The sequence below is a fragment of the Sarcophilus harrisii genome, chromosome 2, assembly GCF_902635505.1.
Source record: "Sarcophilus harrisii chromosome 2, mSarHar1.11, whole genome shotgun sequence".
Taxonomy (NCBI): domain Eukaryota; kingdom Metazoa; phylum Chordata; class Mammalia; order Dasyuromorphia; family Dasyuridae; genus Sarcophilus; species Sarcophilus harrisii.
In genome coordinates, this window is record NC_045427.1 from 81,934,988 (window position 1) to 82,007,076 (window position 72,089).

Here is a 72,089-nt window from a genome sequence, read left to right on the forward strand (position 1 = left end):
TGTCTCTATTTCTGTCTCTCTCTGTCTCTCTCTCTCTTTCAGAGAAAGAACCAACCTGACTCTCAAATTTCCTTCCATATGCCAAACACTGGTCTCTATAAACCACATCTATGATTCCCATTGTCAAAAAGAATGGATACACCTCAGAAATTATGGGTAGCTTTACCTTGACACAGCCAGTTCAGCAGAGCAGTTCAACTAGTTCAAATGAGACATCGATCACTACGGTCTAATATCTTTGGATTATTTAATGAAGTATGAAAAATTCATCCAATCAGATGGATGTTTGACCTTGTTTTGAAAGGCTAATCAACTTCTCTATGTAAACTAATAGTGAATTAATGAGGTTTCTCACTTTAGATATGTCTAAACTGACTATGTTTTAAATATGGTCCAGGGTAAGCTGGGGGAAAAGGGCAAGGTCAGAATAAAAAGTAGGAAGGATACTGGAAATGATGATGATTGGTGGAAAATAAAGAATTTAGGAGGAGAAAGATAAGCAAGCTGAAAAAAAAAGATGAAAAACAAGAAAGAAGATATAGAAGAAGATAAGAGAGAGGGAAAAAAGAAGTTGAAAGATGGAAGGATAAATGAATCTGTTCTATTTGGCTTTGAAAATATTTTGTAAATTTGGCTTCTGCTTAATTGAAATTTGATTGCTGGCAAAGAATTAGAGCTGACTGACAGATGTGGCTGAATATCTCACAAATGCTCCCTAGAACTTCCAACTGTTACAAGGTATTTATTACATGTAGCTAGAAACCCACATAAACTTCTTAATAAGGAAAAAAGAAAGAAAAAAGTATTGATGCATATGTTAAAATTAAATGTTCTTAAAATGAACATGATTGTATAAGGTTAAATTCTGAGGCGTTAAAACTTTTTACATTCTGTTGTTATAAAATTAAAAATTAGGGCTATTACAGTGATTTTTTATTGAAATTCATAGTCTATGTAAATGCAAAGTTTATGGAGATTAAGAAAGTCTCTGATAACCTAAGCATAATTAGAATTAATTGACTATATGTGTTTGTATGACTCTGCTAAAATATTTGGACATCTAAACTTGCCGCAAAATAGACCTTAGCTTACCTCAGAATGTAAATGGCAATATCCCCAGACCATGTCAGTTAAGGATCTGAATGAATACTTTCCCCAACCCCTTTTAATTCTAGAGCTTTCCCTCTGATGATTATTTCTTCTTTTCCTCAGCTTTGTATGTTTTCTTCCTCATTAGATTATAAACTGCTTGAGGGCTTAGCATGATTCTTGGCACATACTAGGCTCTTAATAAATGTTTATTGAGTGATTCATAGGAAACCCTCTCTCTCTTACTGTGTGTTTAATGAAAACAAAACTGTTCCTCTTTGATATTCTTCCTGCTGAGCCAATCTGTCTCTTTAAAGTTTATCTATGCTTTATAGTGTGCAATGTTCCATAAAATCCTTAATTCCTCCTTTTTATTGTCTCCTTCCTTCCCTTCAGCACCTTGAGGAATGGATGTGTATAAACATGCAACTGACGTTTCCATCTGCTGTACCCTTCTCAATACCAGGGAAATAGTGGCCTAGTTTTGTTTGGGGTTTTCTTTCTTTGTTTGTTTTCTATTTTTGGTTCCTGGGCTCCAGCAGACCAATGGCAAGCAATTTTGGCAGGCTATATGGGTAATAAGCTGCTACTAAGAAACAGAAAGTGTTGCTACCTTTGTAGAAGTAAAAGGAGTTTATGGATATACAAAAAAGATTGTTAGAGCTTTAAGTAAAGTATAGTATACTTATAGTAGTATCAATTAGAATCCTTTTAACTGAGGTTTTATAGAACTTTCAAATCACTTTTAAAATATTTCCTAGTATTGCCTAAGAAACAGAGTGGCATATTAATGTAATAGATTAGGTATACAATACATTGTAGTAAATGGATATCCCAAGTCAAACATCCAGGCCTTTGTAATAAGAAGTCATGAGTTACAAAAACTGTTGGGAAAACTGAAAAGCAGTTTGGCAGAAACAAGGTGTAAATCAACATCTCACATCATATACCAAGATAAAGTCAAAATGGGTACATGATTTAGACATAAAGGGTGATAATCAAATTAAGGGAGCATGGAATAGCTTACCTATCAGATCTATAGATAAAGAAAAAAATGTGACCCCAAAATCAACAGAGAACATTATAGGATTTAAATGAATCATTTTGATAATCTTAAATATAAAAGGTTTTGCAACAAACAAAACCAATTCATCCAAGATTAAAGGGAAAGTTAAAAACTGGGGAAAACTTTTATAGCAAATTTCTCCTTTCTCAAAAAAAAAGAGAGAACTGAGTCAAATTTCCAAGAATACAAGTACAAAAAATACAAGAATACAAGAAAACAATACTAATTGATAAATGGTCAAAGATTATTGGTCGTTTTCAGATAAATAAATCAAAACTATAATCATAAGAAAAATGCTCTAAATTACTATTGATATAAATTAAAACAACTCTAATGTATCACTCACATCTATCAAACTAATAGAAAAGGAAAATGACAAATGTTGTAGAGGATATGGAAAAATTAGGACACTAATCCACTGTTGTTTGTGAAATTGTGAATTAATCCAATCATTCTGGATAGCAATTTGGAACTACATATCAGTGGCTACAAACTGTGAATACCCTTTAACCCAGCATTTTCACTACTAGGTCTATATTCTAAAGATGAAAAAAATTAAGGAAAAGGACCTATATATACAAAAATATTTATAGCAGCTTTTGGTGGTAGCAAAGAATTAGAAATGGAAGGGATCTTCATCAATTAGGGAATGGCTGAATAAATTGTAGCATATGATTGTGATGGAATATTATTGCACTACAGTAAATGATGAAGCAGGAAGTTTCAGAAAAACCTGGGAAAATTTATATGAATTAATACAAAGTGAAATGAGCAGAATCAGGAGAATACTGTATATAATAATAGCAATATTATATGATGATCAACTATATAAATGACTTAGCCATTCTCAGAAATACAATGATCTAAGACAATTTTAAAGGACTCATGATGAAAAATTCTATCCATCTCCAGAGAAAAAAAAACTTAAGGAATCTGAATACAAATTGAAGCATATCATTTTAAAATTTTCTTTATTTTTCTTGATTTTTTTTTGTCTGTGTTTCTTTTACAATATGACTGACATGGAAATATATTTCGCATGAGTGCACATGTATAAACTATATCAAATTACTCGCTGTCTCAGGGAACAGGCAGGAAAAAGAGGAAGAGAATTTGGGACTCAACATTTTAAAAAACAAATGTGAATTTTTCTTACATGGAATTAGAAAAAAAAATTGAAAAACTTCCTAAAAGTTCATTTTTATTTTGCAGATGGGTCAACAGTGACCCAAATCTGTGAATGGTATAAAAAGAATTAGGACCCAGGTTTCCCAACACACAGACACAATCCAAGAATCTTTCCACTGGGCCGTACTGCCTTAATTTATAATGGCATCTGACTCAGCAATATCTCTACAGATGCTACAAAGATATTTCAGTCATTTTTTTAAAAAGCCAGTAAATACCTTTAAGATGGTCAAGAAAGAAGCATTAATCCTTAATTAGCTGAAGAGAAGAGAATTTCATTTAATGAAAATATTTCCCTGAAAAAGGTGACTATCAGCATCTGTACTGAAAGAATACAGCATTCATGTGAGCAGACTTTTGGGCACAAGTTCTGAAAGCACAAGGGCAAATTTGCATCTTGGTTCTCATTAATTGCTGCATGAATTTTCCAGTGCACTTTGATCTAAACTGGAATGGTGCCAGATATAAAGTTTGTCTTCACCAAAAAGAGGAACAAGGAATTTATTTGCCATTTAAGGACAACATTCACTGTTAGTGTCATAGTCTGTTTATCTAGCTCTCTTAGTCAGTCAATTGTGCATAATTCTGTGCAAGACAACACAGGAAAAGCAGTGGAAATGGTGGAAAGAACACCATCTTCAGAATCACAAGACTAAACCTCTAAGGCTCAAATCATTACCCTCCTGGACAATTCTGGGCAAATAAGTTAACCTTGATAGGCTTCAGTTTTCCCACCAGTAAAGAGAAGGGAGGGAAGAAGAACTAGATAATTTTTGAGGTCACATCTATCTTGAGATCATTTATCCCGTGAGCCAAGATGTAGAAGACATTGTTTCCCTTACCCCCAAGAAGTTTAAAATTCAATTAGGGAAATAACCTGCATTTATGAAAAGTTTCTAGTGCCAATTAATTTTAGGATGATCAGATTTTTCCCCTCAGTTGATGTGGGTTTGCTCTAATTAACTTTATTTCTGTGAATCTAAATATAAATTCCTAAAGTCTTCATTCCTAAAGAGAAGACAAAAATGAATTCTTGCATATTACTTCAAGTATTCCAAATCAAAAGTAACTGAAACAAATCACAATATTTAATTTTAAGTAGAAGTGAAAATCCTAGGGAGAACAGATTGATAGATAACTAAAGGGTTAAAAAAATCACATGACTCTTGTTGGGCTAGCCTCAAGACTTTTCACAAGGGCAGTGAGAGGGAAAAGGGGACTGCCTCTTGACCCTGGAAAGTTTGGATAACCTTTAATTACTCTTCTCTTCCATGAAACCCTCATGTCCAGGTCTTTATTTCAGTCAGTCATCTTACCATCTTTGAAAAAAAATATTAAATATTGCAGTTTAAATTAATGGTGGCCTTTTGTTTGTTTTCTTTCTCGTGGTTTTTCCCCCCTCTTGGTCTGATTTTTCTTGCACAACATGACAAATATAAAAATACATTTAAAAGAATTGCACATATTTAACCTATATCAGATTGCTTGCTGTCTTGGACAGGGGGAAGGAAAGAGAAGGAGGGAAAAAATCTGGATCCCAAAGTCTTACAAAAATGAATGTTGAAAACAATTTTTACATGTATTTGGAAAAATAAAATATTCTTGAAATTTTTTTCAAAAAAAGAAGGAAAAAGAAAAAAATAATGGTATCTCCTTAATTTAACTGTTAATGATTTGTAGTCCAAATTTCTTGATGGGACTGATGATTATAGAAACAAAGTACTGATTTAGAGCTGTATTATTATAGAGGCATAGAAACTTATCACTACCTTAGCAATAATCAGTTTGACTTTCTTAGTGAACCCAATGAATATATTTATCATTATCTTCCACTATACAGAAGTCAACATGTTTATACTATCTTTACAATTTTAAATATCAGATAAAAAGAGCAGAATCATACTTTTCAGCTGTCTTAGCTCTTATTATATAGGCAGTTCAATTGAATTCACCAAAATCAATCACTAAGACAACTGAATAAAAAATTCTGATTAGAAAACTGTTAAATTTCAACAGCACAGAAACATCAGCATAGTTAACTGGCCTGCAGGGCTAATTATTAATATCATTACATCTGACATTATATTCAGCATAGAGTTTGAAAAGTTATTTTCTAAAATAGCAGAATAGGAGAGTGTGTGTGTGTGTATGTGTGTGTGTGTATGAATGCATGCATACATATTTAGCTGAAGCTGAATACTCACTAATAATGTACTGGTGCACTCCTACTATTGATCAAACTCTTTCTATTGAATTTGCAGTGTTGGAACCAAATCCTTATGCAGACTTCTAAAAACTTAGTATGATGCTTGAAGATTTCCAACAGCCCTGTGAGATAGAGAGTACATGTATTATTTTCCTCATTTTAGTGATGTGGAAACTGAAACTTTGAGAGGCCAGGTGATTCAGCTATGTTCACACAACTAATAAGTGCCTAAGACAGGACTAGCACCCAGTTCTCCTATTTCCACTTTCAGCACTCTTCATTGGGCCACAATATCTAATAGGGCAAAAACCCTTTGATGCCATCAACTTGTTAGGATATGATCTGATGAGAGGGTAACTTAGGAAACTCTTTTTGCTCTTAAATCACTTATGGATGGATATATAAGGAAACAAATAAAAGAAAAATCCATCTGGACATTAAAGGAATACAACATTCAAAGTTCAACAAAACTATAATATACAGTGAGTATTATAATAAGAGCAAAATATAACTAGTAAATTGGAAGAGATGCTGAAGAGTCAAAAATTATCCCTGTTTGCTTATAGCCTCATTCAACAGCTTAAATTTTTTAGCCAAATCTCTTTAGTATGCATTGAGCCATTCTTGCATGCAGTATATATTTCTGGATTACTCCTGACAATGATGTAAAAAAAAAACTGCATACCATCAGGAAATAGAAATGCTTTTCCCCAACTAACCAAAATACTATAAATTCCAAACTTTTTTTTCTGAGTACAAGCATTGAAATACATTTGGAAAATAAGATCTTTAAGTTTTTAAATATTTAAATAATATGTGCTTTTTGAAATCTGTAGTTATTCAAGGCAAAGAGGATAAAGTCTAAATAATGTCCTGAAGTCTTCCTTTTGTCATTCTAAGAATCACTATGAGTTTCCTTCCTTAAGTTCCATCCTATTTCTTTCTTAATAAATGAAACATTCTCCTCCTCAGCTGGGCAGAATTACAATTACCCAACAAAACTGATGACAACCTCCTTGTAGAAATCATCCAGCAAGAGACTCTTGTGGAGGACTTGATGTTTTCTTCGGTCAGTGGACGTGTAATACATAGCAGTAGGAGAGCAGCAACACATCAATTCAGGAATTCAGCAGAGAGGCTCCTACTATATCTAGCAGATCTAAACTTGAGCTCATGGTAACATTGCACAAAGCTATGGTAGATAAAAGTTATGGGCAATGCCAATAGAACAATCCCACTCACTACACAAACTCCTCCAAGGATTCTTCCAGGCACTGTGATAGGATACATATCACCATAGCCAACCGTAGTCATAGAGATAATCACCCACCAGCAGGCAGCAGGGATGCTGGCATAATCTTTGTTGGATGTTTCCAGGTCCAGCCCATGTTCAAGAAGCTGAGAAAGTGCACTAAAAATTGCCATGGCAACACAAATAAAGACAAGTAACATAACCATTTCTCTATAACACCGTTTGAGAGTCAATCCAAGTGTCTGAAGTCCAATGAAATGACGGGCAAGCTTAATTACCCAAAAAATCCTCATCATTCTAAGTACTCTTAAGGTGACTCCAGCTCTCTGAAGTTGAGAGTTCTCTCCTGTAAAGACTGTCATTAATACTGAGATGTAATAGGGAGTGATTGCCAGTAAATCAATGATATTCAGGGGTCTCTTGACAAACTCACACTTGTTTTTGGAGACGATGAACCTCACAATGCACTCTGCAGTGAACCAACCTATACAGATGGCTTCAATTATCCTGTCAAGAGAACACAAAAAAGAATTGATCGTTTTATTTTGAAGCATTTTAATAGCACTCAGATTTTTTTTCAGATAGTACAACATTGACATCGATTCAACTACTTTTCCAGAGAACACGAAGAACAGAGACAACCCTATCCTTATCAGATCCACCACAATTTAATAACTGACAAAACAAAGAGTACAAATGCAAATTCATTAAATGTGATTAATTCCTTATTTATTTACAAATTCTAAAGTTTCCACTAAAGTTAATTAGATGTCAGGACCATTATTTCTGAAAAGCAAGCTCTTATTTAACAATATGCAATTAATTTGAAGCTATCAACAATATATATAAACAATATGATGCACTCAGCTTTTCTCAAAGGTTCTATTTTTGCATGCAGCTAGATGATCAGTTTTATATAAAGCTATATTTTACCTAGACTGAAAGTTTTTATAACAGATTAAATTTTTTTCAAGTTGAAATCACTGACTTTTCTATTTTTCATTTCTCATCCAATCCCACTTTGGGTTACATTTAGTGAGACACAACTCTTGGTAATAAAGAAGGACCATCTCTCTGTACTCTGACCTAGTCATATCACACTTGGAGGGTTGTATTCAGATCCAAATGCTATAGGGTAAGAATTACATTGAAACCTGGGAATCACTGGAGAGTGAAGAGTTTCATGTCATATGAGGATTAGTTGAAAAAATTAGGAAGGTTTAATCTAGAGAAAAGAAAATTCAAGGAGGACATATTATCTTGGTTGTCTTCAAGTATCTGAAGCACTGCCATTCTTTTTTGGCCCTGGAGGTCAGATACATATACAAGAGACAAATTTAGGCTTGATAGGAAAAATTTCTCAAAATTAGACCTATCCAAATATGGTCCTAGCTTCTTTTAGGAGATAGAGGCTTCTGCCTCATTGGAGGGAGGTCTTTCAGCTGAAGGTGGATGAGCCTTTGTCAAGAATGTTATCCTGGGGATTCATTTCTAGGTACAAATTGAACTTTGAATTCCTTCCACCTCTAAAAATTCTAGGATTCTGTGGTCAACTGGTCATAATTGACTCAGATTCCTTCTATCAGAAGTACAATGAGGAAGAGATTCAGAATCAAAGAAAAGTGAAACAATAAAAGTCACCAGAAATCTAAGTCAAGCAATAATATTAAAAATCATTATCTTATAGTTGCTTTTTTTGGTTTGGTTTTGTTTTTTTACATCTGAGCTGGAAAAATCAGCTAGTTAAAGCATGCATTCTTATTGTTCAGTCATGTCCAAATCTTCATGGCCCCATTTTGAAAATTTTTTTTAAAAACTTTACCTTTTTTGTTTGTTTTTGCTGAGGTAGTGGGGGTTAAGTGCCCAGGGTCACACAGCTAGAAAGTATTGTCTGAGGTCAAATTTGAACTCAAGTCCTCCTGACTTCAGGGCCAGTGCTCTATGTACTGTGCTACTTAGCTGCCCAATTTTGAGGTTTTCTTAACATAGATACTAGAAAGGTTTGCCATTTCCTTCTCCAGCTCATTTTACAGATAAAGAAACTGAGGCAAATAATGTTAAGTGACTTGCACAGGATCATAGAGCTAGTAGCTATCTGAGGCCAGATTTGAATTCACAAAAATGAGTCTTTCTGATTCCAGGTCTGTCATTCTGTCCACTGTGCCACCTAGCTGCTTAAAAGTATGAGTTTATGCATGATGCATATGCATAATAACTAATGCATAATGAAGCTGCAGGTCCATGTTACCTAGTTACCTCCAAACAATAATTCTGTCTCATTGCCATAGAGTGTATAGTGTTCATGCTAGCCAACCATCCCACAAACTATGCCATTTGTTACTGACATAACCTATCATTTCTAATTAGAAAAAAGCCCTTCAAATTCCATGTCTTTATGATGGAAGTTTGTTGATCTGGACCCTGCCTAAAGAAGCAAAATCATTAAAGAACACTATTTTGGATTGACCTTGAAAGATAATCCTAAATGACACATATCACCTATATATGCAACTTGCAAGCCATGCATTCAGATTTCAAGTGGGCTCCTCCAATAAGTCTTTTGCCTATCCCACAATACTGTTTCTACTCCTGAAAGGTTGAAGCCATCTTTTTATAAGAACTAAGCTTTTCAGACTCATCATATCCCCTTTTCTCCAACTCTAGAAACCTTTTCAAGGAGAAGCCTGCAACACTGAAAAGCTCCCATGAAAACATTCAAGGACATGAGAACACAAGATAACTCCTCCTTCAGAACCTGACCAATGAGGGACCAGAAATTCAAATCAGGATTTGAGGTCTTTACCTAGTTGCATGGATCTCTAACTGTGGAAAAGACATCTCTTACCACAAAAGATGAGATGATGAGGGTCCCTACCTATAAGAATATATAGTTTTCAAGTTGGTGAAACCAGCCAGAAGAAAAAGTATCTTCTTCCATTAACAATTTCTTCACTGCACGATCTGTTTCTTTGTTTCATGTACCCCATCATGGGGTGCATTGCAACAGCAATGGAGAAATTGGGGATGGTATCAGCTATGCTGGTCCACCTGCCAGATTCCACCCTCACCAGACTAGGGAGACTATGAATAAAAATGTGACCATTTGGGGCTCTGTGCCCTGTAAGGCTCGTATAATAAGAAATTCATGAAACCTGAAGAATAGCAAGCTGTCTTCTTCCTAACATAAGGTTCTAACAAAAATAACACTGAGTCATTGTTTCTCCATGGTAAATGTAATGGGGAGAAGGAGGGAAGGGGAAGAAGGGAGGGGAAGGAAATGCCACTAAGTCAAGATTCATGGAATCCCATATCAAATTTTCTAAATACAAAGCTTTGGGCAGTTATTTCTCTTCATTTCAAATGTTTCTAAATACAAAGCTTTGGGCAGTTGTTTTTCTTCATTGTACCAAATACAAGGTTGGGTGTGTATAGGTACTTAGCAACATAGTTTTGTTAGACTTGCTTATCTCACAATATAAAATGCCATGTTGCTCCAATAGCTAAAACACAGAATAGTGGTGGGGAGCTAAAGCAGGAGAAACCTGGGTTTCAGTGCTCCTTTCTATCCTGTGTGACCTTGGACACATTACCTCCCCTCTCAGAAAGTAAAAGGAGGAACTTTGAACAAATGATCATTAAAGTGTCTTCCAGTCCAAAGATTCTGTGAAATGAATTGTATTCCACAGGGATGTTTATGAAAGAGCAAATTCCAGGACGTTTTTTTTTTTTTTTTTGCTTAATTATTTCTACTAGCAGCTGAAATTGTAATCAGAGTAGAAAGATTATTAAAGAGGGAAATGCAGATAATGCAAAATCGCTAAATGAGGCAATCTCATAGGGATAAGATAATGTTAGGAAGAAATCCTTCAGGTGCTTCCAATACTAAAGTCCACAGTAGTGCTATACATTAACTAGAATTGTATCTACAGGAAATCCTATTAGAATAAAATGGTAGAATATTACTTTTACCTAAAAATATACTAAGTCGAATATTAGTTCTGTAATAAGCACCTTATTAAACCCCCAAATGCTGTACAGGATGCCCCAAAAGTTTTACTGCAGTTTTTAAGCTATTAAAGCTTAGTAAAGTACACAAATACGAAAATATGTTTAGAATGACTGTATACATGTATAATTTATTTCAGAGAAAAAAACTGGAACTCAAAATCTTACAAAAATGAAAGCTGAAAACTCTTTTTATGTGTAATTTGAAAAATAAATACTATTGAGAAAAAATAAGACTGCAGTAAGACTTTTAGGACACTGTGTAATATAGGATCCATGACATGCTGTGTCAATAAGTTTCAAACAGGGCTAAACCTACAAAAATTATATCTGGCTGGAATATCGGATACTGTATTCAACAAGATTCAACCTCTCTTGACAGCCCATGATTTTTAGTATTCTTCTTTCTACCTAAAAGATCTAAATAATGTATATTAGTTCTGAGAGAGAATGTGAAAGGACCACAATTGTAGGTTTTGTCCCTCTGGCTTTGGAAATTTGAGGGCAACTCTCTAAAGACATAAGTTAATGAGAAGATGCAGGCCTACATTATCATGGGAAGGTTGTTTATCCACAAGCTCCTTACATCAACGAAATCATGGGTCTGATCCCTAAGCGGTCTCATATCATAATACTTAAGGAAGGGTATAGAATGTGGAAACTATAGCATGCCATTCTCAGCATCTATCAGACTAGTTTGGAAATGCTAAAATAACTTTCAAACATGACTATAACTATTCTTTAATAAAACGAGATTTTGGATATATGAACATATTTTGTTTTTGTTTTTGTTTTTGTTTTTAACAACCTGAGGCACACAAAGTACTTGTTATTTTCATGGTTTATGAAAAATTTCAATATACTAGCTTCCAAATGACCAACTTAAATAAGCTGTCAACTAAAAATCCAGAAAATTAAAAAGTAAAGCTACTGACTCTATTTGTTTCAATTTCTTACAGAAGGGACAGCAATGTAGAACAATTTGTCACAACAAAGAAGTCTAAAGATCTACCCAGTATGTAGGTGATGATCTTACAAATAATTAAGACATGGAGATAAGGTCAGCAATATTCTCATGGGCCATAGTAAGAGGTAATGTGTGAAAAGAAAAGATGTTAAGAAATATGTGTCATGTAGCAAGAGCATGGGTGAACAGATAGGCAGTCAAAGTATTGTGCTGGAATTCATAAAAATATTAAAAAACTAAGAGGAAGATCTCCAATGTGTTGAGTAGATAGATCTAGAAGGACTCATAGAAGGAAATAAACTAGAATCATATATGATAAGAAGGCATGAATGATAGGAAAGATGATAGGTAAAGGGAGAACTTAACCCAATGAGATCATAAATTCATTAAAGCATTTAATATTTGAAAATACTAATGTTTTATTTAATAATAATATTAACTGTGATGATATTCACCATACATCTTCTAATCCCTGAGTACTTAATGGTCCTTGTTAATAGTAAGCATGTAATAAATGTTTGTTGACCTGATTTATAACATGATATACAATAGGGTCCTTCCAAATTTGCTTCATCATTACAAAGGTACCTCCTATTACAGATATCTTTGCATTTGCTCAACTCAAGTGAAGGTCGAAGCAGCTTCATAGCATGGAGAACAAGAGGTAGAAAGCATTAGATCCTGCCTCTAGAAGTAACCCAGATTTTACCAGACTCTCTAGGGTAGCTATTCTCTGTATTCACTCCCTGCTCAGAAGTATTCTGAGGGCTGCAGAGACTCTGGAACCAGGAGAAAATCTAAGATGATATGAGGAAGAGCAAGATAGAGATAAAAATGTTTGGCACCAAAAGTGGCTGAAAATCATACCACCTAGCAATGTAAAATCTTTTAAAACTGGCAGGAATGTAAAATGAGTATTTTTTTTTGCTAAGGCAACTGGGATTAAATGACTTGCTTGGGGGGAGGAGGATCTCACAGCTAGGAAATATTGTGTCTGAGGCCAGATTTGAACTCAGATCCTCTTGACTTCAGGTCCAGTGACCTATCTATTCTGGCTGCCCATGAAATAACTATTTTGTTTTAATTATATGTCACATCGTAGAGAACCTGATTAAAATCCAAAATTATAATGTAGGACCACAAGTTAAAACCTCAGCTCTTCTATTTACAGACTATGTAAACTTTGGAAAATTATTTCATTTGTACAATGAGGGTACTGGATTGAAATATTCTTTCTTCCAATTCTACATGCTACGATAATTAGAAAGTGGAAAGATTTAAACAGGCTAACGTTTAATAAAAGGCAACTGAGAAGAGAAAAATTAAACTAAATAAATATAAAATGACATAACACTGAAGAGTATCTTGTGGTCAAAGTAGACTACAAAGTAAATGGAAGAACTGAATTCAGCTTCAGGCTCTGCTATTTATTACCTCTGTAACTTTTAGTAAATCACTTAATCTCTTTGAGCTTCTTTTATTTATCTGTAACATAAGAATATATAAATCCTGTGGGCCTATATCGTATTTATCACTATGATTAAAAAACATGTGAAGATCGCGTATTTTAAAATCAGTCGGAGTCAGGAATTCAAGTTAGGGGAAAATCGTCAGTCTTTATTCTCAGTGAAGAAGGATCGGAGGTGGAAGAGAATGGGCAATAGTAATGTGTGTAGCTGAGTCAAGAAGCTAGCTAGACCAACAGCCACACGACCTGCAGCTAGGAGTATGGAACCCAGGCCCAATCTCTTCCAGCTTCTCTTCCTGTCTCTGTCTGCCTCCACCCACCCAAATCGTCATTTCCTATACAACACATCAGGACTTGCAGGGAGAGTGGGCAGGGACCATTCTTTATCCAATCATGTATATTAATAGAGTATAGCCCAATTACTATTTAGCCTCATGTACTTGGGACCTCAGTGCATCAACTCAAACCTCAGCCCATTACAAAAACAAGTATAATATTATCTGTGATAAGAAGAGGTAAAATGGTATCATGTATAAAGAACTAGTCCCAATGTCAGGTAGATCTGGTTCAGGTCCCACCTCTGACACCTACTGACTGGAAGACCCTGTACTAATCAATCACTTAATCTCACAAAGCTAAGAATAAATTAGATGAAATATGTTTGGAAATTACTTGTATGATCTGAGCCTGGGAGGAAGGAAGATTTCAGTTTTTCAGTACTGTTTGAAGTACAGTACAGTTGTAGGTTTTGCCCCTCTGGACTTAGAAGTGTGAGGACAACTTTCCAAGGATATAAATTAGTGACAAGGTGCATGCCTACATTAGCATAGGAAGTTTCCTCACCCATAAATTCCCTGTTCCAGTGAAATCATGGATCCAGTCCCCATCCTGTCTCATATCATAATACATAAGTAAGGGTGTAGAATGTGAAAACTATAGGGTGCCATTCTCAACATCTGTCAGACTAGTTTGGGAATGCTAAAATAACCTTCAAAAATGAATATAGTTATTCTTTAAAAACACGAATAAACACTGAGACACTGACAATTTTAAATTTTTGAATTGGTGGACAACAAAACAGAATGGAAGATGCTTAAAGTGAAATAGAAGGGCTTTAGATTAAATATTAGAAGAATCCCCTGATTGTAAAGTCTGTGAATCTAAAGTATCACACTTGGTGACAAAAGGAGACCTAATTCCCTTCTGTACTATGCTAAATAAACAAACAGATCTGCCTTTCCAGTAGGTGGTTTAAATACTGTTTTTCTTAGAGGCAGTGAAATGAATTGAATGAGCAATTAAGGTCATTTTTGGTCCTATGAGTCTATGAATTCATGAAATACAAACCATTTAGTCTATCACTTAGATAATCTTTAAAATGCAGTAGACATTTAAGATTCAAATTTATAGCTTTTGGCAGAGATCTTCAGAGCTTCGTGTTCCTTTGAAACACATAGAAATGTACAAATGATATGCAGTTATAAATAATCAAGATATTTAGCAGATTATTTACATTCCCTTTCCAAAACAAAAGTCACAATTTCTTCATTTTGAATCATCCAACATTAATTGAGCTTCTATTCTTCTCATCACAAAAGAACACTAACTAGGTACACAGAGTGCAAGGGGGTGGGGGTGAGAGGGGAAAGGAGTGCCCTATAACCCCAACTTTTTTCTTATTCTCCTCTCAAACAATGCTTGCCTAGAAGGGTATAGGCAAGTAGCCAGCATGAACCAAATAATAAAGTTATAGTACTGTAAATGGGAGAAAACTAAATCTTTCTTACTTCTAACTGAAAGGTAATTTCCAAACAATTTCTAATTCATTGTGACCATGACTATAAAGTATGACACTGATTTATATAAACCACACATAGCAATTAGACTTCTCTTGGCAGGACCATGTCCCTACAAGATTTTGTTTCCCTATCTATAGGGAAAGAATTTCTTTAATGTATCTGATAAAACTCTTTCCTCTTAAAAAAACCCCACAAACAAACATGTTTACTTCTTAATTCTCTTGTCTTTCACAAAATAATGGCTGAGATATATTCCTTTACACAGAATAAAGTAAAATTATATTGTATTTATCTGTGTAGAGAGACAAAGACAGAGAGACAGAGAAGCAGGGCATTTATTAAGCTCTTATTAAGTGCCAGATTCTGGGCCAAGTGCTAGAAATACAAATTCAACCAAACAAGATTCGCTACCCTCAAGGAGATAATGATTCATAATGTCAAATTGTGGAATGGGGACACAATGAAAGATCCTAAACCCTAGTACTTGAGAGAGCAATTTATAGGTACCAAGCCAATTTCTCAACTGAGAATAAGGGGGTTAACTTCCAGTCAATGCCAGATCCTAATTTCCTTAGGGGAAGGTCCTCCATGTCTGGGAAGCTCTGAAGGGATCAACTTTCATTCTGAATTAGGAAGTTGATTTCCTTTGCCTTCCCTATTCAACATCAAGTCAGGCACTTACTGAGAACTAAGCAGGCAGCCATCTTTGGTAAACTTCATAAAAAATGTTCCTTATTTGTTGAAATTGTCCAACTTTGTATTTCACTAGGGTTGTGATTTTCACATATACATGTGGGATTCTAAAAGATCTTCATACACATACTATTTATTGTGAGAACTTTTCCTGTATAGCATTGGGGAAGCAAGCGAAAATTACTTTCCTTTTATCTCCCTAGAAACCCTGGGACGACTATTCTGGATTAGGGACGACTATTCTGGATTAGGGACATAGACAATGCTTTTGAAATGTACCACTCATCTGTCAAATGGCAACAATTTATTCAAAGGAGGCAAGTCTGGGCTGTTCAGTGATACAACCTCTCCATTTGGAAGCTAAGCTTGTCAAAAAAGAGGCAAAAATAGCCCCTATATTCAAGGTTATCCTAACATGGGAAACATGTAACTAAATAAATATAAACAAGATACATATGGAGTAGTTAGAAAGTAGTTAGAAAGAGGAAAGCTTCTGCACCTAGTGAGAGAGAGTGAACCTGAAGCCCAGATGAATGAAGCAATTATTAAGTGTTTACAATGAGCAAAACACTATGAGAAGCCTTGGGGATATAAAATAGTAAAGAAAAATAGTCCTTGTTTCAAAAGCCTCACATTCTAATGGTGAAAAGAACATATAGATGGCTTCAGTTCCAAGTCAGATAGAAAGATACAGTAGGGAATGTAACAATAGAGGTGGTATTTCTTTCTTTATTTATTTATTCCCACTGAAAAAAACCCTATCACTTTCTGATACTAGACCATTTCATAGTGTCAGAAGCTCTGGTGGCAAGAATTTTTTTGGTGACATTTGAACTGAGTTTCAAAGAAAATCAGAGATTCTACGAGGTGAAGATGAACAGGAAGAATCTTTCAAGGCATAAAGGAGAGCCATTATAAATACACCCATTCATTTCTATATTTTCATCACACTGCTCTCTCTTGATTCCCTGCCCCTCTGCCACTTTTTCTCAGCATCCCTTTTCAGGTTCTTTACACATGATACTTTGTATAAATGAGTTCTCTCTTGTCTTGGGCCCCCTTTCCCTTTTTGCCCTATCCTATCTGACTTGGGGATCTCTTCAGCAACTATGACTTAAAAATTATCATACCTACATAGATAACACTTAAATCCATATATCCAAGCTTAAAATCTTCAGTCATGTATCTCCAACTGCATCTTCAGCATCTAAAACTGAATATATCATTGCTATCTCACACTCAAATATCTAAAGCAGAACTCATTATCCTTCCTACCAAATCCTTCCTCTTCACAAACTTCCCTGATACTGTTAAGAGTATTACCATATCCCCAGTCATCCAGGCTCAGAATCTGAGTGTCATCCTGTACTCTTCACTTCTACTCAAGCTGTCAGGGCATTGACATACCCTATCATGGGCAAGACATTTTCCCAAATTTTGTCATGTCTACTTTCATAACATCTTTCATATTTGTTCTCTCTTCTTGAATGATAAATCCCTCTTAGTTTATTACCTCTTGCTTGCATTATTGAAATAGCCTTTTTAAAAACTGATATTATGTTTTCACTTCACATAAATTCCCCCTACTCCTCCTTGTACAAAGCAAAGCCATAAGAAAGAATTTTTTGAAAGAAAAAAGAGACAGGAGGAAGAAAAAATCAATAAAACTCATTAATGCAATGAAAAATTGTCAATATATGCAATAATCTACATGGGATGGATCCTCACCAATGCAAAGGAATAAGATCTTCCCATATCTCTTCTTTGGGGATAAGCTTGTTCTTTGTAATTTTACAGCATTTATTTTCTATTGACCTATGATTCTCCTTTGCATTTATAGTCTTGTAGTCTTGAAACTACTAACCTAACTTTATTTCAGTTCATGTAAGTCTTTCCATGATTCTATGTCAAACAGGACAATTCATCTCCTATGTCTGAAATGCCCTGCCTCTTAATGTCCACTTTTTGGTTTCTCTGGATTCATTCAGGTGTGGCTCAAGGCCTAAGTTCTACAAGACCGAGGACGGAAGGTAGAATGTGAAACTCCTCCCAAAGCTTTCTTTTACAGAAGGCAGGATTTGGAATTTCCCATCTCCCCCTGCCCCCCAGGTGCTGACAATACCTCCTTTCATTTTCTCTGTATGCCTCTTTTATAGACCTAGTTACTTATAAATTATCTTCCCCATTAAGGTATAAGCTCTTTGAAGGAAGATACTGCTTTTTTTGCCTTTTTTTAATAATGCACTTAGCACCGTATTTGACATATAGAACTTAATAAATGATTTTTGACTAGCCATAATACTTTACATAAAAATAACACAAAATGATAATAATAGCTAACATTTATATGCCACTGTGCCAAATGCTTACAATTATTCTCTCATTTGATCTTCACAATGATCCTGGGAGGTAAGTGCAAAAAATATTCAAATGACAACCAATCTTTGTCAAGACCAATCTTGATTCCATGGAAGAAGCATGAAAGTACCTACTCCATTGGAGTTCACAATGAGGGAATGATGGGTGTAGTATGGTACTTACACTGTTGAGCATAATGAAGTGATATAGTGACTAAAATCATTTGGTGATAGAAGGCAATATATTCAGAAATGATTGTGATGTAACAAGTGAAAGCATTAATAAAATTTCTTTTAAAAACAATAGCAAAGAATATATGTGTGCATTGGGACCCTACTCAAATAAAATACTTCCCAAACCTGACTACAAATAAAACTTCCTATGTATGCCATGACAGAGTCATTCAGTAAGGATACTTAAATTAGTTGCTGTGATTTGGAAGAAAAATTTCAAGACCCTAATAATAACATCAGGAGCTATGATGATTATATAAATTTGGAGGGGTGGGGAACTTTAGACATCATCTAATGTAATGGCCTTATTATTTTTTTATTATAATAACTTTTTATTGACAGAACCCATGCCAGGATAATTTTTTACAACATTATCCCTTACACTCACTTCTGTTCCAATTTTTCCCCTCTCTCCCTCCACCCCCTCCCCTAGATGGCAAGCAGTCCTATATATGTTGAATATGTTGCAGTATATCCTAGATACAATATGTGTGTGCAGAACCAAACAGTTCTCTTGTTGCACAGGAAGAATTGGATTCAGAAGGTAAAGTAATGGCCTTATTTTAAAGATGATTAAATGGAGGTTCAAAGGGGCTGAGAAGTTATTTGATGAATACAAATCATGTAGTTGCTTTTTAAGTGTCCTTTCCCCTTTTCCTCTGCCTATCCTCATTGACGACCAGTTAAGGAAAAGAGAAATTTCAAAATCTTTAGTCTGAGATTTCAATCTTTTAATCAAGCTTAGCTGTACAGTTGACAAATATTTAGAAAATAAAGATATCTCGAGGGGGCGGAGCCAAGATGGCGGAGAAGACACACGCGACTTTCTAAGCTCTTCTCTTACCCTCGTTACCAATATTATATCGAGCCTCAAAAATAGTCTTGACTGCTACAATTCGGAAAGATAAGAGAGAACAATCACCTGCCAAAGAAAAATCTGCAGTCTCGCCAAAAAGGTTGGTTCCCAAAGGGGAGATCGGCGCAGACGGGAGAGAAATTAGGTTCCGGGAGAGTCTCAAAACCGAGGGTGAAAGCACAGATCTCAGCAAAGCGCGAGCCCCAACCCGCAGACGGGGCTTCCCTTGGGGCAGTTGTGATCCTGCACGGCAGGAGGACGAGCCGGTTAGCTCCAATCTGCACAGGAGCCCGGCTTGGGGCCATAGAGCTTTTCCAGGGCCGATTTGCATCAGGCAGAGACACTGGGCAGGAATTGGCGGTTCGGGTCTGCGCCAGCTGCTAATACTACAGTCCCACAAGAGGCTCCGCCTGGGGCAGTGACAACTTTCACCACTTAGTCTCTAGCCTAGGGCAATCGATAATCCACTCAGCCCTACTAAGCCGTTTGATAGCTCGGCCAGTGCTGAATCCACTTCCTGTTGGGGAAGGGAAAACCTCACCCAGAGCACTCCCATACCTCGGAGCCGGAAATCGCTTTTAAATCTTTCCCTGCTCTGCAGAGGAAGCTGGTAACCCCTTGTAGGAGACCTACCCAAAGGCTTTAAACATGAATAAAAAGATGAAAAGAACAATCGAGCTTCTATGCAGAAAAGAGCAGGTCAGCAAACCTGAAGAGACCTCAAACAGCAAAATGCATCAGACTGTCCTTCCTTACATAATGCTCTCAAGAAGAGACCATTAAAAGTCTCAAAGAGAGTTAGAAGATAAATGGGGAAAGGAAAGAGAAGCCTTATAAGAGAGCAACAACTTCCTGAAATAACGAATTGAAAAGTTAAAATTCCAGGAAGTGCAAATTGGTGAATTGGAAAATAAAAAACCAGGAAAGTAAGAATTTGGGAATTGAAAATAAAGAATTACCGAAAGTAGGATCCGAATTGGAAAAGACAAAGAACACGAAGAAAGAGGATCGTGAATTGAAAAGAAAATAATTCACTAAAAAAAAATGTGAAATGGAAAAATTTACAGACCAAAACAATACATTAAAACCAATTGACATATCAGAAAGAAGTAAAAAAGCTAATGAAGAAAAATAATTTTAAAAATTAGAACTGAACAAATTGAAACTAATGATGCATTGAGACAGCAAGAATCAGTCAACAAAACCAAAATGACAAACTGAAAACCATGAACTATCTACTTGCTAAATGACAGACTTGGAAAATAGATCTAGGAGAATAATCTGAGGATTATTGACTTTCCGAAAACTATGATGAAAAAAGAGCCTAGATACTATTTTTACAAGAAATCATCAAAGAGAACTGCCTAGATGTAATAGAATCAGAAGGTAAAATAGGCATTGAAAGAATTCATCGAACACCTTCTGAAAGAAACCCTAAAATAAAACACCAAGGAATATTGTGGCAAAATTTCAGAACTATCAGATAAAGGAAAAAATTTTACAAGCAGCCAAAACCATTTAAATACCGAGGTGCCAAATAAGGATCACCCAGGATCTGGCTGCCTCTACATTAAAGGGAAGAAGGGCCTGGAATATGATATTCCGAAAGGCAAAGAACTTGGGATGCAGCCAAGAATAAACTACCAGCTAAGTTGAGCATTTTCTTCCAGGGAAGAAGATGGACATTTAATGAAACAAATGAATTCCATTTTGTTTCTGAAGAAAAACCAGAATTAAACAAAAAATTTGATCTCCAAGAATAGAACTCAAGAGATGCAGAAAAGGTAAAAATAACTTTGAGAATTGTATTTCTGTTGTGATATACAAAAAAATACATGTAAAATTTGATAGTAATTGATATAACATAAAAAGGGAAGTAGATATGGAAAAGGGATATGGCAGAATAAGGTGGAAGGAGGGATAAAAAGAGGGAAACCACATCCCACAAAGAGGCTAAGGAAACTTATCATATCTGAGGGAATTTAGAGAGGGGAGGAACATTGTGTGAATCTTACTCCATCAGAGTTGGCTCAAAGGAAAAATAATACATTTGTTTTAGAGAAAATTCTCTCTACATTAAAAACGGGGAGGAAAAGGAAAAGAAAAAGAGTAATAAGGGAAGGAAGGGGGAAAGACTCAAAGGGGGAGGGAGGGATTATAAAGAGGATAAGATCGAACAAGAGGGGTACATAAGTTGGGAAAGGGGAAAGAGGGTTGGGGAGGAAGAATAAGTAAAGCACAATCTGGGGGTTATTAGGATGGCAGGAAATACAGATTTAGTAATTTAACCGTAAATGTGAATGGATGAACTCCCCATAAAGAGGAGGCAGATAGCAGACTGGATCAAGTCAGAACCCTACAAATGTTGTTTACAAGAAACACATTTAAAAGCAGGGGAACATTAAGAGTAAAGGAAAAAGGCTGGAGCAAAATCTATTATGCTTCAGGTGAGTCAAAAGAGGGGTAGATCCTATCTCAGATCAAGCAAAAGTAAAATTGATCTAATTAAAAGAGATAAGGAAGGAAACTACATCCTGCTAAAGGGTAGCATAAACAACGAAGCAATTATATTAAAACATATATGCACCAAGTGGTATGGCACTCAGCTTCCTAAAGGAGAAGTTAAGAGGTTGCAAGAAGAAATAGACAACAAAACTGTAATAGTAGGGAGATCTCAACCTTGACTCTCAGAATTAGACAAATCAAACCACAAAACAAATAAGAAAGAAAATTAAAGAAGTAAACAGAATATTAGAAAATTAGGTATGTTGGATCTTTGGAGAAAATTGAATGGAGATAGAAGGGAATATATTCTTTCTCAGCAGTTCATGGAACCTATTAAAATTGACCATATATTAGGACATAAAGACTCCGAAATTAAATGCAAGAAGCAGAAATAGGTAAATGCTTTCTTTCAGATCATGATGCAATAAAAACTACATTCAAAAAAATTAGGGGAAATAGACCAAAAAGTAATTGGAAACTAAACAATCCTCATCTTAAAGAATGATTGGGTGAAGCAGCAAATTATAATAAATTAATAATTTCACCTAAGATAATGACAATGATGAGACATCATACCAAAATTTGTGGGATGCAGCCAAAGGGTAATAAGAGGGAATTTTATATCCTTAGAGGCTTACTTGAATAAACAGAAAAGAAAAGATTAATGAATTGGGCTTGCAACTAAAAAAACTAAAAGACCAAATTAAAACCCCAATCAAATACTAAATTGGAAATTAAAATTAAAAGGAGAAATTAAAAATATTGAAAGTAAAAAATCTATTGAACTAATTAATAAAACTAAGAGTTGGTTCTATGAAAAGCCAATAAAATAGATAAGCCTTTGGTAAATCTGATTAGAAAAAGGAGGGAGGAAAATGAAATTAGTAGTCTTAAAAATGAAAAGGGAGAACTTTCCACCAGGAAGAGGAAATTAGAGAAATAATAAGGAGTTATTTTGCTCAACTTTATGCCAATAAATTTGATAACCTAATGAAATGGATGACTACCTCCAAAAAATATAGACTTCCCAGACTAACAGAGGAGGAAGTAAATTGCTTGAATAAAGTCCCATTTCAGAAAAAGAAATAGAACAGGCAATAAACAACTCCCCTAAGAAAAAACCCCAGGACCAGATGGATTTACATGTGAATTTTACCAAACATTTAAAGAACAATTGGCCCAATGCTATATAAATTATTTGATAAAATAGGAATGAAGGAGTCCTACCAAATTCCTTCTATGACACAGACATGGTACTGATACCTAAAACCAGGTAGGCTGAAAACAGAGAAAGAAAATTATAGACCAATCTCCCTAAATATTGATGCTAAAATCTTAAATAAGATATTAGCAAAAGACTACAGAAAAATCATCTCCAAGATAATACACTATGATCAAGTAGGATTTATACCAGGAATGCAGGGCTGGTTCAAATATTAGGAAAACTATCAATATAATTGGCCACAGATAACCAAATTAAAAAACCTATATGATCATCTCAATAGATGCAGAAAAGCATTTGATAAAATCCAACATCCATTCCTATTAAAAACACTTGAGAGTTATAGGAATAAATGGATTTTCCTTAAAATAATCAGCAGCATCTATTTAAAACCATCAGTAAGCATCATATGTAATGGAGACAAACTGCAACCATTCCAAAGATTGGAGGAAACAAGGTGCCCAACTATCACCGTTACTATTTAATATTGTATTAGAAACGCTAGCTATGCAATAAGAGCTGAGAAAGAGATTAAAGGAATAAGAATAGGCAATGAGGAAGCCAAATTATCACTCTTGCCGATGACATGATGGTATACTTAGAGAACCCCAGAGATTCTGCTAAAAAAGTTATTAGAAATAATCCACAACCTTTAGCAAAGTTGTGGTTATAAAATAAACCCACATAAGTCATCAGCATTCTTATATATTACTAACAAAATCCAACAGTCAGAGTTACAAAGAGAAATTCCATTTAAAGTAACTACTGATAAATATAAAATATTTAGGAATCTATCTGCCAAGGGAAAATCAGAAACTTTATGAGCAAAATTACAGACCACTTTCACACAAATTAAGTCTGATCTAACCAATTGAAAAATATTAAATGCTCTTGGATAGGCGAGCAAATATAATAAAGATGACAATATTACCTAAACTAATCTATTTATTTAGCGCTATACCAACTTGACTCCCAAAAACTATTTTAATGACCTAAAAAATAACAACAAAGTTCATATGGAAAACAAAAGGTCAAGAATTTCAAGGAATTAATGAAAAAATCATTGGTGGCTTAGCTTACCAGATCTAAAATTATATTATAGAGCAGCAGTTACCAAACTATTTGGTATTGGCTAAGGAATAGATTAGTTGATCAGTGGAATAGAGTAGGTTCAATGGATAAAACAGTCAACAAATATAGAACCTAGTCTTTGAAAACCAAAGATCCCAGCTTTGGGATAAGAACTTACTGTTTGATAAAAATTGCTGGGAAAATTGGAAACAATATGGAGAAACTAGGATTGATCCATACTTAACGCCAGACACCAAGATAAGGTCAAAATGGTTCATGACCTTAGGCATAAAAGAATGAAATCATTAATAAATTAGAGGAACATAGGATAGTTTACATCTCAGACCTTGAAGGGGAAGGTCTTTATGACCAAAGCAGAACTAGAGATCATTACTGACCACAAAAATAGAAAATTTTGATTATACCAAACTGAAAAGTTTTGTAAAAAAACAAATCTAATGCAGACAAGATTAGAAGGGAAGAAAACTGGGAAAATATTTTACAGTCAAAGGTTCTGATAAAGGCCTCATTTAAAATATATAAGAGAATTAACTCTAATTTATAAAATCGCCATTCTCCAATTGAAAATGGTCAAAGGATATGAACAGACAATTCCTCAGATGAAGAAATTGAAACTATTTCTAGTCATATGAAAAGATGCCCAAGTCATTATTAATCAGAGAAATGCAAATTAAGACAACTCTAAGATACACACACACCTGTCAGATTGGCTAAAATGACAGGGAAAAAATAATGATGATTGTTGGAGGGGATGGGAAACCTGGGACATTGATTCATTGTTGGTGGAATTGTGAACGAATCCAACCATTTTGGAGAGTAGTTTGAAATATGCTCAAAAAGTTATCAAACTGTGCATACCCTTTGATCCAGCAGGTACTACTTGGATTATATCCCAAAGAGATTATAAGAAGGAAAGGGACCTGTATGTGCACGGAATGTTTGTGGCAGCCCTTTTGTAGTGGTAGGAAATGAACCGAATGAGTCCATCAGTTGGAGAATGGCTGAATAAATTGGTAAGAAAATTATGGAATATTACTGTTCTGTAAGAAATGATCAACAGGATGATTTCAGAAAGGCCTGGAGAGACTTACACGAACTGATGCTGAGGAAATGAGCAGGACCAGGAGATCATTATATACCTAACAAAATACTAGATGATGACCAGTTCTGATGGATCAGGCCATCCTCAGCAACAAGATCAACCAAATCATTTCTAATGGAGCAGAATGAACTGAACCAGCTATACCCAGAAAAAGAACTCTGGGGATGACTAAAACCATTACATTGAATTCCTAATCCCTATATTTATGCACACCTGCATTTTTGATTTCCTTCACAAGCTAATTGTACAATAATTCAGAGTCTGATTCTTTGTACAGCAAAATAATGTTTTGGTCATGTTATACTTATTATGTATCTAAGTTATATTTAATATATTTAACATCTACTGGTCATCCTGCCATTTAGGGAGGGGTGGGGGGGTAAGAGGTGAAAAATTGGAACAAGAGGTTTGGCAATTGTTAATGCTGTAAAGTTACCCATGTATATATACTGTAAATAAAAGGCTATTAAATTAAAAAAAAAAAAAAAAAAATAAAGATATCTCTTTATAGAAAACAGTAACCAATAGCATAGGTTACCCTGAAAAGCATATTAAATCTTAGGAATAGAGTCCTTTATGAGTTCCATAGGCCAAACAGCGAGGTGGTCATATTCATCAACCAAGTAAATATTAATTCCATGAATTTTACTGCAATTTCAGCAGCCACAAGGAGCTATGCATGAAGCACACCAAATTGATCACCATATAGGTATAATGGAGAACGAAATAATTACCTAGTGAATTTGATCAATACCGACAACTAATACTTATCATTCCCTTTATTTTCTCAATAACAGATTTATGAGCCTGAATTATTTAAACAATTGCATTAACTCTCCTCTTGATTTTTACATATGTAGCTATAATAAGAGACCAAGGCTATACACAGTAACTCATTACATTATAAATGCAATTTATTTAGTCCTGACCTCTCTGGATTATTACAGATCAAATTCCCTATAAAACTGCTTTCTCTATTTTCCTTAGGCTATTATGAAATATCAATTAGGAGTCCATGGTTTTCTATCCTATACATCAAATATAATGTCTTTAATCATTTAACCAGAAAATATCAAAAAATTATTCTTTAGAGGCTAAGAAACATACATTGTAAAAGAATGCACTAAGATTGAACAGGCTCACAACTAGACAGAAACAACTAAATGAAATCCTTTGGTGCATATGGTTCACCAAAGCAAATCTTTCCAGTGGCAAAAACATCAAGGAAATCAGAAATGAGTCAGTCTTAACTTACTGCTGAAATAGAACACACTTATAAGTCAGAACAGCCTTGGAATCATGTCTATATATCAACTTCAATTATCACAATATTTCCAAACACTTGAATGTTTAGTACAAAGGAAAAAAAAAAACAACCACCATAATTTAAGTCAGTTTTCTACATTAACAAGGTTAATGATTTACAGAACTAAAATCACAGCTCTAGATTATTGAAGACAAATCTCTAAGAACCAGGCTACATTCTCTTTTATAAAGAAAAAGTTAATTATTTTTAACATTAATTGTTAAATTGGCTCTATAATAATATAGCTAACAGTATTATGGCACTTTTTGGATTCAAGGAATATTACAAATATTTCCTCTTTTTTTTTTTTTCTCACAATAACCCTGGAAGTAGTTGCTATTATCATTCCCATTTTACTGATATAGAAACTGAGACACAGAGAGTTTAAGTGACTTGCATAGGATCACAAAGTTAGTGTCTGAGGCCAAATATGAACATAGATTTAAACAACTGCTACTTGTTAATGATTCCAGAGTCCCAAGTTTTAAGAAAAATTTCAGTTGTTATTGAATTATAATTGTAATTATAAATAACATAAACAATATTTATGCAAATGATTTCAACATTTTAAAACAGGGGAAGAAATTATCCCGATTCAGAAAACTTCCTTAAATTGTTATTATCCTGCTAAAATGCAAGTATGGAAGACAAGTTAAAAAGTGAAATTATAATATTTCTTAAATTCTCAAAATGCTAAATCTTCTATTAAAAAGAGTCTTGTTAGGTCTTAAACACAGAAGAGCAAAGTATTGTTTTTAGCCCCTTTGTCAAAAGGCATATCAGGCATTTAGAAATTAAAGAAATTTGGAGTTAGAAAGAACCTTAAAACAGCATGATGGAAAAATTGTGAATTTAAAATCAGGAATATCTGGATTCCAATAGTGCTTCATTCACTTAACAGTTATATAATCCTGGGAAAATAATTTAAAATTTCTGAGTTTCAGTTTCCTCACCTGCAAAATGGAGATGATAATATTTGTATTTACCTACCTGGAGGGTAACATAAAGACAACAGGAGATGATGTAGATAAAGCACTTTGAAAAAGAAATTACAGGACTGGCCCACTGTCACAAAGCTAATTGGTGGCAGAAGAGAGACAAAACAAAATCATTGATTTCTATTCCAAGTTCTTTCCATTACATATTATGCATCAAAATATTTCTTCAAAGGGTATATTTTTATTCAAAACATACTACCATGTGTATAATTTTTTGTAATAATGTTAATGACCTCAGATATACACCAATGCAAAGAATATAGTTCATAAGGATATACAGAGACATAAATAACCTGTCACCAGTATCAGTGAGATGGAACTCACTGCTTTATGGTAGTAATGTAAGGTTAAACCTTGTCCAAAAAGAATAAATTCGATAATCCCTCTTCAGAGGGATTTCTATCTATATATCTTATAGTCATTTCACCCTTATTCAAAACAGAAGTCACTATCTTTCCCCCAATTACACCTCCCTTCCTAAGTTTTCCATTTCTCTTGAAGGCATCTGTTATTTTATCATTCCACCACTCCTGACACCTTATACAATCTCATAAGGCCCTCCAATACTACCATTTCTCAAGTATTCTATTAAGTTATTATTATATTTCCTATATTATTTTTTTCTTCACTTCCCAATCTTGACCAACCAGTAAACCAGTTCAAATTATGTTATCCTCTATCCTCAAATTCCTTTGTCCCCTTGTCCACGCACACCTTGGCAAATCAACTCTACATTAATCCTACCATCCACTCCTTCTACTTCATTGCTGTTTAATGAAGCTGGAGAAAACTACACAATTGAGGCAAATGGATCCATTACCAGATTATATTATCCAATCTCAGTTGGGTCCTCATCACAACAAGACAGTACTTTTACTTTCTATACAATTCTTCAACTTCTTGCCTATTGTGTAAAGTACTGCCATAGAGACATCTGACACTATAAATGGCCAAGTCTGTCCCAGAGTTCATTAGTTTGGTGACTTTTTATTTTGGTCTTTAATTTGTGGGAAAGAAATAAAGAAACATCTTCCATTCTACAAACAAAATAGGAGGAAAACTAAAGAGCAAAGTCAAAGATTTATATTTGATCTTTGGATGCCAGTGCGGCACATTCTAAGGTGACTATCCAAAATCCCATCACTGATTAGTTGGATTTTCAGAGCAAGACTACCATGTTCCCTTAAAGGTAGCAACAAGTCTCAGTAAATCAAAGACTTGAAAATTTTTATGAAGACTTTATTGTGTGAGATGATTCAAACAAGTTTCACTTGTTCAGTGATGAAGAGAGCCATCTACACCCAGAGAAACAACTATGGGAATCACAACATAGCATTCCCACTCTCTCTGTTATTTGCTTGCATTTTATTTTCTTTCTCAGGTTTTCTTTTTCTTCCTTCTTGATCTGATTTTTCTTGCGCAACAAGATAACTGTATAAATATATATATATACACACACATATATTGGATTTAACGTGTATTTTAACACATTTGACATGTATTGGATTACCTGCCAGCTAGGGGAGGAGGTGAGGGGAAGGAGGGGAAAATTTGGAACAAAAGCTTTTGCAAGGGTCAATGATGAAAAAATTACCTATGTATATGTTTTGTAAATAAAAAGCTTTAATTACAGATTTTTTTTTAAAAAAAAGACTTTATGGTGGGAAAATTCCTGAAAAAAGGGAACTAGGATTAAACTGACAGAAAGACCATTCAGATGGGATAAGGAAATTTAAGCATGCCCTCTGAGTCTTCTATAAAATAGGAATCCACTGCAAAATGAGAGGATAGGGATTTGGAGTCTAGAGAGATTTTGAGGGGCTGGCAGTGAAGAAGAAGGAGAGGAGACATTCACAACTTGGCCAGAAAGAATCAATAGCTATGCAGCAACCGTCAAAAGCAGAAAGAAAAATAGGACTGATCTGTGGCAGCAAAGGAAGATACTGAGGAGGACCATCAGCCCTATAGGCATCTCAAAGCAAAAAATTTAGGATGACAACAATATCAACTACCTTGTAGTCTGAAGAAAATTCTTTCCCCAATTTCCCTTGCCAATATTTCTCTATAAACAAACATGGGAATATGCTATGTTGCTTCTCTATCCAAGTATTTCTAGTAACCTGAATTTTGTCTCAACCACAGAGAAGGTAGCATTAACTAAAGACAGAATTAAATGCAAGTTAAGAGAACCAAACCTCTGCCAAAATATTGACTTTTTCCTAAGACTTTAAGAATTTGTAACTATTCTAACTTTTTTGTCTAATATGTCTAAAGTAGGAGGGGGAAAATGAACCCAAGAGGTTATTATATTGTCCATTTTAATATGAATGAATTACTGCAACAAAGTATTATTTTAAAATATACCATAATTTAAATACTTCTAACCTAATGCCGATAAACCCCTAAGGCAAATGATAATTTGTGTAGGATAAACTTCCTGAGCCTCAGAAGAATCTTCAGCCATTCTCCTGTGAACAGGTTCATGGGCAAATCTCAATACTCTCTTCCTGGAGCTCTCCCACTTCTTACACATACTACATGCCTCCATTGTGTGTGATACTCTCTTGGAACTCATTTTTTTTGAGATGTTGTTATTGTTATTTCCTCCTGTTATTGAGATTTGTTTTTTATTAGTTATTTTATTTCATTCTTGTTACTGGAATTTTTAGTGATGATTTTAAGTTTGGAGCTGAATCCTATCCCAGCTTTTGTTGATGCTGGCTGGAAGATATTGTGTTTCATTTATTCATTCATGTTTCAGTTGCTTAATTTAAATATCTCTGTGCTAATTCACTGATTTCCTCCCCTCCTCCCCCAAGTTGGCATTTAAAATCTGATTTTAATTTTTGTCATATTTTGTTTTGCCTCCAATGGGATTTCCCCTCAGAGAAATTACAGATTCAAATTGAGAATCTTTTCAGTACAGAAACCATTCTCTATCACCCCATACCCCACTTTCCCAGAAGAATAATCATGGGAAGCTTGCATTTTCCCAATGTCAGACACACTAAAAGTAAAAGAAGCAAGTAAAAGAATCGGAAAGGGTAGTAGACTGATAGTCTTAGAGGGATAGTTGATAGATTTGTAGGTTCATGGGCCACTTAGCCTCAATTTATAAGGCAAGCATTTTTGCAATAACTAAAGTAGGGATCAGATTCCAAGGACAAGATGTATTATGTTTTTCTATTCCACTATTCAGCATAGAGGTGAAAAGCTTTATTACTTTATGGCATGAGTAGGTTCTTTGTTTATAGAGAGAAAAAAGGGAAGAAGGGGCCAACTATACATGGATACATAAACCTGAGCTGCATTTAGCCCTCATTAGCTTTGAGGCACATCTGCATGGCACAGCTACCAGAGCTCAAACAACCACTAATGGTGATGAAGGTAAGAAATATCTTGGCAAAGAGGAATTCAACTTTAGTTGACTTGGTGTCATCTTCTCATTCATGGATCACAGACTCCCAAGGGATTGAGCTATCCTGCAGGTAAGAAGAATAGAAGTCATAATGACCTGATATTTAAAAAAAAAAAACTACCAGTAAAACACAGGAAAGCAGACCTAACATTCACTATTATTGTGGCCTAGAAGGGAATAACAATTCGATGCCTTAACCCAAGAAAAAATCCAGAGCTGGTGAGGAGAGGTGTGTGGAAGTATCTGAATGGAACTGCTGGTTGCATCATCATCATAGAATCTAATAGTCTTTAAATATAACCTACAATAAGATTACAAAAGAACAATGGGAAAAAGGAATACATGTAGACTATTGAACTTCAAACTTAAGTGAACTGGTAAGCTGAATGGCTTCTAAATATTAGGAAAAAGAAGTAGGACCAGAGAACAGCATTCTCCAAGAGTAGTAAAAATCACCTATCATCAATTTCTTATAAGGCTATTCCATTTGGACCCTTCACAGAAATTAAAAGGAGGCTATGTACTGCACTTCTGTCCTGGGCAATGGATCCCAGGTGTCTATTAAATTCCAATCATAACATATGAGACATTTGAGGAAAGTACCTTTATAGTGCATAAAAGGACCTAGATTTGGGGTACCATGATAAAGACTACCTATTTTTGAGATCCATCAAGATTTGCTTTAAATTTCCCTAGAAAATCGGTTTTCTTGACTTTCTTGAGGCAGGTAGGTGGCACCATGGTGAGCACACTGGTAGTGGAGATAGGAAGACTCACTGAGTTCAGATCCAACCTGAAATTTTATATAAGGCAACCTGAAATCTTTATAAGAGGGGGAAGGAAGGGAGGGAGAGAAGATAGATGTTTGGTTTATTAAAAAAAAAAAGTTCATCTAAAAAAAGAGAAGAGTTCTTGCAGAAAACAATGATGACATGATGTCCTAATGCAGGGTTCCTTTCCCTTTTGATGTCACAAACTCCTTTGGTAGCCCATCAATCCCTTCTAAGAATGATATTTTTAGATTGTAAAACAAAATTGTATTAAGATACAATTATTTATTCATATTTTAAATTTCATTGTTTCCCCAGTTAACATTATGTTGTTATTAATTTGCCATCAAGATTTCCAAGAAGGTAAACGAATTCTATGAGCAACTTTGGTACAAGGTGCACAAGCAATAGAAAGCTATTCCAAACAATGCTGTTGAGTCAATTTACCTGTTTGCCTTAGAAAGTAATAGGATGTTCATAAAGACAATTCATTACAACTACTTATTTCTATTTTTTTTTCTTTTTTTAAAAATTTAATAGCCTTTTATTTACAGGTTATATGCATGGGTAACTTTACAGCATTAACAATTGCCAAACCTCTTGTTCCAATTTTTCACCTCTTACCCCCCCTCTCCCCTCCCCCAGATGGCAGGATGACCAGTAGATGGTAAATATATTAAAAATATAAATTAGATACACAATAAGTATATATGACCAAGCCATTATTTTGCTGTACAAAAAGAATCAGACTCTGAAATATTGTACAATTAGCTTGTGAAGGAAATCAAAAATGCACGTGGGCATAAATATAGGGATTGGGAATTCAATGTAATGGTTTTTAGTCATCACCCAGAGTTCTTTCTCTGGGCGTAGCTGGTTCAGTTCATTACTGCTCCATTGGAAATGATTTGGTTGATCTCGTTGCTGAGGATGGCCAGGTCCATCAGAACTGGTCATCATATAGTATTGTTGTTAAAATATATAATGATCTCCTGGTCCTGCTCATTTCACTCAGCATCAGTTCGTGTAAGTCTCTCCAGGCCTTTCTGAAATCATCCTGTTGGTCATTTCTTACAGAACAATAATATTACATAATATTCATATACTACAATTTATTCAGCCATTCTCCAACTGATGGGCATCCATTCAATTTCCAGTTTCTAGCCACTACAAAAAGGGCTGCCACAAACATTCGTGCACATACAGGTCCCTTTCCCTTCTTTATAATCTCTTTGGGATATAAGCCCAGTAGTAACACTGCTGGATCAAAGGGTATGCACAGTTTGATAACTTTTTGAGCATAGTACCAAACTACTCTCCAATATGGTTGGATTCGTTCACAACTCCACCAACAATGCATCAATGTCTCAGTTTTCCCGCATCCCCTCCAACAATCATCATTATTTTTTCCTGTCATCTTAGCCAATCTGACAGAACTACTTATTTATCATAGGAAAGTTCTGATAAGCAAATGCAGAGAAGTATTAGACACACAACCTCAGGGAACTCCGAAAAAAGGAGAACTTCCATCAATTAAACTGTCTGAATTATATATTGGCTTCGAGTGACATTTCCAGTGGAAGAAATGTTGCATTCCATTAACAATAACTACCTGGATCTGAATCCCAGCTCATACAGAATACTGAACTCAGAAGCAATTTCTTTCTCACCTAGAACTTCAGCTGTTGAGACTCTTAAGGTGTAGATCCTACACAGCATAGATATCCTGGCCCTTCAACAACTTTAAATTTAAGGAACCATGCCTATAGTTAGGGGCAGCTAGATGACATAACAGTGAGATTGTCAAGCCTAGAGTTGGAGAAATCTGAGTTAATATTTGATGTCAGACACTATTGGGGTGATCCCGTGCAAGTCACTTACTCCTTTTAGCCTCAGTTTCCTCATCTGTAAAATAAGCTGGAAAAGGAAACCAACCCTGTATTTTTGACCAACAAATCACCTCCCCCCAAAAAACTGATCACAAAGTATTGGACACAACAAAAAAAAAGACTAAACAACAAAGTCTATAGTTAGGATAACGATGAGAATAACTCATACCATCAACCTGCTTATTCCATTTATGACTAGACAAATATATACTGTTTCCAGTCAACCCAAACAAGTAGATTCTTGTCCCTTGAGGTCAAAAAAATAATACTAGGGCTTGCCCATGTCTGCATTGCATGTAATTTCACCCTTATTGATGTACATATGAATTACTATATGCTTATGTTCATGTTTTCTTATTTTATGAGTATGTTTATTTGCTTATACACTTTTGTTATGTTTGTATTATAGCAACATCTGTCTCAGCTATTCATGATTTTGCTCACTGTTTATTTGCATATATGCTAATGATTATATTCATGTTTGCTTTTTACAATCCTATTACTTTTTATAGTTAGTTATTCCTGCTTATTATTGGTTGCTTGTGTACTATGGATATGCATTTAGTCTTAGAAATATGCACATATTCTATGTCCTGAAAATAATTTATAAATTTTATCACTGCAGCACCCTCTCAGTAAATACTATGGGGGTGATAACCTGAGCTTCTGGGATAATCACTCATTATTTTAAAATGTTGATATGTTCTCTAACACTTGTGCCACATAAATAAGAAATGGAAAACATTCTCTGACTAATTTTTATGAGAGATTTTAAAATTTCTGGTTCTAGGGAGGAATGAAAGCCTATAATTCTTGGACTTCTAGAAGCATGGACACAGAAACATTAGACTGACCAAATAGACCAGTTCACTAACTTGGTGACTTTTTTTAATTAGCATTAGGAACTTGGGAAAAGAAAAGCTAGAAGATTTTCCATCTTTTTCAATAAACAAAAGAGAATGAGGGGCAGGGTTGAGCATAATCTGACTTCAGTATGCAAGCTTCTTTCTTCATCTTCCTCTAGAACTTTGATGGGTCTCTCTTATAATGTAGTATTAACAGAATTTGATGGGATGTTCACTTCCCACTCTACTCCCTGCTCAGTTAAGGGGCACAGAAGGAAAAATAAATCAAGGTTTGTCCTTTTTGGTTGCTAGTCAATAGCAAATATGCTTACTAAAATTTCTTACTTCCTGATTGTATCTCCTTTTGCATTCTATATATATATAGACATGTCTGTCAAATATCCCCCCCCAAAAAAAAATCAGACTGAAATCTATAATGTCAATATGGCTATTAGTTTGGGAAGAGGTTTTGGCTATTCAAGGCAGGAATTCTTAATCCAGGGAATGTGGAATATGTGAATATAAAAAGGGGAGTGGGGTGGTACAGCTATGATTTGGGATGAGAAAAGATAATATCTTTATTTTCATTAGTTATAACTGAAACTTAATATTTCCTTCAATTAGGAATTTTAAAAAAATATTATTCTGGGAAGGAAGGCTGCTGGACTTCATCAGGTTACCAAAGGGGTCCATGATACAAAATATAAGCTACCTCAACCAATAAAGACTTTCCCTTGTATTTTTAATTTGTATACTATGGCAGTATTAGTTTTTTTTTTTAATTAAGAATATTAGAAGGTCAAAAGTTTAGTTATCATGTTAAAAACCCCTATTTTAAGAAGACAGGAGTCATCTTCTGTCATTAAGGGATGGGGCTCCACAGACATGAATTATATTTGGATTTCCAAATTAATCCTCAGCTAGTGAGGCCACCTTCCAAATCAGGACACCTTGGCTTCACTCTCAATCAGTGAAGGAGGAACAGGACAAACACTGCCTAGTATCACAGGATAAACCAACTAACAACATTTTCACTCTCCTCATTAGACTTCTGGAAAGGACACATTATCTCCTACATTCTCACTAAGTTTACCAATGTTTTAAGGATAAAACTACTACTAAGTGTGTTACAAATTGAGCCTAGATAGATTGTGCTAAGAATAATGGTTTTTCTTGATAGTCAATAATTTAACCTAATTGTTAATATTCTAAAGATCTCAGATTGAGAAAAACCTAAAATATTTGTTGATTGATAAAGCCTCATATTTTTATAGCATGAACACTTTCTTTACAAAAAATTAGAAGATTGGAAAAGTTGACCAAAAAAGGGAAAATGACAAATGCTGAAAAGACTACAGGAAAACAGGTACATTAAAACATATTTGGTAGAACTGTGAACTAGTCCAGTCATTCTGGAAAGCAATTTACTACTATGCTCTCATAATTAATGAACTATGCATTTCCTTTTATTCAAGGATACCTACCCCCAAAAGATAAAGGCAAGTAGAAAAGGACTCATGTGCAAAAATATTTGTGAGAATTCTTTTTGCAGCAACAAAGAATTGGAAACCGAGGGAATGACCATCAATTGGGAAATATCTGAACTATTAATGTGATAGAGTACTATTGTGCTATAAGAAATGATGAAGGGGAACTATTCATAGAAACCTAGGAAGACTTATATGACTTGATTCAAAGTGAAGTGAAGAGAATCAAAAGAACAATTTAGGCAACAAAGTGGCATATTGGACAGAGTGCTAGACTTAGAATCAAATATGAATTCAAATCTGGCCTCAGGTACTCAATATGTGATCTTGAGAATATCACTTAATTTCTCTTTTCTCATCTGTAAAATGGGGTTAATAGTATATCTATATTCTAAAGTTGGTATAAGGATAAAATAAAATAACACTTTTAAAAGTGCTTTGCAAAGTACTATATAAATTCTGGCTATGGGCTTTGGTCTAAGAGAGAGAGAACCAAATAACCATTCTTTTATTAAATACTGGGATTATTAATAAAATAATTAAATTATCCAGAAAAAATTCTATTTAATTTAATTTTTAAGGCACTATATAAATGCTAGTTACTATTATTATTCAATAATAAATCTTATCATAAAAACAAACAATGAAAGATTTTAGAACTCTGATTAATGCAATGCAATAGTTTAAGAGCAATCATGATGAAATATGCTACCCCTTCCTGATAGAGAGGTGAAGGACTCAGTGCAGAGTGACCTTTTTTTTGGACATGATCAATGGTAGGAATTTGTATTTCTTGACTATATATGTTTGTTTAGCTAGTTGTGTGTGTGTGTTTTTTTTAATGGGAGTATTGTTCTTTTATTTTGGTTGAAGACTTAAGGGGAGAGATTTGGAAAGGAGAACAAATTTTCCTTGACTGAAATTTAATTTTAAAATTAAATTAAATAAAGATTTTTTTAAAAAGTTGATAGGCAATGGACATGGTAAGCATTAAATAGCATTTTTTTAAAAAAGTGAAGCTGACAACATTTTAAAAGATAGGAAAACATCTATAGGAATGTGATGGTCATTCCCAAGTCAGCTGTCTGGGCACAGTCAGACTACTGTTTGAATCTAATATCAGAATGTATTAAAAATAATAATAGTAATGAGGAAAAGATAGTACATATTTTTAAAAACTTTGATCTTAAATTATTTAAGCAACATATATTGAAAATAAAAAATGAAGCCACTTTCAAATGGATGTGATCAAATGCACAAGTAAATCTCAAAAGTAGAAATGCAAATTTAATAGTTTGGAAGAATGATCAAAATAAAAGATAATAAGAGAAATGCATAATAAAAACTCTGAGGTTTCATCAAACATCTTGAAAGCTGGCAAAGATTACAAGAGTCCCATGTGGGTGGGACTGTGGAAAGACTGGCATACTAAGGCAACATTGTAGTGCTATGAATCAATATAACCATTCTGGAAAGTGATTTGGAATTATAAAAATAAAGTGACTAAAATGCCCATACTCTTTGACTCAGAGATTCTGCTCTTAGTAATAGAGGTCATTGAAAAAAAAAAGAAAGATTGAAAAAAAAGAAAGCCTAAAAACATATTGAAGCATTATTTGGTAGCAAAGAACTTAGGAGCAACCTTTAAGTTGGGCAACAACTAAATACACTGTATCACAACAATTTAATAGAATGTTAGCATAATGTGAGAAACAACATATGAGTAATACATAGAACATGGAAAGACTTGAATGATCTTATGCAAAAGGAAGTAAGCAATGCCAAGAAAACAACATGATAATAATACTCAATGAAAATTTTAAAACCTTACAAAACAATAAACAATGAATGTTAACAAAATTACAAAGAATGAGCTTGATACCAAAGAAGAAATATGAGAAGACAAATTTTCCCTCATTCTTTTGTAGACGTCAGACAGGAAATTGACCAGTGTGGAACATTGCATGTATTGTCAGACTTTTTCAATGTATTAATCAGATTGATTTTTCTAATTTTCTTATTCTCTTTTTAAGAAAATTCTTTGAAATGACCAACAGGATGATTTCAGAAAGGCCTGGAGAGACTTACACGAACTGATGCTGAGTGAAATGAGCAGGACTTTGTATTGTTGTTATACTTCAACAACAATACTATATGATGACCAGTTCTGATGGACCTGGCCATCCTCAGCAATGAGATCAACCAAATCATTTCCAATGGAGCAGTAATGAACTGAACCAGCTACGCCCAGAGAAAGAACTCTGGGAGATGACTAAAAACCATTACATTGAATTCCCAATCCCTATATTTATGCCCACCTGCATTTTTTATTTCCTTCACAAGCTAATTGTACAATATTTCAGAGTCTGATTCTTTTTATACAGCAAAATAATGTTTTGGTCATGTATACTTATTGTGTATCTAATTTATATTTTAATATATTTAACATCTACTGGTCATCCTGCCATCTAGGGGAGGGGGTGGGGGGTAAGAGGTGAAAAATTGGAACAAGAGGTTTGGCAATTGTTGATGCTGTAAAGTTACCCATGCATATAACCTGTAAATAAAAGGCTATTAAATTAAAAAAAAAAAAAGAAAATTCTTTGTTATTAAAGAATGGCTTTCCATGAAGAGATAGAAAAAAAGATGAGCATAAATTTGGATGAAGTAAAAACAAAAGATATCAGTAAAATTTTCCTTTTAAAAAAGGAGTATAAAAATGAATCATAGAAATGTCATCGAAATCAACTATAATAATATTTTCTAGAAGTTAAACCAATGTAAAGCAATTGCTACAACAAGGAAACAGAAGATCTCAGAAAGTCAGCAAATATCTAGCAAAATGGAAAGCGTTGCCTGCCACGGACAACACTAAGTTAGAATATAAATTTGTGAAATCCTACAAAGAATGATGGAAAGTTACAAACAGTATCAACTCAAAAAACAAACAGAAACAGTAGAGGGTAAAATCAATCCAAGAAGGATTTGGCAATATCCAACTAAACAAAAGCATCCCAAGTAATTCAAAAATGAAAACTGTAGATTACTACAACATAGAATAAAAATGGAAAAGATTTTTTAAAACTTATTATGACAAAATGTTTTATCCATCAATGATTATGGAGCCACCAAACTTGGTCCCTAACACCACAGTCCCCAAAGTGCTTACAGAACAAATAGAAAAGGCAATAGGAAAAAAAGGAGAATTGAATTAGATCAAATGTAGATTGAGAAAAACTGTGCTGGAGATGATATAATTTTAGGGTTTTCTGGGTCAGTTTTCAATATATCTCAAAGAGAGGAAGATATCAACAATGTACAAAAAATTTGGGATCCTAATAATATCAAAGTAACATGATGGAAACACAGCAAGAACTAACTATTTGCTTAACCTCTCATCTATACAAAATCATTAGAATGAAGGTTCTTACTCTCAATGAAGGTATTAATAGGGAACAAAGGCCAAGAAGTAGAAATTGAAGTTATACCTATCAATTGGCAAATGGCTGAACATGTTGTGATATATGAATATAATAGAATATTTATTGAGCTATAAGAAATGCTGAGAAAGTAGACTTCAGAAAAACCTGGAAAGACTTACATAAATTCATGTTAAATGAAGTGAAATGATCCATGAGAACATTGTACACAATAACCGCCATATTGTATGATGATCAACTATGATAAGCTTAAACTTAGCTTAAACTTAACTCCACAATACAATGATGGGAGACAATTTCAAAGGACTCATGATGGAAAATACTCTCCACATCCAGAAAAAGAACTATAGGGTCTGAAGATCAAAACATGTTATTTTCACTTTTTTGTTGTTTTTTCATTATATTTCCCTTGTTCTCTTTCTTATTTTACAATTTAACTAATATGAAAATAGTTTAACACGAATGTTTATGTATAATCTGTATCAGATTGCTTGCTATCTTTGGGAATGAGGTTAGGAAGAAGAGAGAAAAATTTGGAACTCAAATTTAATTTAAAAGAATATTGAAAACTATCTTAATATGTAATTTGAAAAAAAATACCAAAAAAACCAAGTGAACAAAAAGACTTTTACAAATGATAATCAATCATATCTTTACCATCTTAAAATTTACTAAAAAATATGGAAAACAAAAGATATTATACTTTAAAAAAAAACACATTCAACTCAGTAGAATAAAACAACAACTTAAAGGCTTTTTTATGAGGTTCATCTGTCCAAAGATCAAGATCAGTTAAAGTTTCTTGGAGGATGTAATATAAATAACCCTGTTCACTGACTTTCTAATAATAAATATCTTTTCAATAGAAACATTTTACTGTTATTGCTGAATGGAGGCAAAACCAAGAATACCTCTGCCCCAAAGAACTCAAATTGAGGACAATATGAGGGCAATGAAAAGCACTTGGTGGGTGTAAACAAGCTACAACATAAGAGACAAAGACATCTGAAGAATAGGAGTAAAGAATATCATCAAAGAATACATACCAAAGGATGGGATAGTCACATATTGAGAGCTAAAAATGAATAATCAGAGAACTACACTGGGAGCTTTCTTTAGTCAGTTAATAAATATTTATTAAGTGCCTAGTACGTTCCAGGTACTATGGCAAGTACTAGAGTCAAAGATATGAAAAAGACTTTTAAGTCAAGGAGTTTACAGTCTTAGGGGAGGAAATGACATTTTTTAAAAAGGATGCAACCCACACAAATTATCAGAATTTCTATATATTACTAACAGAGCACAGCAGCAAGAGATAGAAAGAGAAATTCCATTTAAAATAATTGTAGGCAAAATAAAATATTTGGACTATCTTTGGAACTATATGAACACATTACAAAATACTTCTCACACAAATAAAATCTGATATAAACAACTGGAAAAATACCAGTTGCTCATAAAAAGGCCAATCTAATATAATAAAAATGACAATTCTACCTATATTGGTCTAGTTGTTCAATGTCATACCAATCAAACTGCCAAAGAATTATTTTATAGAAATAGAAAAAAATAACAAAATTGATCTGTAAGAACAAAAAGTTAAGAATATCAAGGGAAATTCATTTGTCAACTATATAGAGAACTGAGTTAAATTTATAAGAATTCAAGCCATTCTCCAATTGATAAATGGTTAAGGGATATGAAGAGACAATTTCAGCTGAAAACATTAAAACCATTTCTAGTCATATGAAAAGGTGGCCTAAATCGCTATTGATCAGAGAAATACAAATTAAGACAACTCTGAGATGCTATTACACACCCCTCAGATTGGCTATGATGACAGGAAAAGATAATGATGAATGTTGGAAGGAATGTGGGAAAACTGGGACACTAATACATTGTTGGTGGAATTGTGAACTCATCCAGCTACTCTGGAGAGCAATTTGGAACTATGTTCAAAAAGTTATCAAACTGTCCATACCTTTTGATCCAGCAGTGTTTCTAGCGGGGTCTATAGCCCAAAGAGATCTTAAAGAAGGGAAAGGAATCCACACGTGCAAAAATGTTTGTGGTAGCCCTTTTTATAGTGGCAAGAAACTGGAAACTGAGTGAATGCCCATCAGTTGGAGAATGGATGAATAAGTTATGATATATTAATATTATGGAATATTATTATTCTATAAGAAATGATCAGGAGGATGATTTTAGAGAGGCCTGAAGAGACTTACATGAAGTAATACTAAATGAAATGAGCAGAACCAAAAGAGTATTGTACATGGCAATAGTCGTGTATTATTATACAATGATAAATTCTGTTGGACATGACTCTTTCTAACAATGAGATGATTCAGGCCAGTTCCAATGATCTTGTGATGAAGAGAACCATCTACACCCAGAGAGAGGACGGTGGGAACTGAATGTGGATCAAAACATAGCATTTTCACTCTTTTTGTTGTTGTTCATTTACATTTTTTTTCTCATTTTTTTTCCTTTTTGATCTGATTTTTCTTGTGCAGCAAGATAATTGTATAATTATGTTTACATATATTTGATTTAACATTTATTTTAACCTGTATAACATATATTGGATTACTTGCCATCTAGGGGAAGGGATGGAGGGAAGGAGGAAAAAATTTGGAATACAAGGTTTTACAAGGGTTAATGTTTTAAAAAAATTATCCATGCATAAGTTTTGAAAATAAAAAGTTTTAATTAAAAAATATATCAAGGGAATTAGTGAAAAAAAAATACAAAAGATGATGGCCTAGCAGTACCAGATCTAAAACTTTATTATAAAGCAGCAGTCATCAAAACTTTTGGTCCTGGCTAAGAAATAGAATAGAAGATCAGTGGAATAGGTTAGATACACATGACCTAATAAGCAACCTAAATAGCAATCTAGTATTTGATAAACACCCACACTCCAGCTTCTGGGATAAGAATCACTATTTCACAAAAATTGCTGGGAAAACTGGAAAATATTGTGTCAGAAACTCAGCATAGACCTACATCTTATATTCCATACCAAAATAAGATCAAAATTGGTACATGATCAGGGCATCTAGGTGGCACAGTGGATAGAGCACCAACCCTGAAGTCAGGAGAAATGACCAGCAGGATGATTTCAGAAAGGCCTGGAGAGACTTACACGAACTGATACTGAGTGAAATGAGCAGGACCAGGAGATCATTATATATTTCAACAACAATACTATATGATGACCAGTTCTGATGGACCTGGCCATCCTCAGCAACGAGATCAACCAAATCATTTATTTATGCCCACGTGCATTTTTGATTTCCTTCACAAGCTAATTGTACAATATTTCAGAGTCTGATTCTTTTTGTACAGCAAAATAATGGCTTGGTCATATATACTTATTGTGTATCTAATTTATATTTTTAATATATTTACCATCTACTGGTCATCCTGCCATCTGGGGGAGGGGAGAGAGGGGATAAGAGGTGAAAAATTGGAACAAGAGGTTTGGCAATTGTTAATGCTGTAAAGTTACCCATGCATATAACCTGTAAATAAAAGGCTATTAAATTTTTAAAAAAAGAAAAAAAAATAGAAATAAGTAGTTGTAATGAATTGTCTTTATGAACATCCTATTACTTTCTAAGGCAAACAGGTAAATTGACTCAACAGCATTGTTTGGAATAGCTTTCTATTGCTTGTGCACCTTGTACCAAAGTTGCTCATAGAATTCGTTTACCTTCTTGGAAATCTTGATGGCAAATTAATAACAACATAATGTTAACTGGGGAAACAATGAAATTTAAAATATGAATAAATAATTGTATCTTAATACAATTTTGTTTTACAATCTAAAAATATCATTCTTAGAAGGGATTGATGGGCTACCAAAGGAGTTTGTGACATCAAAAGGGAAAGGAACCCTGCATTAGGACATCATGTCATCATTGTTTTCTGCAAGAACTCTTCTCTTTTTTTTAGATGAACTTTTTTTTTTAATAAACCAAACATCTATCTTCTCTCCCTCCCTTCCTTCCCCCTCTTATAAAGATTTCAGGTTGCCTTATATAAAATTTCAGGTTGGATCTGAACTCAGTGAGTCTTCCTATCTCCACTACCAGTGTGCTCACCATGGTGCCACCTACCTGCCTCAAGAAAGTCAAGAAAACCATCCTCAGATACTTAACGCTTCCTAGCTGTGTGATCCTGGGCAAATCACTTAACTCCAATTGCATCAACCCTCCCCTCCCCCCCCAAAAAATACGGTACATGATTTGGGCATAAAGGGTGATACCATAAGCAAATTAGGAGAGCAAGGAATAGTTATCATATCTTTGGAGAAGGAAGGAATTTATGACCAAAGAAGAACTAGATAACATTATGAAATGCAAAATGGACAATTTTGATTACATTAAACTAAAAAGCTTTTTGCACAAACAAAACCAACACAAAAAAAAGATTAAAAGGGAAGTACAAAACTGCCAGTGTTTCTGATAAAGACCTCATTTCTAAAATATATAAAGGATTGTGTCAAAATTTATAAGAATTCAAGTCATTCTCAAATGATACATGGTCATGGTCATGAACAGAATTTTCAGATAATAAAATTAAATCCATCTATAGCCATATGGAAAGATGCTCTAAATCACTATTGGTTAGAAAAATGCAAATTAAAACAAGTCTGAGGTACCACCTCTCAGATTGGCTAACATGACAGGAAAAGAAAATAATAAATGTTGGAGGGGATGTGGGAAAATCGAGACAACTAATGCATTGTTAGTGGAATTATGAAATGATCTCCATTCTGGAGAGCAATTTGGAACTATGCCCAAAGAACTATAAAACTATGCATGCCCTATGATCTAACAGTGGTACTCCTGAGTGTGTATCCTAAGAATATCATTGAGGAGGGAAAAGGATCCACATATGCAAAAATGTTAGTAGCGGTTCTATTTGTAGTGGCAAAGAATTGGAAAGTGAGTAAATGCCCATTAATTGGGTAATGGCTAAATAAGTTATGGTGTATGAAAGTACTGGAATATTATAGTGCTATAAAAATGATGAAGAAGCTGGTTTTTAAAAAGCTTGGAAAATTTATGCAAAGTGATGTTAAGCAAAACAAGTAGCACCAGGAATATAGTGTATACAGTAATAGCAAGATCAACTATGAAATAGTTGCAATAATAGCAATAATCAACTATGAAACACTTGGTTCTTCTCAGTAGTTTAGTGATCCAAGGCAATGCGAATAAACTTTGGGTGGAAAAAATGTCATCTGCATCCAGAGAGCAAATTATAGAAAATGAATGTAAATCAACACATGCTATGTTCACTTTTTTCCTTTTTCTTCTGTTTTTTTTTTCCCTCTCAGAACTTTTTCCTTTTGTCCTGATTTTTCTCTCCCAACATTCATAAAGAAATGTGTATTTTTAAAAATTTAATGTACATGTACAACTAGAAAAATAAGAAAACAGTAAAAAATAATCCTATCTTCTACAAAAGATGTAGTAGCATAGCTAACTGGGAAATGAAGAAAGAGCTGGCCAGGAGGCCCTCTTTTAATGGAGGTTTAGGGAGGAGCTCTTTGATCCACTTTCCATTTAGATATCCTAGAGACAGAAGGGACTGGTGAGATATGAGTACCAAGGTTGATTTGATCCTGAAGGATGATAAGGTCCAGAGTAGAGCAGTCAGGTAAAAAATCCTCATGACATCAGAAGGGCAAAAGGAAAGATTTCAGGATGTTGAGTGAACCACCCATGGCAAACTATTGGGAGGAAATGTTAAAGGTTGAATAGGACAAGCAGAAGTGGATGGGTTTTGAGTGAAATCATTGAATGAATGAATGAAATTTGAATACTTGAAAGTTCTCTGAATAAAAAAGTAGGTCTGAGTATTACAACATTGGATGAACTTTGTAGTATAACCTGTTTCCATACTGGAATCTATATGGTGTACAATTCTATACTAGAAATAAGGGAGATCTAGATTAAAATCTTGACTCTGACACCTAAACTATTGTGGCCAGAGGCATCTCTATTAAAAGATTAGCATTAGCATCTAATATCTCAAAGTCCTCACCTACAAAATGAGAGTGATAATACTTCTGGCATCAATTTCATAGGGTTGTTGAGAGCCTAAAATGTGATAATGTATGTAAAATGCTTTTGAAATCTTGAAGCCCTAAATGAATGTTATTATTATTCAATTCTGAAATTCTATTGGAAAAACCCAAATAAGAGGAAACCTAAATCATCAGCTGATTTATGTTGATTGTCATATATAAAAAAACAGAAGGCAATAAGCTTAGCAAACTAAACCATTTATGGATAAGGTTAAGCAAACTTTTTTCCCTCAAAAGTATTTTTAAATCTGAAATATTCAGATAATTGTCTCAATTCCATATTTGCTTTGCCTGTACATTTCGAATGTTAACAAGTTCTGACTGTTCATAAGCTAAGAAATTATTCATATATGCAAAACTGCTTCAACCCCTATATTTAGTAAAAAAAAAAAAAGTCTCAGATGGAAAAATGAATTTTTTTTTATTTTAGGAGTTCAAATGTATCTTAGAAGGTATAACCAGCCAAGTTGTTATCAGCCAAGAAAGAGGCAAAGCTGTACTTCAGAGAAGCAAAAAGAAAGAAAAAAACTGAATATCTCTGAAGGACCAACTTGGATTGTTTTTATAATCAACTATGGATTTTAGCAGTGTTTAAAAAAAAAAACAACTCTATATAATATCACCAAAATATCACACTCTACTTAGAAGTGATTTAGAATTTCCTTATGTTGTAAAAATTATCATTATTTACATAATATTAAAATATTTAAGAATAACACTAAAAATGTTTTGCTTTCAGAAAAGAAATGAGCACTTTTAGTACTTTGGTTGGGTAAGGGAATTGACAAATGAGCAATGTTTACAGTACGTTCTAAAATTGACAGGAAAAAAAGATAATGCCAATTTGTCATTGTGTACCACACTACTGTAGAATTTTAATAAAATCATGATTTATATTCTATCACAATCATGGATCAAGTATATGATTTAATTCTCAAATAATCCAATTTATTTGAATAGTTAAAATACAGTCAGTGTACTAGGGGCTGCAGATATTTCATAACAAAGTTAAAAGTTACCCTCCAAAATACATTATTAAGAATTAACACAAAACAAATGAGATTATCCAGCTGCCAAAGTAATTCACCCCTAGGAAATGATTTCTAAACATTATGCTAATAAAGATCAGGGCCTTTCCTGCATATTAGCAAAGGCCTTTCATGTCTCTCTTAGAAAGAAATCAATTAAAATGTAACTAATGTAAAACAGACTATAATTTTTACAAATTATAACATATCCATCGTTGACATTTCAACAACCTCATTGATATAGATCACAATCCAGTCAAGCTTCTTATCCTATGAGATTGTTTATATCCTTCCTTGAATCCATCCCAAGGGATGGACCCTTGACCATCACAATATTACATAATAACAGATGTATTTGATGAAAGCTAAACAAAACTGAAAAATGAGAGTTGATTAATAATTTCTACTGAATCGATCCAAGAGATTGACTCTAAAAATAAAAAATAAAATTAAAAAGTGATCTAAATTATTGTAGCTGCAGACAAAGTAATTTGAGAGGGAAGGCACTACTAGTCCTGGGAAGTTAGTTAATAAGATCATATATTTAAAGGGGCTTCTGAAGTCACTAAGTCCAACCCATATTTCATAGCTAACAAAAATGGGACCTAGAGAGATTAAATGATTTGTCCATAGTCAGAGTGTTTGAATCAAGATTTGAATCCAGGACTTCCTAGCTTCAAGTCTGGCATTCCATCTACTACAATAAGCCATCCCTTAAGGTCCCTGTCCTCCTTTATGAAGATTCTGTATTCACAATGCAATTATTTATTGATATTTTTTATTTTCCAAGTGACTTTCCTAAGAAGAGATAATCAATACTAACTTCCAATTAATGGAAGTGCTCCCACTGCTTTGTCAAGTATCTTTCATTGTAAATAAATAAAATTTTATTCTGGTTTATAAAAAGTCTTCTTGTGTGAGTTTCAGTGATACAAATTATTTAACAAGGACCCAAACATTTCCATTTCAGATGAAATAAAAATCAAGCTTTTGAGAACCAGATTCTGGATTTGCAATGACTAGCATAAGATGTAGATATTATAAAAATATCTGCCATGTATACACACATATATGTATATATACACTCACATATAAATATGTGAAGGGGGGAGAGAAAGAGAGAGAGAGAAGGAAAGAGGGAGAGAGAAAGAAAGGGAGAGAGGAAGAGAGGGACAGAAGGGATTAAAGCATGGACTTGGTGTTTGCTGTACTGGCAGCTAGGGCAGATAAATGTGTTTATGCATTTTATAATATACATTATGTGTGTGTATATATGAGACACTTTTTCAAATAAAAAGTCAAATGACGGAGTCTCAATTTTAAATACTGCTTTTACATATAAAATAGTTTATAACTACTTCCTAAATATAATTTACAAAATGGAATGACTTTAAACCCCCAAATTAAGAATAATATAATCAAAATTTAAGATCAAAATTTCAATATGGGAGCTCTAAGGAGCATTTTCTTAACCCTAATGAATGCAAAAAAAGATTGATTAAGTAGAAAACAACCAAAAAATTTAAAATATAATGAACTAAATCTTTTGGAAGATGCAAATTATTAGTATGTGTGAGTAGAAGACGGGAAAAAAACAAGAGAGAAATAATCATTGCTTCACAGTTCACCTATCTTGTCCTCTAGAAATTAAAGTTCTGTGCTAGTCAGGCACTAGAAATACGAGGGTAAAAATGAAACAGTGATTACTCTCAAGGAGCTTCTGTCTTCTCATATATGTACAAGAATAAGAAAATACAAGACAAATGTGAAAGAAATCATTTTGGAGGGAAGGTTCTAAGACCCAGGGCATTAGGGAAAAAATTCCTGTACCAGCAGGTCTTTGAACCACAAAAAAAAAGTTTGTGAATGGATGTCCATCAGTTGGAGAATGGCTGAATAAATTGTGGTATATGAAAATTATGGAATATTACTGTTCTGTAAGAAATGACCAACAGGATGATTTCAGAAAGGCCTGGAGAGACTTACACGAACTGATGCTAAAAAAAAAAAAAAAAAAAAAAAAAGTTTGAAGAAAACCAGGGATTCAAGGACATTAAGGTGAGAAGAGGGTGCATTTTAGACATAGGGACTGACAATACAAAGGGACTAGAGGTCGAAGTTTTGTGTATGAGGAAAAGCAAGAAGACAAGATTGGTTGGATTAAGGTTGACTGGACGATAGGGTGAGTAAAGGAGAGTAAGAAGGTTGGAAATATAGGATGGTGCTCATAGATCATAAATTTAGAATTGATAGGGACATTGGAGGACAATCTAGTTCAATCTCCTGATTTTAGAGAGGAGGAAAGTGAAGTTCGGCTTAATAGAACAAGTAAGTATCTGAATGGGATTGGAACCCATGTTTTCTTCATTCCAGGTTCAGTACTTTATCAGTCAATCAATAAACACTTGCTAAGGGAGCTAGGTGGAATAGTGACTAAAACACTAGGCTCAGTCAGAAAGCCCTCAATTTAAATCCACCCTTGGTCACTTACAAGCTGTGTGACCCCAGGTAAACCACTTAACTTCTATTTGCCTCAATTTCCTCATCTGTAAAATGGAGATTCTATTTGCCTCAGTTTCCTCATCTGTAAAATTGAGATAATAAAGTGCCTATCTCCCAGGGATTGTTTTGAGTATCAAATTAGATTAAATTTAATATTTGTAAAGTATTTAACATAAAGTAGATGCTATATTTGTTGTTGTTCAGTCATGTCTGATTCTTCATGACCCTGTGCACCATACCATCCATAGTATCTGTCTATGTATCCGACCATACTGTCTATGGTTTTCATACTGTTTCTTTGCAAAGATACTAAAATAGTTTGCCATTTTTTCTCCTGTGGATTAGAACAGAGCTTACGTGTTTGCTTAGGGTCACACAGCAAGGAACTGTCTGAGACCAGATTTGAGTTCAGGCCTTTCTGACTTCAGGTCATTCTATCAGGACTATCAGGACATTTTATCCACTGAGGCACCTCAATGCCTCAATAGGTATTATCTATTATTATTATTACCTCCCAGAGTTAGTGTGAGGATCAACTGAAATAACATCTGTAAAGGTCCTGCCACATAAAACATGCTTAATAAATACTTGCTTGTTTCCTTCCTTTCTTCCTCTCATATTCAATATGCCATCAAGTCATCACATGATCAAAAATTTACAGTTAGAATATCAATCACCAGTACATGCATTACATTACATTCTACCAATTACATGTATAACCTATGTTAGATTGCTTATTGTATGGGGGGGGGGAGAAAAAAACTTAGAAATCAAAATCTTATAAAAGTGAATGTTGAAAATTATCTTTACATGTAATTGAAAAAAATACTATTAGTGAGTGGGGGAAAGAATATTAATCACCAAATGAAATTCTTTTATTTTAAGAGTGGGGAAACCGAAACAAAGAGTAACAAATAGCAGAATTAGCATTTGAGCCCAAGTCCTCCACTTCATATAGTCCAGGATATTCTTCTTCAATTCTCTATACCTCTTTAAATCCCTAACTTCCTTTATACATCAACTCAGGCATCAGTTCCCACTTGAAGCTTTTTCTGATGCTTAGTCATTAGGGTTTTTTTCTCACTTCAAATGACTTTGGTTTGTTTTGTATTTGCTTATTAGTTGCTCACCCTTATCCCCCTAAAAAATGTCATTTCATGTTTTGTATGACTTCACATGTGGTTTCTTAATTGTGGGTGAACATATGGGAAAAAAACCTAGAACTCAAAAATTTTTAAAACAAATGTAAAAAAATTTGCTCCAAATATAACTAGGGAAAATATTAAATGTATAAATAAGTAAATCAAATACAAAAAAATGTCATTTCTTTATGGGTAGGAACTGTTTTTTTCATTTTGCTTTTTTATCTCTAGTCTTGAACACAGTAGGCTGTTATGAAATGATTTCCTCACATACATTCTTTTAATTTCCCTTCTATTATCAGAATCCCAGACCAAACTTAGAACTCCAAACTTCTTTCAAGACTCACAAGGGTTACCTCTTACTTGAAAACCTTTCCTTGTACCCCTAGTTGTTAATGTTCTCTCCTCCTTTAAACTACCCTGTATTTTCTTATCCCTTAATAGACTGTAAGTACCTTAAGACCATGGATTAACTATTTTTCTTTTTGCTCTAGCATCCTGTAAAGGGCCTACTATACCACATACTGAAGAGAATGAAATCAGCTAGAAAGGAAGATTGGGATCACATTATAGAAGTATACCCTGAAGGCTAGAGTAAATTTCTATTTACCTTATTTATTTGAGAGATTGAATGACATAGTAGAAGAAATACTATACCTGAATCAAATAAAATCTGGTTTCACAGCTTGATTCTAATATTTACCTAATGATGTGACCTTAAACAAGTCCCATAGCCTCGATGGAGTCCCAACTTCTTCATCTATTACTTGCATTCCTAAGATACCCATTACACTATTTCATAGGAGGTGTTTTGAAGAAAGCATTTTGTAACCCATAAGGTACTTTATAAAAGTGAATTTCTTTAACTAGGAAGTATAGAGATTTTGAATAGGACATAGGCAAAATTAAAATAGCTTAAAGAAGACAAATGTAGAGATAGAGGTAAGAGTGAGAGATGGAGCCAATGTGGAAGGTAATTACAGCAGTTCACGAGTGAAATAATAGGAGCCTGAATTAAGGGGACATGAAGAGTCATCCCTGATATGACCAATGCCCCCCCCAAAAAAAAGCAAAAACAAAAAAGTGTTAAGAGGAAATATTTTTAAAAGAACTAGTGGGAGGAGCAACTAGGTTGGGACAGTGGCTAGAGCCCAATTTGAAGTCAGGAGGACCTGAGTTCAAATCTGGTCTCAGACACTTAACAATTCCTAGCTGTGTGACTCTGGGCAAGTCACTTAACCTCAATTGCCTCAGCAAAAAAAAAAAAAAAAAAAAAAAAAAAAAAAAAAAAAAAAAAAAAAAAAAAAATAGTAAAAAAAAAATTATGTCGTGAATAATCTAAGTTATTACTCTGATATACCTGTTAGGTCTTTTCTGATCCTGAGTTTTCTTAAATTGAGCCCAACTGTATAAATAAAAATCATCCAGGCACTGTGCTAATCTATTTGGGTAGGTATGCTGGACATAAAAGGACAAAAGGATCAAGTCAAGGCCCTCAAGAAGCTTTCATTTTACTAGAGGGAATAAAACATTTACCTGGATTGAAAACACAAGTTGAGAAGAGGGGAGAGAGCATTAGTAACTAGGGAAATCAGGACAGAAACAGGAGGCTGCCTTTAGAGATGGCATCTGAGCTAAGCCTTGGAGGAAACAAAGGGTTTGAGAGACATCATCAAGAGATGCCATTCTAGGGACTGGGAGTATTGGTGCAAAGCTGCAAAGATGATCTGGGTCAGGAGAACAGTAACTAGTTCGTTCTATTAGGAAGTTAGAAGATGACAAATGTCAATTAAATAGTTTGTACTTTATACAAGACGTAAAGAGGCAGATTATAGAATTCTGTCAATTGTCTGGGTAACTCAAGAAAAAGGTACTTTCCCCTAAAATATCTGAATAGCTTAAAATTTTTTCATCTAAATGTTATAAAAACACGCTAACACTATTCTCTTCCTTTTCTTACTTTATATCTTTCTTAGTTTCTCTCCTTGACCTCTTGTATCTTTATAACCAAATAACAATATATTTGTCCCCATGTCCTCAAGGCATTCCAACGTAGACCTTCTAACCCTACTGAATGAAATCTTTTTCACATTCTAGGTAATCATTCTCTTCCTGCCAAGAATTTTTTTACCCTAAATGGTATCCCTTTGATCTATTTGAGAATAGATAATTCTATTAGAACTACATAGTAGCTTTCCTCCAAAATAAGAGAGATTTATAAGTAAAATAAATATAATTTTTTGGCAAATCAGCATTCCTCTATCAGAAAAAGACTACATGAGTCATTGCACTCTGTGATGAACATTCATGGATGATTAGGGAAACCTTTAAGTTCTAACAGCCTTGAAATTTAAGCATAGTATTCTTTTTTTTTTTTTTTTGAGAACTTGTTGTAACAGTCCTATCTGTAAAAATAAGGCTGTAAAACTAGAATGAGACAGTATAGTGAATTAAGAAAACATACTGGATGTGAAGATGACCTGGGTTTAAGCTCAGTTGTCATTTACTTCTGAAACCTAGGACAAGCTACATCTCTCGAAGTCTATTTCTTCATTATGAAAAATCCCAGGTCTCTTGCATCTCAAAAGCATATGTTCTTATAGGGCACTTTTAGGTCTCTTTATTTCCATCTATGTTTGTAAATACATACATGCATACATGCATACATACATACACACATACATACATACATTTTCTTTTCTAGAAGGCACAACTGTATTTTAACTCCTGGAACTAAGGTACTAGTATTAAATATAATAAATATCCTGCTTTTCTTTGCTTAGGCATTGCCTAAACACAGGATTATGGCACCATCATTAAAAGGGCAAGGTGAGCTTTAGAGAAAATGGTAATGTTGATTTTTCAACACAGTTAATGTAGATTTTGATAGGATTAAATGTTCTTTGCAGTTTTTTTTTTTCTTTGTGTAACTGACTGAAGAAGGCCAGTGTCAATCTTTGCTGTCACATTTTGGACAGTTGCTTTGTTCTCTAAATACTTTTCAGGTGGAGGGGAGAAGGGATTAGGACCGTATTTAGGGAACTGACTAGCACAAAAAGAAGGCTGCATCAATAAAACTTTTTAATGTGGGGGATAGGATACACATTATTTATGGAGTGTTGGCGAGTTAGCCTCTTCTATGATATAAAATTTCAATTTCAGCACACAAGCCCAAGGCTTAACATATAGATTGTTCAACAGTGTGCCACATTTCACCTTAACAAGGCTGCAACCTTTCAAACTGACTAAAATGGGCAAATGATTCAAAGCTCTTAGCTCTAGGCTAAGGTGTTAAATCAGGAAGCTAGGAGTTTAGAAGACCAATTAGCCTGTTGCTTCCTAAAAAAAAAAAAAAAAGAGAGAGAGAGAGCTTAATTACAGAAAAAGGTGGTTTCTCTCAGATTCCAATAACAATTTTTTCTAATGAAGGACCTGGGGAATTTTCTCAAATTAACTGGTGATTCCTCTGTCGAACTGAAAAGGAATACTTAAAATCTTATTCATTGTACTCGCCTACCCTATTCCGTCCCAGCTTGTTCTATTATGTCAAGGAAGGTCCAGAGCTACAGGGATAATGAAAGAGGTCCAGGGAAGACCCTGTTTTCCTTTCGCTTATTAGGCTGGAGCCTCTCAGGCAACAACAGAAGCCCGAAGTCCAGCAAATGGACAAAACAGAGAAACTGGACAGACTGACTGGACGGGACTGAACACTGGGGAGAGGGCAAAGAAGCGGTGCGTCCTACCCGGAAGGCTCCCTCCCAGGGCCGGCGGTGTACCTGCTCTGTTCCTCCAAGCTGTGGTTGTCCACAGCCGCTGCCCGCCAGTCTGGCAGGGTGCTGGCACACAGTACTACCATGGATACGATCACGAACACCACCGATACGGTGGCTAAGATTTGCGCGGCCAACGAGGATGTGGGCTCCTCGAAGGTCCTGCGCATCCGTTCTAGCCAGCGTTTCTTGGCAGCCGCTGGCTCGGACCCCCTGGCAGCCCGTGCCTCCTCGCGGCCAGGCGCACCCAGCTCGTCAGCTGAGTAGAAGGTGTAAGTATCAGACATGCGGTCGTCTAGGCGCCGCTGGCAGCAATACTCGAGATGTGCGCCCTCCAGACCCCAGTAGACCATTTCGTTATAGAAGGAGAGTTCACACATCCGCGGCGCGAAGCGCAGCTTGCCGTGGCCGCGCACGTAGAGCAAGATGAAGCCGAAGGCCTCCGAGTGCCTGTCGAAGAAATATTCGTTGCGCTCACGGTCGTAGTCGTCGCACACCTCGAGCACGTCCCGCTCCGAGCGACAACCGTGGAGCCGGCTCACCCGACTCAACGGGAAGTCCTTCAACAGTTCCCGGGACAGCGAGTAGCGGGCGCCGCCCACGTTCAGCACCACCGAAGCCATCCCTCCTCGGCCCAAGGTCATGGTTGGCGTGGCCGGTCAGCTTCAGGGCTCTGCTTATTCCCCACCAATTGGCTTCCCTCAGCACACAAGGAGCTGTACGGCGTAACTATTTGTCAGGGGGTGTACGTGCTGTCGGGGACCCCCAAACAAACTAACTGCGCCTTCCAACGGCCGTTGGCCAGGGTAGATGTGCCCAAGGACCCCCAGGGGTTTGCAACTACGTCTGGCTGCCCCGTAACCACCCCCAGCGCCGCCCACGATCGCCAGTTCGGGGCACGCACTAAGGAATTCCCCAGCAAAGTGTCGCCTGCAAGGGGGATCGCAGGGATGACGTGAGGTCGGAGCTCCTGTGACCTCACAGGATTCAGTGGCAGTGGACGGTGAGGTCCCGTCTTCAGCCGTTCCCCACCCTGCCTCCAGTTTTCTCTGCCCCTTGAACCGTAGTCCTCTTCAGAGTTTTTTTCGCCCCCCCCCCCCGCGTGAGGGTAAAACTGCCACCAGCCTCGATGCCAGTGGTGTCCCCTTCACTGCCAGGAGAATGTTGTCTCGGTGGTCTGAGCTGAGTCTTCCGCGACCTATGAGCCGTCGACGCCGTTCCCACTGTTGCAACCCCAGAGAAGATGAGGGGGCTCTGGCAGAAGAGATGCGGGATGTCTGGGGGAGGGAGCACTCTTCGACGCCCCCAGAGCTGCTCCCTCAGACTAAGGTTGCAGCCAACAGCCGTCCTGAGGCAGAGGCAGAGTCGGCGAGGCGGCTCCTTGGAGGGAGAACAGAGGCGGCGGGGGCGGGGCCTCAGGCCCGCCCCTCCCTCCTCTTCCCGCCCCAGTCCCCCTTTCTTCCCCTGCTCAGCTTCCTTCTCTTTTTCCCTGCCTCCCCTTCCCTTTCAGCTCCTCCCTCCCCACTCGGCCCCACCTTACTGGGGCCCCTCCTCGCTTGCCGGGATTCCCCGGGCTCCCTGTTCCCCGCGCCGTCAGCCCACCCTTCCGTAGCAGGTCCGGGAGCGGGTCCCAGCGCCTCCCGCGGACCTGTAGACCCCCTCTCCTAATAGGTGTGAAGACACTGTCGGGGAAACCCTTGGCTGATTGGGGAGGAGGTTGGGGGGCAGGAAAGGGACAGTCGGGACTAGCATTGTGCCCGGTTGCTGTTGACGGGGAGAGAGAAAAGGGAGAATCCTTCAGCTGGTGCCAGAACTGGGGAATGGAAGAAATGGTAGAGCCGGAAAATAAGGGCGCGAGAGGTGGATGGAGTAAGGACCTGAACCAAAGCTCCCGTGGATGAGTCGGGGCTCCCGCCCCCCCCCCCACTCCGGAGCACTGGGGGCTGTCGGGGGAAGCTGCCAGTCCCCATGCCCACGGCAGAGCTCCAGTAGCGGGCGCGAGAGCAGAACAACCTGTCTCCGCTGAAGCTGCCAAAGACTGCCGGTGCCAGGGGTTCCCGGGAAGAGCTGTGGATGCCCAGACCCCGGCGCGGGATTGGGGAATGGGCTTTCCGAGGGAGGTGGCAGACGGGATTGGAAGGGCCTTTTCCAGACAATTGCGTGCCTAAACCAAGCTCTGGCTCTGGAACATCCCCGAAGAATTTCTCGGTGACTAAACCAGTCTTAGCTTTTCCTGCCGACTTTCTTCGGTTCCCTCCCCCGCTCAGAAGAGACCCACGTAATGTGTGCTGTAGAGAGAGAGAGTGAGAGCACACATCAAAGCATCCATCCGTCAGTGTCGATTGCCCGCGCTGCTTCCCTCAGTTTCCTCCCTTCCCCTAAAGAGAAGCCGCCCCTACCAGTTCTCCCGCCTCCATAAGCACCCTCCTCCGCAAAACCCTAAAAAAATGAGGCGAGCACATTGGTATTGATCCGCAGTAGGACCTTCTCATTACCAACCACTTTAAAATACAATAAAAGCCCCAAAGGGCGTGGACTTGATAGTGAAAAAAGGAGGATTCTTTTTCTTTTCCTTTCCTTTTCTTTTCTATAACTTCAAGCAGGGGGAAGAGAGCTGTTCCTAGTATATGCCTTCAAATCCCTGTCCCTAACTATAACCTTAGGCTAGTCACTTAATCTCTCAGCCTCAATTTACTCCTTTTCAAAAGGAGTGATTATAATGGACATTCATAAGGAGGTTTTTTTTTTGGGGGGGGAGAGGTTTCAATGCGAATCCTGCCATCCTTTCTCAAGTGCACTAGTTACATTATTATGCTTCTTCATAATGTCCTGGTTTCCTGAGTATGCAATGATGGATTGCAGCTTCTAGTACCCCAAGACCTAGGGAAGGTGCTCCTTGAGGGACTCCTCAAAGGATTCTGCAAAGGATCCTGGTGCATCTGCACTTTGGCCAGTGCCCAGGGTTGCTGGGTTTCCTTGTCTTGAATTACCTCCCACATTCTTAGCTGTTCACCATGATACCAGCGGCTTAAAGATGTCCCAATGCCTAAATTCTTTTAGTAGCAAAAGAAGTGTAGAAAAACAATTTATTGGATTGGGTGTTACTAGGGACAGTGCACTTCGAAGCATTTTCCCCTCTATTAAGAATTCGCTAGTATTGAAAAACGCCCACTAGAGGTCACAAAAAGTTATTTTACTTTGTTGCTTTGATTTATTTTTTAAAAAAAATGAATTGGGGTTCTCTGTATTCAGAACAATTATTGTTGGTTATTAAAGATAGAAAGTTCAATTTCTTTTTTCCCCCCTCTCATAAGCTTTGGACAATTTACATTTTCAGCACTTAATGGAATTAAAAGCTGAGAAGCAGCTTATTTGCTGAATAGGCATCATTACACCAATCGGGAAAGGCTTCCTGAAAGAAGTTAGTCCCAAAACAGGTTTTGGCCATGGACTTGCCTTGATGGAGAAGAGTATTTTCTATAGCAAAAGCTTGAATGTATGTAGCAAGTCTAGTGCAGAGAAGAGTGAGCACATTGATTTGGCTGAAGACATGGGAGGGAGAAGTATTTCAAGGGCCCAGCTAGCTATATAATTTAGACTTATCTAAATGGAAGGTTTTCAAGCAAAGGAATTACGTGAAAGCAATGTTTTTAGGAAGATTATATTAAGAAGGTGTGATAGACTGGAGACAAGAAGACCATTTACAAGAGAGTAGCAATAATCCAGGCTAGAATAGTGTCCCTTGGGGTGACTGAGGGGCAGCGATGAGAAACATTAAAGTCAAAGAATCAGCAGGGTCCGGGAATGGATTGGTTTATGGGGCATGAAGGACAAAGAAAAATCCAGGAAGATGAGCATGGAGATCAGAGTATGGTTCACACTCTCAAAAGCCAATTCCATGAGGAGTTGTTGAAAAATACTTTCAAGAAGCATCATAAGCAACAGAATGTGGATCAGCTGGAAAGATTATTATTTGCTCTGGCATTTGCTATTTCTGTTTTCAGTTTCTCTCTGTACAAAATTATTTTAAAAAACCTTTTCAATTGAGTCTATTGATGAAATGAAATAAGCTCCAAATTAAATTAGGAGCTTGGAAAACAGATTAATTTGATGACAATACAATTTTGTATCTCCTAGGTATACTTTACATTCAGAATGCATAGAGGACTATGTTTAAATCATTTAATTCATTTCAACAGTAATATTCTGGTTTCAGCTTAAATTCAGAGATCAGTCAGTGCTATTGACTTCTCCTTATTTTGGGGAAAAAAAGCATTAATGTTCTACTAAATAGGAGTTTGGGAAATACCAACCAGAAATCACCTTTTTTTGGTTAACTTTTAAAAATATATGCCTTTTTGTTATGACAATACAATAATTTCTTGACATATCTCCTCTCTTTCCTTTACCCAAGGAGCTTTCTCATGTTAAAAATTGGAATTGAACCTATAATCTCATTGTCATAGGGAATTCCTGATGAGGAAAACTCCCTCATTCTATGCAGCTGAGCATCTTTGAAGCAGTTTATAATTGTAGAGAGTTGATTTTTAAAAGGGGTTGGGAGAGATCAATATATTGACAGCATCCAACAGTAAATGTAACATTGTGACATGTATATATGTATGTTTACTTGGTTCTATTTGCTACTCTGTATACGTCATATTAATTTTCTCACGATTCTTTGAATTTAGCATGTTTGTTATTTCTCATAAGAGTAACATCCTACCATATTCAAATAGCAAGATTTGTTTCCCTATTCATCAATGGATAGACCTCTACTTTGTTTTCAGTTTGAGGGGGGGACTTTTGGGTTTTTTTTACTATAACAAAGTATTACAGTATTGTATATACTGGAAACCTTTCTGTCTGACCTCCTTAGATATATGCTTAAATCAAAGAAACAATAAACTAAAGGGTATTTACATTTTAGCAACTTTTTTTTAAAGTCCAATTGTTCTCCAAAACTGTTGGACCATTTCATAATTCTATCAATTCTATTAGTGTTCCATTTTTCTGCAGTATTATCTCCATCTTTTCTAGCTTGTTGAAAAACTTCAAAGATGTTTTGATTTGAATTTCTCTTGCTGTAATTCAGAGAGGTCTTATTAATAGTTGTTAATTCATCTTTTGAGAACTTTTTTTTACATTCTTTGACCAAGTGCACAATGAGAAATGGTACATGGTCTTATTTAGTTTTTAGTTCTTTCTATATCTGGGATATCGACTCTTATCAATGATATTTGAAACAAAATTTTAATCAAGTTTTCTTCTAACCTAGCTGCATATATTTTGTTCATGTCAAAGCTTTTCAGCTTCACGTTATTCAAATTGTTTTATATTTTCTAATCTCCTTTATCCTTTGTTAGTTGAGAATTTTCACCCTCATAATTGTAAAAGATACCTCTATCCATCTAGTCATTCTTTTAACTTTTTGTATTTTTTTTATGTTTAAGTCAAATCTTTATGTTGATATGGAATTTATTGTGGTAATATGCTATAAAACCACCATCTAAACTTTTTTTCCAAACTGCTTTAATTCTGTCTCATAACGTTCTCCAAGTTTTTTACAGTTGTTGTTTTTTTAACTGTGCTTTTATTGCATATTTTACTTCTGTTTTGTATTATGATCTGAAATTTTTTTATGGTCCTTTCCTTCTGAGAATATCTTCCATAGTCTCTGTATATGTATCTTCTATGTGCCAGTTATTTACATGTTTTCTCCTCTTTAAAATGAGAACTCCTTGAGGCTAAGGGCTATTTTTGCTTCTATAACTACAGCTCCTGGCATTGTCACAGTGACATTGGCATACAGTAAACTCCTAATAAATATTTGTTGATTCACTATCTTTGGAGAGTTGTTGAAGTTAATTGCTCCCTTTTTATTGTCTTCTCTTCAGGCTCTTATTGATCAACAATATTTGTCCATCATGCTATAGTTTTTCATTCCTCCTCAGTTCACCTTTGAGATTTTGAAATTGCTCCCTTTCTTTTCTCCCCTTCCCTTTAATTATTTTCAGACAATTTAATCTATTCATGGCAGAAGGTATTGAAGACCGGGTGCAGTAGTTGACTCAGATAGTGTAGCACCTTCCTGATGTAAAGAGAAAGTGAAGTTCCCTCTAAGGATGTCAAGTTAATTCTTGTGGTGTACTTGTAGAAAGTCACAGATCAGAGCCAGACAAGATGAACAGTCATTGATGAATTGCAAGATCTTTACTATTGGAGGGAATACCCATCTTGATAATAATCCCACACACATCAAATTATGAGCTAAGGTATTTGCTGAGTGAGGAGCTGAGCTTTTTAAACATGTCTAATTCCACTCTCTTATTGAAGCTCTAATTTTGCAATTTTCTGACTGAAGCTCAAATTCACAGATGCAAACATACAGGAAAACAATAACATAGAACTCAGTGGTAAAAATCCTGGAAAACATTATAAGCAAATATGTCAGAATTAGAAAAAAATCATCTGAGTCATCAGATTACCTAAGAAAGATACCTTTTTTCCCAGAAAAAATCATTGAAGAAATGTCCTAGAAGTAACATAAAAAAATTAAAACATACAGATTAATAGAATTTATTTGATGCCCTTAGAGAGAAATTTGCTAAGATGCAATTCTTCCAGAAACATTTTTGTCAAATGTCAATTTCATCAGTAGAGGGGATTTCATAAGCAGTTAAAGATATTATCAAGAAATCCAAATTCAAGTCCCAAAAGATTATTCACTTAATAGGAGAAAATGTGTAACCATCTCCCAAGTCCCAAGTTCTGGTCTTAACACAGACTCCCTCAAAATCACCCTCTTGCTCTTTTAGATCTCATTCAAATTTCCTTTTGAATGTTCAGATTTAGCTTTGTTTAATAGCCCTCCAAAGGCATGATTTAGGATTCCTATTTCCTAGTCTCAGCTATCAGACAGCCTTTGTTTCATCTTCCCCAGAATTTAGGAACCCAGAACAACAACAACAACAAAAGGATTTTTCTTTTTTTCTGATGAGTCTCACTATATACTTTAAAGACTTGTACAATCCTTTTCCAGCCTTATATCCCTACCCTAAGTATTAGAATTCTCTCCCATCCTCTTCACCAGGGAAATGAACAATGGCTTTCTAGAGAATCAAATTGTTATATTCCAATGAGTTACATATACTTTATTCAAGGGACTTATATAGAGTTATCAGCCTTACAGTACTACTATAAGGGTTTACATTGATCCCCAAAAGGGAACTGCATCTCAGGTTCCCATAAATTGTGTACCACACAAATAACTTAGTAGTAAAAAAAAGAGCAGAGCTCATGTTTTGCTCCTCAGCATTGTCACAGTCCCTTGATGAAGAGCTCTGTGTTCAAACCTTGGTCCAGGGATTCTTGAGGGTTCCAGAACTGTTCTCAAGTCTGAAATTCAAAAATTCCTACTATTTGGTCCCTATGATTAGCCACTTCATATCCACCATCCCTTTTCTAAAAGGTCTTATCATTGTATTCCCACAACTGCCATTTACCATCCGGAGGCCAGGAAGGCAAGTTCTTTAGGGAGAAATTGTATCTGTGAAAATAGGCTACTTTCTCTCAGTGATCCAGATTAGTTCTCAGGTACTTGTTTTCTTACACCTTTCTTACTTCTCTTCTTCCTCGTCTCAGTCTTCTGGCTTCCCTTAAGTTGTTTCAAAACCAGCTAAAGATCTCACATTTTATAAGAAGCCTTTCTTGGTCCCACTTAATGCTAGTACATTTCCTTTAATTTGTATATACTTATTTGTACATAATTGTTTGTATGGTGCTTCCCCTAAGTCTGTGAGTTCCTTAAGAGTAGGGACTTTTTTTATTTTTAAATTCCTAGCATTTAGCACAATCTTTGGCAAGAAATAAGTGCATAACACATACTTATTGACTTGACTCTTTGGATTATTCATCTTTGTTCCCTTTTCTAGGCTCTATTCAAAGGAATTTACATCTATAATAACCTATCCTAATCAGGCACTGCCATAGGTATAGTCTAATTTGTCTAGAAAACAGAATGTTTTACAGATAAATCAAGGTTTCAAACAATGATCTCATATTTTTATTTATTCTAGTTGCCCAGAGTTAAGAGAAATTATACTTTGCCCTAGATTCTTCTATCTAGTTAAACTAAAAATGTTTGAAAACGAAAATTTATTTTCAATTTTCCTCAGTATTTCCAATCATTTTTACAGGAAAAAGAAAGCTGATTGAAGCCTTTGATGTGTAAATCAGTTCAGGAGCAAACCTTTAGCAATTACCTAGGAAGAACCTACAAGGAAGTTTGATATGCAAATCAATAATCAACATTAGGTAATTCCAATTTAACTCTGAATCAATAAAGCTCAAGAGGGGATTCCTTGTAAATGTTATACAGCATTAATAAAAGAACAATAGGGTTCTTTAATTAAAGTTTTAGCATAATTCAAAAGAAGGGAAGATATGAGATGGCCCTACATAAGTGACACATGGTTAACAAAAATACTGGAGAACTTTGAGGGGTCTTCAAAATGTCAGATTCAAGAAGCATCCCTAATTAATCAACTAATTGATTAGTATTTAACAGCTCCTCCTTTTTTTCCTACTATGCTAGGATCTCAGGATACAAATATAAGGAATGAAGCCATCTCAAAGACACAGCAGTTTTTGGTATAACTCCTTCATTGGAACTAGCTGAAACCAGGGGAAACATCCAGAAAACAAAAACTTGGATATAATTTACAAATGCTTTATGATGGTATTATTTTTATTGAAAACTAAAAGGTCAGGATCTTGGAGGGAGGGGAGATCAATCAGTAAGTAATTTTTTAAACTATGGAATCACAGAATTTTAGAGCTAAAAGAAGTATTAGTGACTAAATCCAGCCAATATTTGTTTTGTTTTTGAGACAGAGTTAACTTATCTCACCCAGGTTAGGAGAGCAACAACCACTGCTGATCTATGTCAAAGCTTTGATCTGCTCCCTTTCTGGTCAAGGCCAATATGCCCTTTCCTTTGCTCCCAGCCTTTGGACTCAAAATATTGGGACAGGATTTTAAAGTAAAATAAAAAGTCACCTTTAGTCCCACTACAGCTTTTATCTACCTGAGCTCAATTGATCTACCAGGCTTAATCTCCCCAGTAGCAGGATCCACAGGCTTGATTCCTGACTGGCCAATACATTTTATAGACCAGAAAACAGACACAAAGAGTGTGGGACTTCTCTAGGATCACACAGATGTGATAGTAGTAAAAGAATGAGGATGGAGACCCAGGTTTTCTGAATCCTGTGTAGGGACTTTTTTTTTTGTCACTACTGGGTCTTCTTTCAATGTGCCATACCTCTTTCCCAAACTTAATTATTGCACAAGCATGCAAGATGGTCTCCCTAACTCCAGTCTTTTTTATTTTATCCATCCCAACCCATCCATACAACCTTGATAATTATTTTTTATTAAGCATAATTTTTATCAGGTGAGATAAAAAATGAATAAAATACAAGCAACAGACTAGTTCATCTCAGCAGAGAAAACCATCTAAATTTTCCCTAAAGCAGAATCTCACTCTCTCTGACTTCCAGTATTCAAGGTAAAAAAGAAAAAAAAAAAAAAAACAGAAAACTGTGTAATCTTCACAAGCCCCTTCTGCCAAGCATCACAACAGTTAGCACCCATTGAAGCTGGAATTATTCACCTTGGCTCAAGAAGTTGTAATAACCTACATTAGTATCCCAACTGATGACTCATACTATTTCCTCTACATTGGCTTAATTAGAAAGGAATTTGTTCACCCCATAGCAACTTCCACTCAGGTATATGAGAGGTTATTAATTTCCCTTCTGTACTTCTGGGGGAAAATTTATACTAATGGTGGTAAGCTTCCCCCTCAGTCTCTAAACTTAACTTTCAAAATCCTTGTCCGCCATGTTATTTAGCCTTCGCTTTGGAAGAGAATCAATGACATCACAGGTGATATCTTGACTTGCTTGTTAATTGGATTTAAGGGAGGCAGAGTTGTGCAAAATCATTAGTCTCTGGGGCAGGACAAAAGTCAAAACAACTGGTGAGAATTGGGAAAAGGGGTGGTAGAAGGAGAGAGGGAAGAAAATAAAGGGCTCATGTGTAACAATAATGTGGCTTTGGAAAAGACCATAGGAAACAGAGTGAAAAGGGTGATTCTGGAACTGGCCTATATATAATTGGGGGAAGGGGATGTCTACCTCAAGCATTTGAAGATTTTCCCTTGTGGAATGGGCGCATGAGAACAATTTGTTCCAACGGCCATGAAGGCAGCTGAAGCAGGTGCTGTGGATTGCTTAGAGCTTAGTCAGGCTTAATCTAGATCATACACAGTGACATCTATGTCAAATAATATCCCCTGGGAAATCATCTTCAAGCTTCATGCAGTTCTTTGCCCCAAATCCTTCTGGGAGATGTATTCCAGAGGCCAAAATCCACATGTCCTCAGAAACAGGTCCATTACATGGATATATCTTGTGTGGAAAAGGTAAGCAAAATGAGATCTCTCATGATTGTGGAAATTAAATAGAGGGACTATACACCTTATGTTACAACACCTGGACTTTTAGTTAACTGGAACCTTGACAAATTACTTAAGACCTCAGTGTTCTAGTTGTATCTCTAAGATTGTAATATGCCTAGAAGATCTGCCTTGGTATAGGGAAATTCCTGTCAATGAAATCACAGATCCATTCCCTCTCTCTGCCCTATATTTTGCCACTTACTTGCTTATGATCTCTCTCAGACTTAGTTTCCTTATCTCTGAAATGGAGATAGTTATACTTGTGCTACATCAAAGGGTTGTTGTGAGACTCAAATGAGATAATTTATGTAAAGTTTTTTATAACTATAAATTGCTACATAAATGTGAGCTATTACCTTGATATTTTGATGGATCTACAATTTTACCCGCCTACACACATTCCCTCCCATGCTTCAGTATTGTTCTCTAATTGTTTCATGTGGGCACTTCTTGTCTGCCTTTGAGTTGGGCTCAAATTCATAGTGATTTGACTGCCAATATCACATAAGAATGATGTGACTGGTACCCTCTTGAAGGCAAGTCCTAAGGTCTTATTTCAAAATACCACCATATATACTGCTTGTTCTATTCAGCCTACTCTCTGGAATATTCAATGATTTTGTTTCTTCTTTAAAAGTCTCTTGTAAATCTGGTTTCTAAGATTTCTTTCAGCTCTAAGGCTACGAAATCAGATCATTTTAATAGTTTTTGGTTTGTGTATTTATATTCACTCATACTTAGAATCCACAGATTCAGTAGACTCGTTTTGAAATAGTTTGCCTCATAGCCCACCCTTGCTTTATATTTATAAATCCTACTCTAGTTTTCATAAGTAGGTAGCGGGATGGCCTAGTGGAGAAAGTACTGGACCTGGAGTCAGGCTCAAGTTCCAGTATGGCCTCAGACTCTTACTAGCTGTGGGACTTTGGGCAAGCCATTTAATCCTGTTTGCCTCACTTTCACCATCTGTAAAATGAGCTGGAGAATGAAATGACAAGCCATTCCATTATCTTTGCTAAAGAAAACTGCAAATGGGGTCAGGGAAAGTTGGACACAATCCACAGCAGTTTTCATAAATGTTCTAGCTTACTTGAACTATTTGGCCTATTATTCTCAACTTTTCTTGTAGAAGCAAAACATGGTATTTAAAAAAAGAATGTGAGACAATCTCAAAGTTTTGGCCAACACTTTAATTTCTTTTTTTTTTTTGCAAGATAAAAAGAACTTTATTATATCAGGAGCAAAAAATAACAAAGATTATGAATTGAACTCTAAATTTTGTTTCTCTCTTCTTTTTTTTTTACATTTTTTATTATAGCTTTTTATATACAAAACATATGCAAGGGTAATTTTTCAACACTGGCCCTTGCAAAAACTTCTGTTTCAACTTTTCCCCTCCTTCCCTTCACCCCCTCCCCTAGATGGCAGGTAGTCCCATACATCCAACACTTTAATTTCAATAATTTCAAATGTCCAAGAATGTGGAGGGAGGAATGGAAGAATGTCTACTATAATGACATTTGGACTTTCTCCTGCTGTCTATAGTTGTTTTAAATAAAGAGCTCCAGAATACTAATTTCATGAACAGCAAATCTCTTTAGCTGCTGAGGGGAGCCATAATCCAGGAGACTGTGCTTCTTCTCTCCTTCCTTTCACCTACCCAGTGTTATTTCTGCTTTTAAAAGAAATTTTCTTTTTTTTTTCCTATGAAACTTCTTTCTGGATTTCCCTACTTTGAGTCAGTCACTTGACAAGATTTAAAATCAAGATATGTTTATCTCTACTTTATTTCTCAAGATTGTTCTTGTTGAGTGATGGGTAGACATGGGAAGACATGCGTCTTCATAGACGCAGGGTGATTGAGACTTTATCCCAAGCACTGACATCCCAAGAGTGCATGCTTCTTTCTCTCAGGCAATCTTCTGCCTGGGTTAAAAAAGAGAAGGATAGAGAAAATCCATGTCCTCATAGAATTATTCTATATTAAGGAACAATTGGGCACAATTTGGAAAGAGATAATATTTCTCCAGACTACTGATAGCTCCAAGCACAGTCTAGGGATGAGTGGTAGATGAAAGTATAGTCTTTATTCTGCTAAGGGTAAAAAAGTTAGGGGTCCTTGACTTTCTGAGGATGATGGGGGAGTTCACTGAGTTAGATTGAGAAGTCATCCATCTCGAAACATGGGCATTCTCATAGAGGAGACACATTTCTGGGAAATTAATTCAGAATCCTGTCTTGCCAGGAAGACTGCTCCAGGTGAGAAGGTGTGTCTCCATGCCATAGGAAAATGCAGCTCATAGGAAGCACTGAGAAAAAAAAATAGACTTGGAAACAATCCCCTGAAACATAATCTACCAGTTTCTTGTCCCCAAAATTCATTTTCCCCAGTGGCCAAAATTCCTTGATATTCTTAATTCTCTTTCTGTTTTCCTTTCTATCACTCAAAAATTTCTTTCTACACTCCTTGCTCTGTTGTTCTTCTCCCCTACCTCAAGTCTCAAACACCCAACACCACATGGATCTACTTAAGCTAATAACTTAGAAAGCAGCCCATGAGCACTTAGGACTTCTTTTTTAATGGTAGCACTTGAAAGAAGCCACAATTCCATTAGAGCCCACTCTCCTGCAATGTAGACCCTCCTGGTGGTCAGCTTTTTGGTAATAAACTTTTCTATACTTAGCAAGAGTGGTTGTCCAACAGTAGGCAGAAAAAGTTTATTGCCAGAGCTGTCATTAAAGCTGTCCAGCTTTGTAGGGCATAAGAAGTTATACTGCTGGCATAAAAATAAAAGATATAGGTAGCAATTACATAGTGTTTTAAGGCTTTAAAAGAACTTTACGTAAATTATCTCTTTTTATCCTCACAACAACCTTGGGCATAAAAATAAAGGAGACTAGTGTCCCCCATTTTATGGTTGAGGAAACTGAGACTTAGATTGATTAACTGACTTGTCCACTAGAATATAGCTACTAAGTATCCAAGACAGGATTTAATCTTAGATTTTCCTGACTCTAAATCCAGAGCGTCATCCACCATATCACCTAACTGCTTGTCTTAGAGAGCATCTAAGGTCATTCCCATGTCATGATGAGTCATTGGAATAGAACTTTCAGCAGACACTTTCTTCCTTCTCTCTCTAAAAGGCTGTAGTCCAGGACTCTCAAATTTGGAATAGTTAGAGGATCAATCCCAAAGTCAGCACTATTTTCCTACTTTCCCTAGAAGACTTCGGGTTCTGTAATACCCATTACTTAAATATCTAGCTTCATTCTCCTGGGGCTACAAGCAGCTATGCTGGGCTTCTGCCACTACCTTGAGGTAGATAAACTGGGATGCAGAACTTCTCACCACTCATTTACTGCCCCACAATAAAATTTCCTCAACTTCAGATACCTTTACAAACACACATACTTAGCAACAAACCTTAACATATGATCCTCCATTAATTCTTAGTCACTGGTATTCTTTGTATCACTGTACAGTCTTTACTGGGAACAAATGTTTACATTAATATTGAGTTTTAAAATAAATTCCTCTTTACCACAGAAATATGCCACTTTACATGACTTCTGGAGGGACTATGCTGGATCATATGTATGATCATAAGGTGAAGTTGGAAATGAATGATTCTGGGAACTTCTTGACTTCTTATCTGGAAAAAAAAAAGTCATTTGAATATCTGGAAATGGTGTTCATACTGACGGCACAAGAGATTTTAGTATAGTCTCCCCTTTATTTCCAACTACTCTCACCTCTGAGTATATAGCTTCCTGAATAAAATCAGAATTTTTTTAAATTCTAAAGAAATCAAATTTGTTGAGTAAACTCCAGCGGCAAAGGAAAACCCTAATTATCTTTTAGCTTCTTCATTGGGAAAGTTCTTAGGATCTTATTTTTTTCATATAGTATTTAATTTTTCCAAATTACATATAAAGATAATTTTAAACATTCATTTTTAAAAAAATTTGAGTTCCTAATTTTTTCTCTCTTCTTCAACTTCCCTTTCCATGAGATGATAAACAATTTGATATAGGTTTTATATGTACAATCATGTAAAACATTTTACATTTTGCATCAGTCATGTTGTAAAAGAAGAAACAGAACAAAAGAAAAGAACCATGAAAAAAATGAAGAATGTGAAAAATAGTATGCTTTCAGTCTGCTTCTGCTCAGTTCACTCGGCATCAGTTCATGTAAGTCTTTCCAGGTTTATCTGAAATCCACCTGCTCATCATTTCTTATAACAAAATAGTATTGTATTACATACATATATCTCAATTTATTCAGCCATTTCCCAATTGATTGAGTATCCCCTCAGTTTCTAGTCCTTTGCCATTAGGCAAAGATCCTATTTTAAACAAGGTCCAATTATGTTGGCAGTCATCTCATCCATTTATATCTATATCAAAAGATATTCATTATATGAGAGCAAAGTAGCTATGGGATTTAGAGGAGAGACTGGGATAGTGGAAGTAGAAGGCTTTACTCAGAGAGCTCAATGGCTCCAAGAAACAACTATCCTGGTATTAGACAGATATTCTCCTAGCTGAATCAATCAAACTGGAAATTCTAGGAAGCAGAGGTTTTCTCATGTGATGTCTGCCTTGGGACCTCAAGGCCTCAGTATCAGACAGCAGGGTAAAAATCTGACTGGAGAGAAGGGCCCTATCCAATTCTTTCCATTTGTGTATCATATCTCAGGCATGCACAGCTGGGATTCTTACAGCAGGGATTCTTAATTTTTGGTGTATGTCATAAATCCCTTGGGCAATTTGGTGAAGCCTATGGATCCCTTTTTAGGATCTTGTTTTTAGAAAGTAAAATGCATAGAATTATAAAGGAAATTTTTTTTTTAATTCATGGATCCCAGATTAATAACCCCTGTTTTTAGAGAGTCCATCCAATGAACCTCAAATAACAACATAAATAAAATTGTTCACTCTGTTCCTTTTACTTTATATAGAGAGGTACTGCCTTCACTGACATTAAAGAACTATAAATTAAGGAATTAGCATCTTTCTAAGAAGCACAGGATTTTATGAGAGGTCAGCTTCACCTCATTGTTATTATTTCTGCTTCAGGAAAGTTCAATCTTATATATAAATATGTATAATTTATATAAATATATATTATTTATATATTATGTATTTATACATACATGTATAATACATGTGTATATTATATAATGTATACATTATGTACATTTATATATATATAATTTTGTAAATATGTAAATATTATGATATAAATTAAAAATGTATCTATGTAAAACATCCACTATGTGTAACCTGTGGCCAAGCAGCCCTAGGCTCTGTTTTCATAAAGCTAGGTTCGTTTTCAAGATGTTGTCCCCTAAATCATATGACTTTGTCTCATTTTGCCCCCATCTAGAACACTCTCTTGAGAAATCTGAGTGACACTTTAATACCACTCATGTTTAAGTTTGTACAACTTCCACACAAGCATTGAAGTTAACAAGCCACAGAGGGTATAGGATAGCATTTAATCTTTTTTTTTTAATAACTTTTTATTGACAGAACCCATGCCAGGGTAATTTTTTACAACATTATCCCTTGCACTCACTTCTGTTCCGATTTTTCCCCTCCCTCCCTCCACTCCCTTCCCCAGGTGGCAAGCAGTCCTATACATGTTAAATAGGTTGCAGTATATCTTAGATACAATATATGTGTGCAGAACCGGACAGTTCTCTTGTTGCACAGGGAGAATTAGATTTAGAAGGTATAAATAACCCAGGAAGAAGAGCAAAAATGCAAGCAGTTTACATTCATTTCCCAGTGTTCTTTCTTTGGATGTAGCTGCTTCTGTCCATCCTTGATCAATTGAAACTAAGTTAGATCTTCTCTTTGTTGAAGAAATCCACTTCCATCAGAATACATCCTCATACAGTATCATTGCTGAGGTATATAATGATCTGGTTCTGCTCATTTCATTCAGCATCAGTTCATGTAAGTCTTGCCAATCCTTTCTGTATTCGTCCTGCTGGTCATTTCTTACAGAACAATAATATTCCATAACATTCATATACCACAATTTACTCAACCATTCTCCAATTGATGGGCATCCATGATAGCATTTAATCTTAAAGAAAATTGAAAAACTGCATAAAGTACTCACAGTAAGCCAGGAACAACTGATATGTTTTCCCTCTGTCTTCAGCCAGTCCCATATGATCAGAAGCCTTTTTAGTTCCTAGAACTCACAGTTTGGTCTTTTGTTTTGTTTTATATTTGATGTGTCCTGTTACCAATTAGCTCCTTACTGATACTCTAATTGCAGGGTCTATATTATGTGATCCTCTTCTCCCCCAAGAGGATGTAATTGCCTAATAATTCCCCATTCTCTTGGGTTTTAGTATCTATTTTTTAAGAGTATCCAGTCTGTCTGGATACTCATCTTTTTTCTCTAGAAGATTGTAGCCCAGAACTCTCAAACTTGGGGTTATAAGAATAAGCATCAAAGTTAGTACTGATCTCCTTCTCTCCCTAGAAGATTTATTTATTAACCCATTAATACCATTATTTAATGGGAATTATCCACTTCTAGGGATACTTATTTGAAAGTACCTGAACTTCCAATGTGCCTCTGCCACTGCCTTAAGTACCTGTGTGCACACTCAGATTAAATAAATTGGGTGCAGAACTCTTCACTGAGCCATCACTATCCCAACTGCTGCTATGTTTTAGGCTGATAAACTGTCATCTCTGGGGCCAAGTGAGAAAAATGATTAGCTTGGAGGTAATATTAATTTGTCAACATCCCTCTGGAACCAAAGTCTACTTTCTGATTTGTAATCTCTAATCTGTGCTTAGATCTCTCTGAATCTCTTTGAAGAAAGAAAATTGGGACAACTCTATAATGAAAGTTCCCTTCTACAGGCCTGGAACAAAGGAGGGGTTCTCATGCTCTAAAACTTGAACAAATCAAAATATCCCTAAAATTCAAGACATTTTCTTGATGCTGTCAGTGCCTTATGCTTCACACACTTTGTGAGGAAATTCAACCAGAATCCCAAACAAATGTTTATCTTCCTGTGACCTCCTCAAACTGCAACCTCCATATGTGAAAGAAACTTAACAGCCTTGGCTAGATACTTAAAAATTATAAGCTATTTAATAGCAATTCTACTTTATAAAATAAAACACCAAATTTCAAATATGATCAACTAAGAAAGGAGAAGAAAACCAAAATCTTTGTTATATCATACAAGATCCTTGATCTGCCTCAAGTTCAATTAGTCCAGTCAGGCAACAAATATTTATTAGGTACCTATTATTGTCACACACTGTGCTGAACATTGGAAATACAAAGGAAAAAAAATGCTCTTAAGGGCTTACAATATAATGGGAGAGATAACACAAAGAACTATGTACAGGCAACATATATTCAGAATAAATTCAGAAAAATCCCACCAATCAATGGTGGGAAGTCACTGGCCTTAAAGGGGATCAGTAAGCCTTCTACAGAGGGTAAACTGTTAGCTGGGATCTGAAGGAAGACAGGAGATAGAGATAAAAAGGGAGTAGGAATTCCAGGGCTTTTGCCTCTGATTCCTTTATAAGCATCAAACTTATCTGATAGGAAATGGAACAAATTTATTGAACACAACAAAGAAAACAGTTGGTTAGTCTTTAAGCACTTATTAAGATCCTATATGTATCAAGCACTGTGTTAAGTGCTGGGGATATAAATACAAATAAAAAGAAAGATACTCCTGCCCTCAATTTTTATGTTTATAATATT

General features: G+C 35.5%; 1 protein-coding gene across 3 annotated transcripts; it reads right to left on the reverse strand.

Annotated features, from left to right (window-relative positions):
• Positions 1-4,936: 4,936 nt before the first annotated feature.
• On the reverse strand, positions 4,937-55,200 carry KCNG3 (potassium voltage-gated channel modifier subfamily G member 3). 3 transcript variants are annotated; one of them, XR_004231687.1, is made up of 3 exons: positions 53,773-55,200; positions 6,542-7,308; positions 4,937-5,671 (listed from the first exon to the last, which is right to left on the reverse strand). XR_004231687.1 is itself a non-coding variant. In XM_031950408.1 (2 exons), the coding sequence occupies exons 1-2, from the start codon at positions 54,441-54,443 to the stop codon at positions 6,663-6,665; spliced, it is 1,317 nt and encodes a 438-aa protein (XP_031806268.1). In that variant the 5' UTR covers positions 54,444-55,200; the 3' UTR covers positions 4,937-6,662. The 3 variants fall into 3 exon arrangements, 2 of the variants coding, with proteins under 2 accessions (XP_031806268.1, XP_003758372.1); XM_031950408.1 differs by having other exon boundaries at positions 4,937-7,308; XM_003758324.3 differs by having other exon boundaries at positions 4,937-7,308; positions 53,806-55,199.
• Between the last annotated feature and the right edge of the window lie 16,889 nt (positions 55,201-72,089).

What these genes read in the sequence shown, in the direction of transcription:
- KCNG3 (XM_031950408.1), bottom strand. Translation starts at nt 54,443, where the DNA reads ATGACCTTGGGCCGAGGAGGGATGGCTTCGGTGGTGCTGAACGTGGGC. An exon ending in CCTGGGAGGGAGCCTTCCGG is followed by an intron (nt 7,309 to 53,772) that starts GTAGGACGCACC and finishes TTCTCTTGACAG; the next exon opens with GATAATTGAAGCCATCTGTA.